At 42.6% G+C, this 72089-nt stretch overlaps 1 protein-coding gene across 1 annotated transcript; it reads right to left on the bottom strand.

Annotated features, from left to right (window-relative positions):
- Nucleotides 1-37472: 37472 nt before the first annotated feature.
- On the bottom strand, nucleotides 37473-40088 carry LOC148032710 (transcription termination factor MTERF8, chloroplastic-like). Its single transcript, XM_087683350.1, has one exon. It carries the CDS (start codon nucleotides 39886-39888, stop codon nucleotides 38284-38286), a length of 1605 nt encoding a protein of 534 aa, XP_087539476.1. The 5' UTR covers nucleotides 39889-40088; the 3' UTR covers nucleotides 37473-38283.
- Nucleotides 40089-72089: the final 32001 nt, after the last annotated feature.

The following is a 72089-nucleotide window of genomic DNA, read 5'->3' as shown; positions in this document are numbered from 1 at the left end:
GCGGTGTTTTGGTAAGAGGAGCAGTGTTGCTTTCATTTTCTATTTTGGGAGCAGATCTCTACAGGTAGCACAGCCGGAAATTGCAAGAGTGCATTGTCTTAGGTTGAGATGCCCTTTGCGGTGAAGCAAGAGGGCAATATATGCTACGAGAGTTGGCTTTAGCCCTCGGCAACCCTGTTTTTTTTATTTGAGGTCATTTCGGGGCTTGTTTTGGAGGCGGAAGTTTTCTGCACGACTCAAGAAAAGACCCAGTTTTATGCTGTGCGACCACTGTTCTATAGGTCGGTGAAAAGTTACTGTAGAAATTGCATCGTATGCCTGTGTGCAGAGACATTGGAAGTTACAGAATCATCTTTGTTGCCTGTTGATGCAAGATCGTCACTAGGAAGTGACTGTGTGGTCAAATAACACTTTCGTCAATTTTGCAGATTTGCCCTTGTGAGGCTGAAGCTGTGTTTTTTGCAGTGTTCTGTAATGGCGTCTGATTCTCTCTCACAGATTGTCACTGAAAAGCTTGACAAGAACAACTTCCAAGCATGGAAGTTTAGAATGATGAATTTCCTTATGGGAAAAGGATATTGGGAATTTGTTGCAGGAAATGAAGAAGAACCAGTTCTTCCTGATGTTCCCAATCAACAGCAAATGCAGGCATTTAAAGCATGGCATGAGAGAGCCAGGAAAGTTATGTACTGGCTATCTATCAGTATTTCAGACTCTATGATTGTGCATATTCAGGATGCTAGTACGCCAAAGGAGGCATGGGATACTTTGTCAAAAATGTATAGCACAAATACGCAAGCCAGGAAAATGCACCTCAAGCAAGAGTTGCATAATGTGCAAAGAGAAAATATGAGCATCAATGACTACCACATGAAGGTGAAGAAGATTGCAGATGCACTTGCTTCCATTGGGTCGCCAGTGGAAGATGATGATTTAGTTTCTGTGACCTTGAATGGTCTAGGAAAGGATTATGCACAGTTTCGAACATCCATTTCCGTCCGTGAAAGATTTCCTGATTTTGAGGAGTTGATTGCTCTTCTAATTTCTGAGGAGCAGAGAAATGGTGGTGCATCTTCTTCAGGAGGAACTTCAAAAGAAATTATCTTCTACTCAAATGCTGGAAGAGGTAGAGGCAGAGGTAGAGGAGGCCGATTTGGAGGCCGTGGTAGAAATCAGAATATGTAGCCAACTCAAGAAAACCAGTCCTATGGAGGAGGATGTGGTAACTCTAGAGGCAGGGGGAGCCAAAGAGGTCGTGGTGGATGGCAAAGAGGCCAAAATGCAAACAGCAATGTTAAATGCTACTACTGTGGTAAAATGGGTCATATGGCTAAAGACTGCTATAAAAAGTAGAATGACATCATGAATGGGAAATTGCGACAAGGGAATTATGCATCTTCTAGTAGACAGGGTGATGACATAAATGAGCATTTGTTTATGGTGCAGCACATGAACAATTCTGTGACAAGTGTAGAAGAAAGCAACGATGTGTGGTATGTTGACTCAGGTGCATCAAACCACATGATAGGTCATGCAGAATGGATGGAGGATGGAAGGAAAATGGAAAAACCAGGATTTGTGGAGACTGGTGATGATACTGCACATCCTATTGTGCAGATTGAAAAATTTCCTTTGTCTATGCAGGATGGGAAAAAGAAATACCTGTCCGATGTATTTCATGTCCCGAATATCACCAAGAATCTGGTTTCTGTTGGTCAAATGGTTGAGCAGGGCTTGCAGGTCAGATTTAATCCTCATGGATGCTTTGTTGAGGATATGAAAAATAAAGGTCGCTTGATAGCAAAAGGAAAGAAGAAGGGCAGAATGTTTACGTTGGATGCAGACATGTCTGAATTGAGTGCAGCAATGTTTGCACATGGGACCGGTGTAGTTGCAAATATTGATATCTGGCATAAACGCATTGGTCATGTTAATGTACAATGACTTAAATCAATGCACGCCCAAAATATTGTTGCAAGATTGCCTAAATTCAAGGTTGCAGAAATGCATAAGGTATGTGAAGCCTGCCAATTTGGAAAACAAGCAAGGAAACCATTTCCTAGACATGTTCAAGAGAGTGAGAAGCCATTGGAATTAATCCACTCTGATGTGTGGACTACTAAAGCTGCATCTCTTGGAGGGTGTCATTATTTTGTCACTTTTATTGATGACTATACCAGAAAAGTTTGGGTGTATTTTATGAAAAAGAAAATTGAAGTTTTTGGGCATTTCAAAACTCTTAAAGCTATGGTTGAAAAAGAAACAGGCCTGCAAATAAAATGCCTAAGGTCAGATGGAGGGGGAGAGTACCTCTCAAATGAGTTTGCAAGGTTCCTGCAGGAGCATGGCATAAAGCAGCAATATTCATGCAATCATACCCCACAACAAAATGGAATTGCAGAAAGGAAAAACACGCATATTGGAGAGGTATCTCGTCCCATGCTCAACGAAAAAGGCTTGCCAGATTTTTACTGGGCTGAAACAGTTGCTACAGCAGTCTATATAATGAACAGGACTCCCACTACAGTAATACATGGGATGACTCCAGAGGAGAGGTATACTGGTAGGAAACCAGATATTTCTCATTTGAAAATTTTTGGTTGCATGGCCTATATACATGTGCCAGATGAGTTGAGATCCAAGTTGGATCCAAAAGCTAAGAAGTGCATCTTTATTGGTTACTCTATGCAGCAAAAAGGGTATAGATGCTATAACCCTTCTACTCATAAGTTTACAGTGAGCAGAGATGTTGTTTTTGATGAGATGAGTAGCTGGTAGATGCACAAAATGGTAATGCTACACAGAATTCGCAGCAGCAGTCACAAAATATTAGTGGACCTGGAGCGTCCTCTAGCAGTGGTTCACATTCTTCGCCATGGACAAGCAGATTGAGATCAGGAGGATCTTCTCAAAGTAATGCAGATAGTGGTATGTAGGTATCATGAAAAGGAAAAGAGAAGGTTGATCAGCCCATTTTTGATGTGAATGCAGGTCACTCTTATGTGGATGGTGAATCCAATGGCTCAAAACAGAGCATTGATGATGAGTTGGGTATTCCTTCTATTGTTACACCTGGAGTAAGGAAGACCAGGGATGTTTTGAGAGCACCTGGGAGTGAACCTACTTTGCACAGGTCTACGAGAGCTAGGTATCCTGTGGATAGGCTGAAATATGATGGATTTACAGCCATTCACTATGCATATATGGTCAAAGTGATACAGGAACCAGAACCCACTTCTTTTGAGCAAGCCATGGGAAAAGAAAAATGGGAGAAAGCCATGGATGAAGAAATGGATGCCTTGGAAGCAAATGCTACATGGGAATTGGTACCTTTGCCTAAAGGTAAGAATGCAATTGGCTGTAAGTGGGTTTATAAGGTGAAGCACAATGCAGATGGTTCTGTGAACAGATACAAGGCAAGATTAGTAGTCAAGGGGTATGCACAAACATATGGCATTGACTATGAAGAAACATTCAGTCCGATTACAAGGATGGCAACCGTAAGAGTAATCATTGCTATGGTTGCATCAAAGGGTTGGTCTTTACATTAGATGGATGTAAAGAATGCCTTCTTGCATGGTGATTTGCAAGAAGAGGTCTATATGGAGCAGCCACCAGGTTATGTGCATGTTGTTCATCCTGAGTTTGTTTGCAGGTTTAAGAAAGCTTTGTATGGCTTGAAGCAAGCACCTAGAGCATGGTCTGACAAGATAGGACAGTATCTTGTCACTATTGGCTTTCAGATTTTCAAGGCAGATTTCTCACTTTATGTGAGAAAAACAGAGAAAGGTATTATGCTACTTGTCATTTATGTTGATGATTTGATTATAACAGGTGACAGTGATGAAGATATCCTTCATGTGAAAATGCTATTGAAGCAGAAGTTTGAGATGAAGGATTTGGGAGAGCTGCGTTATTTCTTAGGCATTGAGGTGATTAGATCACCAAGTGGGATACAGCTCTTGCAGAGGCAGTATGGATTGGACATGTTGTCCAAATATGGGATGACAGGCTGTAAGCCTATTTCAGTTCCTTTGGAGTAGAATGTGAAGCTGAGCGCGCGCAGATGCAGGTGAGCTTCTAGAAGACCCTACTATGTACAGACGCATAGTAGGAAGCTTGATTTATATGACTATTACCAGGCCAGATTTGAGCTATGCTGTTGGATTGGTAAGTCAGTTTATGCAGGCTCCAAGGAAACCGCATTTGGATGCGGCTAGACGCATACTCAGGTATGTGAAGTCCACATTGCAGTATGGACTATTTTATGAGATTGGGGTTCAGATACAGTTGCATGGATACACTGATGCTGATTGGGCTGGTAGCATTTCTGATAGACGATCTGCCATTGGATATGTGTTCTCTTTTGGGAGTGCTGCAGTCACTTGGAGCAGCAAGAAACAGCCTACAGTTGCCTTGTCCAGCACAGAGACTGAGTACAGGGGTGCAGCAATGGCTGCATGTGGGGTAGCTTGGTTGCATAAGCTACTTTATTATATGCATCAGCCTATAGATGGGCCAGTTGTCATTTATTGTGACAACATGAGTAGTATACACTTGGCAAATAACCCAGTCTATCATGCTAGAACAAAGCACATTGAGGTGCATTATCACTATGTGCGGGAGAGGGTTTTACTAGGTCTTATTGATCTAGTTTATGTCAGCACAGAGGATCAGGTAGCTGACATATTTACGAAGGCATTGGACACAGAGAAGCTGCGCAAGTTCAAAGACCTATTTGGTGTGCAGGAATTGGAATTGAGCTCTAGGGGGAGTGTTGAGATATCGAGCTCCACTCGTGATATGCCAGGGTGACCGTTGTGCATTTATGTCACCGACTTATCAGTTGTGTAGATGCAGTTGGTACACCGCCCATGAATAATAGCTACATGATAGCTATCCTTATCTACTCTAGTTCGTGGCTCAGTTAGTATGCCACCTTAGTTAGTTGAGTTTGGTTTGAAACCCATATATAGGGTTCTTCTATTTCCTTGTACTAGACTTCTTTTTGGCTTACACAACTAAGAAGAGGAAAATTGTTTTCAGCCTCCACCCTTGTGTGTATTCCCCCATTGTGCAAGCAAGAAAGCTACAAGTGAGACTCCTTCCTTCTCTCCCACAATCTTGACATCTTCAAGCTGCTCTTTAGGGAATGCGCCCATGTCTGCCATAGGACATAGACATGTGCAAACACTTTGAGCTTAGCATCCAACTCAGTTAAGCATTCTGCGACACTTCTATGTTCAATGAGGGCTTGCTCGGTTGCTATCTCATTTCAAGGTTCTAGGAGTTTGCCTAGGCTTTTGGCATAGCTGGGGGCTCAGGCCTAGATGAGCAAGATTGGTCAATGCTAGGATTACTTATGCTCTTGGGGTTTCCATGTTTCTCCTGAGGCTTTGTTATTGCGTCATGGTTTTCCTTGGATGTGACTGGTATAAATTTGTCACCCTATTGTGACAGCATTGTATCCACTCTTGATTGGTCAATGCGAGTTTTGTTGTCGGTGGATTGAGTGTTGCAAGCAACCATTGATGGTAATGTCTACTTTTATTTTTCAGAGCACACGGATGTGTCTGAGGTTTCAATGCTATTAGGAGAGACATCAATGGGTTCATTGGTGGATGGACTCGATGCTTTATTCCTCAGCTCTCCAGGGCTCTTGGTCTCAATGTTCTTGGGGTCCACAACCACCTGTAACTGCTATTGTTTTTGTTGTTTTCTCCTCTTTTTCTTGGTTAGTGAAGGCGCATAACTTAATGACTCAGGACCCTGAACTAGGTCAGTCGTTGATGTGCTTGGTTGGGCCTCAGCTTTCCCCTTCTCTGGTGTGTCCTCATGGGACGTAGCTGCACCCTGTTGGACAACCTTGCTAGGTTGATTGGTTAGATGTGCCATCTCCTTGGCCACATCTTTGAGAGGTTTCTCCTCAAGCCTAGGCTTTAGGTGCTTTGGAAGTGCTGGAGTTGTCAAGGATGCTGGTTGCGATACCTCCCCCCAGGTAAACTGCTAAGGACACATTCCGCAAGGGCCACTATCATGGCCAAGGGTTGTGACTATTGTGATTCCTGATTGGAAGTGGTAGCGGCTAGTCCAGTGGGTTGGCTAATCTTGGTGGATTGAGATGTCAAGCCCCTAGGGAGATCGGAAGTGGTCGTGTCTTTTGTTGCCCTTTGAGCATTTACCTGTGTAGATCAAGCATGAGTCAATCTAGTCACATTAGGTTGCACGGGCATATCCTTGGGCTGAGAGCTACGGATGGTGTCATGTCTCACCTCTTGGACATTTGGAAGCTTAGATGGAGATAGAGATTGGGATTGAGCAGCCGCCCTTGACGAATGCTGTTGTGCTTCTTGTGTCCGTTTGGGAAAAGAGGGTGTAGGAGATCTAGGACTCTTAGGTGGACTTGGCACTGGCTGAACGATTTGCTCGTGGCTATTAGATGATTTTACTATTTGGTTTGTTGAGCATTTAACCTTGCCATGAGCAATGTTGTGCCTATGATGCATGTTATCCTCTTGGGGAATCAAAGGCTCCTTGGACACTAGTGGCTTTTGCGTATCCTCAATGATTACATCTGATATCTACTTGTCAAGCATGCTAAGCTGAGGATCTACCCTCCGATTAGTCCCATTTGGTTTCTTGATTTCAACCGTGAGGGGCTTGATCACTCCAATGTTTTTGACTTGAGACTTGGTTTTTTCGTTTAGATCTCCCCCTACGCTTCTTTGCTCTTGATACGATCTGGCCTTCAATCGATAGAGGAGGTTTAGCAAGGGGTTTTGGCACCCAAATCCATCGATTACCTGTGTAATATCCTTGGGCACGTAGCAATGCTTTGGATATCCATCGCGGCATTGTACTGACCCTCCATTGATGCCTTCGTCTATAAGGCTTAGGCTTCTTTTGGGGTCTTCTACGATATTTGTAAGTCCAAAGCGGTTGTCCTTGGCATTGTCTCTTGGCCCTCTTGTTTCAGGCATGGTCTCACTCACTGGTTCTTATTGTCCAACCTGTACTTGTATTAACTCTTCCAACAAGTCCTTGCTCTCGTTAGTAGGCTTGACTGTTATGTCAACACCTTCCTTGCCTTTCCCTCCAGGTTCGATGAGGTCACCCTTGCTAAAGGTTGTTACTATCCTCACTCCCAGTAGTGTCAGGTGTATCCTTTGTGCTACATAGTTGGCCTCACACTTGGTCGCTCTTTTGAAGGATCTTCTTAGGAGGGTTTCCTTCCCACAATTAGAGCTATTTGGAGGAACATGAAATAGGATAGGCAAGCTTTTAGTTTCAAATGTTGCAAGGATTTTGCACTTCCCTATGAGTGCTTGTGGGTGTCCCCCATAAGGGCTAAGAGTTACATTAATCGGTGTGAGCTCTGGTTGGCCTAGTAGGGTCCATGCTTCATAGGTCAAGATATTAAAATGTGATCCTTCATCAATCAAAGCATCGATAGTGTGCTCTCTTTTCACAGTGAGTTTGACCCTAAGATAAGCAGGCAACACCATGTCTTCATCTTCCGAGTCTTAGCTTATAAATTTAACCCTTCTAACAAATGCCCTTGAGTCCCCAACTGCACGACCAGATGTGGATTCTCCATTGATGTCTTGCATCGCCTGTGCAGTGCTATTCAAGATGCATCTATCGTTAGGACTGTCATATCTAGTCATCCTCACTATTATAGCTTGATGTTGTTGCTTTCTGCTTTGACCAATGCAACACGTACGTGTTTTTGTAGTGTGGACTTTTTTCCCTAGTTGGCTAGATTGGCATATTGAGGTTCTAGGGTCTCTGTTTATCTCTATCCGGGTATGGGCTTTTGGTTGCTCTTTTGCAAGTGAGAATCCATGCTCGTGCAGAGCCATTACTACGCTAGGGTCTAATTTGGAGGACCTGTCACGGTGCGTGTTTTCTCTCCAACCTACTTGGGGGAGGTGCGAATGAGGCAAAGCCCCCTCTGCAGGGGTCGAGGGGAGGGGGGTGGGGAGGGTGGGGTAGCAGTCCTCCCCAGCCCACAAGGCCATTACGGTAAACACCATGCTCAATTTGGAGGACCGTTTATAGCCAAATTTTAAACTACTTGCTCTAAGTTTTAGCCTAGTGATCGATCTATGCTATGGTTTTGGCTCTATATGGTCTCTCGGTCAGTTTCAGGGTCTACACGTTAAAATTTGAAAAAATCCACATTCGGCCCAACAGGTCTAAATTCCAGGGCCCGAATGCCCGATTTGGCCCGTTCGAGGGCCAAGTAGAAAGGGCCGAATGTAACTGGTCCAAATGTCAAATTCGGCCAGTCCGAGTCTGTTTGTCCAAGGGCTGAGTGAGCGGGCCGAGGGTCGAATCAGGTGGGCCAAGTCAAGTGGGCCGAGGGCTGAGTGGTGAATTTGGTCGGGCCGAATGTCAACTTGTCCGAGTGGGGTTAGGCCGAGTCAGGTGGGCAGAGTCAAGTGGTCCAAGTGGTAGTGGGCAGAGGGCCGATTCTGGGACTCGGCCCTTCGTCGTCACTCGGACGGGTCGAACGTGATGCGATTTTTGCTATCGCAACGATAAATCACTCGAATCACACGATTCAGGTCATGGCCTATCATACACATCTCTAGATCAAAGCTATGGATGGAGGGGAAGAGTTGTATATACCTGGAATAGCCAATAAACTCCAAAATGCAAATCGGCAACCGAATCAAACACCTCATGCCCTATTATGACAGCAGAAACCCTATTGCTTGTTTTTCTTCTTTTTTTTGTTTTTTTTTCTACTGTAATGCACCCAAATCACAAAGCAAATAACTACACTACTCCAACGTGCTTTTCCAAATCCAAAAAACCAAAAATCTACTTGCTAAGGAGATCGAATACCTCTTCAAACTCCCTCTCTTCCTACCTATCTACCTCAAGCACCTGTTTGGGAAAAACCCTTACGTTGATGCTCGATTCAAAGCGTGCAAGCGCTCAAGGCTTGAATCTATTTGTCCCAGCAACAGAATCAAAATGTGGGAGCTTTCGCTTAACTGCCAAGACCCACGGACCACTTATTGTTTCAAGCATTCCAAGCCGAGCACTAATGGCTACCTCTCAGATAGCCAACACGCCATCCATATCTACGGGTATAGTGAGCTTACCTCCATGCCAATCGAGTTACCTTTTCCCCTGCGCACTCCGGTAGCTCTACAATCCAAGTGCAAGCTTCAAGCAAGCTCCATCCTTAAGCTCCATGCTCCAAGTTCCATAGTCGCGAGCAAGACAAGAGAAGAGAAGAGAAGAAGAAGAAGAGAGGAGAAGATGGAGAGCTTCTCCTCCTCGGTCCCTCACCCTCACTCTCTCACACTCTCACACTCCCTCTCTCAAGCACAAGCTCAAGCAAGAAAGAACAAGAAGATGAAGAAGAAGAAGTGGAAGAAGAGAGCCACTTTTGGCCACACACAAGAATGAGCTTCTTATTCACTTTTCAATTTTATATACAAAACCCTAAACCCCTTTTGGGCGGTCATCCCCTTATCCCCTTTTTTACATGGCCGGTGGCGTAGGCCCTTTTTCCCATTGTCCTTCTATCTTCCTAGCTTCCATTCCACCACCCATCTACTTTTACAAATTGCACGGGTGAGAGCCTGACACTCCTTAAATTAAATCATAATGCGCTTACACTCTTTTACAAAAGCATTGACTTGCGCTTTTTCTTGTGTGTCTTTTTCCCTTATTTAGGACTTTTCTGCGCTTCTTGTGTTTCTAGATTTTTCTTGGTGTGCCTTCGTCTTCCGTTTCACTTTGCCTTGGCCTTTGTCTTCTACTTTAGCTTTTCCATATTTTCCACCTTGTTCGTCTGACGGTTAACATCTACCAAGCATGAAGTCTTTTCTTTTAGTAAAGCTAGGTGGAAAAGCACTAATGGCAAACCATGGCTTATGACAGGAGCTGAAGATATCAGAGCAAGACTGAGCCCATCACCTACCTTTCATGGAAGAAGAAAGAGCAAAGTACGGCCTACCCCTTAAAAATCGGACGTACAACCAACTCAGGTTTAGGAGCATCCACAACATCGAAGGGATGGTGATCGAAAAAAAAGATATCACGAGGGTTGTGGATCAGTGCAACCTCACCACGTATATTGAAAAGTTCGAACAAGGACCACACTAGGTGTGTGGAATTCCTGTGGACGTATGGCCCTGGTAAGGAGAGTGGGACAGTGTCCTTGGCAAGCAGGGACGGAACCAAGCAGGTGCAGGTCCCACTCAACAAGACCTTCTTGGTGGAAAAGGCACTGGGATTGGAACAAACCAAAGGTGGAGAAAAGGCACAAAAGAGACATATATGCTATACTAGGGATGAAGAAGGAAAGCGTCCTAACAAACGATGGCATAAGTATCTAGGACATTCCCAATGCGGGAATCAGATTGCAAGCAAAGGTGATCCACACCCTTTTCTCCATCCTAAGGTACAATTTTCTCATTCATAGGATCAGCGTGTCCGTGCTAGAGAGCATGGTATCTCATCCATTGCATGAAGTGGATTATAAAACAGCTATGTTAGGAAAACCATAGACCAATAAACCAAGACACTCGACCTTGGAAGTAATCTGGTGGGTGGAGAATCCCCAGCATCAAAGGGAACTGACATGAAGAACCCCTCAACCAAGGCTGCATTCATAGGGTATGGAGGAGTCTTGACTACCCTTATCTGAGAGGCTATAAAAGAGGCACGACGAAGAAGAGGGATCAAATGAAATGCCCGAGAAGTCACGTCCTCATCACAACAAAGAACCATCAAGTGAGAGGATGATTAGTGAAGAAGAGGGAGAGCAAGAAGCTCAATCCAGCAAACGGAAGGCAAAGACACCTAAAAAGAAGGCAACGAAGAAGAAGTAGAAGGAAGAGAGGAAGAAAAAAGAGGGAACGGACCTACTTAAAACCAAGGCTGAGTCAAAAAGAGCTACAAAACAAGAAGAGGAGTTGAGAAGGAAAGAAGAGGAGTACCTGGCACAAGCTATGTACATGTCCATCGAACAGCAGTTCAGGCAGGAGGAACTAGAAGCAATGACCCCACCTAGGCAGGACAAGCCGGGAACCAATGCCCAAGTGGCAGAAGACTTACCTCCACCTGTCCCTGAAAGAAAGGGCAAAGTTGCACTCTACCCGACCCCGCCTACCCTCTTTCCCACTACCCCAATCATCACAGCAATGCCAAGCACCCTAGCCACAGTGGACGCCAATAACCTCATGGGATGGTTGCAGTTCTTAGTCAATAAGGCACGTACCCCAATGCCAACCCTCCAATGCAGGAAACCCAACTATAGGAGTGAAAAGATTGGCTGCTTTTGCAGATGTCGAATATCAACAAGGAGCCAAGCAACCAAAGGTAGATGCTATCACCACGGAGCCATAGGGCTGCAGACTAGGACGAGCATGTCAAGTAGCTCTACGCTCAGTTGGAAAGGGAAAAGGAGGAGAAGAGAGTAGCAGTGGCGACGCTAGTAAAAATGGAAAGGGAAATGGCAAATGCCTCCCCGCTAGAAAAGGCCCGCCAAGTGGCCTTATAACACAAAGAAATCCATGCACTGAAAGTAAAGCTAAGGGCTATTAACCCCAACACGAAGCAAGCAAAAAGAAGTGGAAAAGATGCAGGGCAAAGGCGGAAAAAGGTAGCCCGACTGAAGAAAGAAAAGGAGAAAAGGCTAAAAGCGCAAGGGCAACCTTAAAAGTCCAAGGCAAAGGCAAAAGGGGAAAGGCACGTTTTAAAATAAAAAGGCACACCCTGAAATCTTGTAAAAGAGCGCCGGGCTCTCACCTGTGCAATTTGTAAATGTAGACGGGTGGTGGAAAGGAAGCTAGGAAGATAGAAGGACAATGGGAAAAAGGGCCTAGGCTATGGCCGGCCATGTAAAAAGGGGAAAAAGGGGATGACCGCCCAAAAGGGATTTAGGGTTTTGTATATAAAGTTGAAAAGTGAATGAGAAGCTCATTCTTGTGTGTGGCCAAAAGTGGCTCTCCTCTTCTTCTTCTTCTTCTTGTTCTTGCTTGCTTGAGCTTGTGCTTGAGAGAGAGTGTGAGTGTGAGGGAGTGAGTGTGTGAGGGTGAGGGACCGAGGAGGAGAAGCTCTCCATCTTCTCCTCTCTTCTTCTCTTCTCTTCTCTTCTCTTGTCTTACTCGCGGCAATGGAGCTTGGAGCATGGAGCTTGAGGATGGAGCTTGCTTGAAGCTTGCACTTGGATCATGGAGCTACCAGAGTGCGCAGGAGAGGAGGGTACTCGAACGGCATCAAGGTAAGCTCACTACACCCGTAGATATGGATGGCGCATCGGCTATGTGAGAGGTAGCCATTAGTGCTCGGCTTGGAACACTTGAAACAATAAGCAGTCCGTGGGTCTTGGCGGTTGAGTGAAAGCTCCCACATTTTGGTTCCGTTGCCAGGACCAACAGATTCAAGCCTTGAGCACTTACGCGCTTCGAATCGAGCATTGGAATAGGGTTTTCCCCGAACCAGTGCTTGAGGTAGATAGGTAGGAAGCGAGGGGATTGAAGAGGGTATTCGATCTCCTTGGCAAGTAGGTGTTTTGCTTTCTTGAGATTTATGTTATGAGATGGAGTAGTGTAGGTATTTACTTTGTGTTTTGGATGCATTTAGGATAGGAAAAAACAAAGAAAAAGAAACAAACAGTAGGGTTCTCTGTTGCTGTATAACATGCTAAAACAGGGAAATAGGGGCACAGATCCTTGGAATGCCATTCGATTCGAGCACCACAATGGTTCCAAGCATGTCTGGCATTCCCTTGTAGTGTCTCGCACCTATCTGGAAGGCGCTGGACGATTCGGTGTAGTAGACGTCAGTCTAGAGGCATCGCGTGCAACTCGCGAGCCGTCGGCTGCGTAGTCAAACCAGGCCGTCCGAGTCCCAAAATCGGACCACCAAGAATCGGACCAGTCCTAGAATCGGACCGTCTGAATACTAGAGTCGGACCAGCCTTGTCCGATTCCCAAAATCGGACCAACCCGATCGGACGTGCCACGTGGCACTCGGACCACTCGGACCAACCCGTCTGATTTTGAGAATCGGACGCGCGGACCAACCTGTCAGACTCGAACTCTTGGACACTCGGACCACCTAGAATCGGAACAATCCAGAATCGGACCAGTCAGAATTGAACCAGGCCGTCCGAGTCCCAGAATCGGACCACCCTGTCCGATCCGATTCCCAGAATCGGACCACTTTTTGATCCAACCCCCAAAATCGGACGTGATCAAAATCGGACCACTGGGCCGATCAGACCAACCCCAAATCGGACGTCCGATTCTGATAATCGGACTCCTGAAAATTGGACATCTGAGAATCGGACAAAAAAGTGTCAAAATCGGACAGGTATCTAGAACACAAATTTTGACACATCTAAACCCCGAGATTGACCCCAAAGGCTACCTAGAGCTAAAGGCACATGATAGATCCATCATTAGGCTAAAATTTAGAGCACGTAGTTCAAAATTTGGCTATAAACGGTCCTCCAAATTGCATATGGCGTCTACCGTAACGGCCCTGCGGGCCGGGGGGGACTACCCCCCCGGACCCAGGCAGAGGGGGCTCTGCCCCCTCCGCACCTCCCCCAAGTAGGTTGGAGGGAAAACGCGCGCCATGACAGGTCTTCCAAGTTGGACCCTAGTGAGGTAATGGCTCTACACGAGCATAGATTCTCACTTGCAAAAGAGTAGCCAAAAGCCCATACCTGAATAGAGACAAACCGAGACCCTAGAACCTCAATGGGCCAATCTAGCCAACATCAAGGGCAAAAAGGCCACACCACAAGAACACAAAGACATTGTGTTCATACCATGTCTAGTCAGAGCAAAATGCAACTTCAACAAGCTACAAATGCAAAGATGACTAGGCATGACACTCTTGACGAGAGATGTACCTTGAATAGCACTGCACTGACGATCCAAGACAGCAGTGGAGAATCCACATCTAGTCGTGCAGTCGAGAACTCAAGAGCATCTGTCAGAAGGCTTAAATTTACAAGCCAAGACTCGGAATATGAAGACATAGTACCACCTGCTTATCTTAGGGTCAAACTCACTGCGAAAAGAGAGCATACTATCGATGCTCTGATTGATGAAGGAGCAGATTTCAATATCTTGACCTATGAATCATGGACCCTATTGGGCCAACCGGAGCTCACACCGACTAGTGCAACTCTTAGCCCTTATGGGGGACACCCACAAGCACTCATGGGGAAGTGCAAAATCCTGGCAACAATTGAAACCGAAAGCTTGCCTATCCTATTTCATGTTCCTCCAAATAGTGCTAGTGGGAAAGAAACCCTCCTAGGTAGACCCTTCAAAAGGGTGACCAAGTGTGAGGCTGACTATGTAGCACAGAGGATACACCTGACACTACCGGGTGTGAGGATAGCCACAACCTTTAGCCAAGGTGACCTCATCAAACCTCAAGGGAAAGGCAAGGAAGGTGCTGATGTAATAGTCAAGCCTACTAATGAGAGCAAGGACTTGTTGGAGAAACTGATACAAGCACAAGTCGAACAACGAGAGCCAGTGAGTGAGGCCATGCCTGAACCAAGAAGGTCAAGAGACAATGCCAAGGACAGGCTCTGGACTTACAAATATCGTAGAAGACCCCAAACGAAGCCCAAGCCTTATAGACGGAGGCGTCGATGGAGAGCCAGCACAACACCGCGATGGATATCCAAGGCGTTGCTTCGTGCTCAAGGGTATTATGCAGGTAATCATTGGATTTGGGTACCTAAACTCCCTGCTAAGCCACCTCTATCCGAAGCCCAACTTATGTCCAAAGCAAAGAGGCGTAGGAGATCTAAACGAAAAACCAAATCCCAAGTCAAAAACAGTGGAGTGACCGAGCCCCTCATGGTCGAAATCAAGAAACCCAACGGGACCAATCGGAGGGTAGATCCTCAGCCTAGTGTGCTTGACAAGCAGACATCAGATGTAATTGTTGAGGATATGCAAAAGCCACTAGTGCCCAAGGAGCCTTTGATTCCCCAAGAGGATAGCAAGCATCATAGGCACAACATTGCTCATGGCAAGGTTAAATGCTCAACAAAGCAAATAGCAAAATCATCGAACAGCCATGAGCAAATCTCCCATCCAGAGTCAAAACCACTTAGGAGTCCCAAGTCTCCTACATGCTCTTCCCCTAAGCGGACACGTGAGGCACAACACTCGTCAAGTGAGGCTACTCAATCCCAATCTGTACCTGCATCAAAGATTCCAAATGCCCAAGAGGCAAGACACGACACCACCCTTAGTTCTCAATCTAAGGATGGGCCTGTGCAATCCACCGTGGCTAGGTCAAAGGATACTCGATCTATGCAAGTGAATGCTCTGAGGGCAACAAAAGGCACGATCACTTCTGATCTGCCTAAGGACTTGACACCGCAGTCCACCAAGGGTAGACAGTCCACTAAACTAGCTGCTATGACTTCCAATCAGGGATCACAGCAGTCACAACCCTTAGCCGTGACAATGCCCCTTGTGGAACAAGTCCTTAGTAGTTTACATGTGGAGGAGGTGTCACAACCAACTTCATTGACAACTCCAGCACTTCCAAAGTGCCTAGAGCCGAGGCTGGAGAAGTTATACACAAGAGAGTTGGCTGAAGAGCTAGACTCTCCGAAAAGGGAGGCAGTTGTACCCTCACAACCGGGCAAGGCTATTCAGCAAACCACAGCTATGCCCCATAAGGACACACTAGAGAAGGGAAATGCTGAGGCCCGACCAAGCACATCAACAGTCGATATAGCCCAGGGTCCTGAGTTTTTGAAAGAGGCACCTTCATTGACCAAGAAAAAGAAGAGAAAGCAGAGAAAATAGCAACAGATGCAGGTGGCTGTGGACCCAAAGAACATTGAGACGAAGTTCACTAGAGAGCTAATGAATAAAGCATCGAGTCCATCCACCAATGAACCCACTGATGCCTCTCCTAATAGCGGTGAAACCCCAGACACATTCGTGTGTTCTGAGAAACCAAAGCAACCGTTGCCATCAACAGTTGCTTGCAATACTCTATCCACTGACAATAGAACTCACATTGATCAATCAAGAGTGGATACAACGCTGTCACAACAGGGTGACAAATCTATACCAGTCACATCCGAGAAGAACCATGAAGAAATAACATCAAAACCTCAGGAGAAACATGAGAACCCCAAGAGCATAAGAAAACCTAGCGTGGACCAATCTTGCTCATCTAGGCATGAGCCCCCAGCCATGCTAAAGCCTAAGGAAACTCTTAGAACTTTGCATGAGATAGCAACCGAGCAAGACCTCGTTGAACATAGAAGTGTCGCAGAATGCTTAACTGAGTTGGAAGCTAAGCTCAAAGTGGTCGCACGTATCTACGTCCTTGCGGACATGGGCACCATCCCCAAGGAGCAGCTTGGAGATTACTTGACCTTTTCTCTATCATGGGAAGAACAAGAACATATTAACAGACACTACGACAGGCTCCTGCATGAACATATGCGACTCATCCCTGACGAGGAGGCTGACAAACTGCGCCTAACGGTCACATTTAATGAAGTGCTCTACCAACCGAATCTCGTAGACATAGAGCTACTAAAGCGACTGTCAACAGGCCAGAGTCAATTTGAGTAGCGTTGGTGCGAAAGCCACGTTGTAATGGCCGAACTAGGGGCTCAGATCATGATAGTCTCTGAGGAGCGATTGGCCAAATGGCGATCCCAAAGGGACCCAACCCATGTGGCACCAACTTCCCTTCGAGTACTCACTGACATTTGGGATGCGGACTTGGCTGGGACTAGGCTACAGGGCCCTTTGATTGATAAGGTTCTCACTGAGGAGGAGTTACATATTGCCAGTAGACTCGGTCAAGGTTCCATTCTACTCGACGTGGCAAAATATCTATCAGTATTAAGTCAACTGCAACGAATACTAGATGCATGTGCCGCGCTCCGGTACAACCCCGAGTTCTACACTTGGTTCTTATCCTCGTGAAGTGATGTGGATTCATAAATATGTATATAAATAAACACTGATTCTTGTGTCACCTTGTATAAACAATATTCACACACACAAGCAATGATAGTCAAGCGCAGGGAGAAGAGTCAGGTTGGACAGGCTAAGCTCCTCAGGTCCTTCTCTCATCACATATTTAAAAGCTGTGTGACTAGCCCCACCTCCAGGTGAGAGCATGCAACCCACATTGCCGCCATAGGAAGCCTTGACCAACAACTCTGATGGTGTAGGCAAGGTGTAGTCCTTTCCAATACACTCTTGCTTCCCTGTTTGGTCTATTCTGTCGAGGATGTGCCCTATCCCACTCCACGACAACCAGTCCATGCGACTTAGCATAAACTAATATCCGCTAATGACTGGAGGCCATGCGAACATCAGCATGGGGGCCATTCCTCTACAACAAACACCGCATGCCTCACCCCTCCCCTTCTTGTCACATGCGCTTCATAAACCACACTAAAATCCCTTCCATGCAAACAGTTGTACCCTGTATCAAGGTTCAACCCTTGAAGTGTGTCTTGCAGGTTTCCTTTTGCGGTGGAACGCATGGAGGATCATGGAGATCTAGCATGCAAAGACGCTCTGCGCACAAGGAGGGAGCATGTGGCACGCGCCCCCCCACAGGAGCGCTATGTGCCCACCATCAAGAGGTATGCCAAGAAGCGAGGCCCTAAGTGACATTGCCCAGGGCGAAGGCCGAAGAATCCTCGAGTCAAGAAAGTCGAGACTCGAAACGCGCAACAGGTCGCAGCACTAGTGGTACGCACTCCCAGCTCCCGCTCGGGCCCTAAATGCTCAAAGGCAGAAAGGGCAGCTCGGGAAAGAGAAGAATTTAATGAATTATTTAAAGATATTCTAGAGACGGTAGCGGGCCGGGATTACACCATTCATGTCCCGGCCGACATGTTCCCTGCTCATCCTCACGGGAGTCCCACACCAGCAGAGCCCAATCACCCGGCCATCCAGACTCGCCCCGCCTCGTACAAATCGAGTAGTCCATAATGCATAAGGGGCTTATCAAAGGATAACTGTCCATGACTTTTTGTTTTTAAATGGTTAAGTGTTCCCGACTTATTAAGTGTTGACATGTTCCTGACTTGTATGAACTTATCATATCTGCGTTTAATATATGCTACGCCTTTAGCAAAAGAAAAAGCTAATCAAGCGCAGGTGATAAATGTCTAGTCAACACCATAGAATTCAAATAAGTGATGTCTCCTTGCATTGCACTGGTTTATTATACTTGTGGCATACACAATGCATATGCTCTCATGAAGCGACAAGTGGATGCAGGATAATACAGGTCCTTGTGCGAAAATGTTCAATGCCCAATCACCGCAACACCCACAACCCCACAATGAGCCGCGGCAAAGCCACGCTGCCGAAAGCACCCTTGCCAATCGCCCACATTGCATGGCCCACAAAACATTCATGGGCCACGCCCCTTTTCTGGGTCAGGCTCTATAGTTGGCTCATGGCAGTCATTACCGCAATTGTATCAACATCGCATGTGCCGCAAGGAGGGTTGCAATATCTCAAGTGTATCTCTCCCTTTCGCCAACAACTGCTTCTCTAACAGCGAGGCTAGGGCACCATCATCATTGTACTATTCATTTTCTGAGCCTTTGAAGCTTGACATTTTCCAAGCCATTGAAAGGCTGATAGCCTCAACATATTGTAATGGTTGTACTCAGGCAAAAAAAAAAAAGGAAGAAGAAAATAAAAGAAAAGAAAGAAAAGAAAAGAAAAGAAAAAAAAAGAAAAGAAAAGAAAAAGAAGTGAATTGAAAAATAAGAAGCACCCACGATCACATCACAGCACCTAGGGGTCCTCAAATTAGGTACGTCTGGTGACCTTGGTCGACCGACTTCATCCCTAGTCCCCTAGCCCCTTACAATCACCCACACTTGTTCAGGGCACATCAAGGGAAGGACATACCTGAGGAGCTTGTCTCGCCTAGGGTTAGACCTGTCACCCTGACCCACTTGCACAATTTTCTTTTGCACTCTGCCTTAGTACCATTGCAATCAGTGGTGATAAGCACCGCACGATTGGCCATGAAAAGTACACTATACTCATCAAGCAAGTCCAATAGTTTCCAGCTACTGAAAGTGCGGTGTCCTTGTATTCCATTATGCTACATTGTGCAGTCACAATGCAAAGGATGTCTCATATGCCTTCACGCGTACTCCTTCTCCACATGGACAACTTTGCTTCATCCACGAATTGTTATGAGAAACTAGCCCGCGGTCTTCTAACTATGTAATATCTAAGTATGCACGAGCACTCACATAATATTTGCACCGAAGTATATCCACAGTTTGGGTCCTCAAGTGCAGGACAATACTCTAAGCTTGCTTAGCGTTGACCTGTCTCCCAAACTAATCAAAATATGTCTTGTGCACGATGAGAAGCCTAGCACTACCCCTTAAGGAGAGATCACAGGTGAGGTTTTCTAATTATAGGTATAAGGTGATGTTTGCTCTTCATCAACACTCAACTTTGATACTTGTCCCTTACCATCCAACAAGCCCGCAAGGAATCGTCATGTGCAAAATCCCCAACAAACCAACACTCGTGCTTGCCAGCAATGCAATCCCCAACACAACATAGCCCTACCACCAACTCCAACAACCTTCCACCTGCCACCTTGGCCACCAATAGGCCCCCAGGACCTTCTACCACACCACCACCGACACTCCTCCACGGAAACCACAGGCGTCCTTATCACCCACGTCTTCGGTGCATGCTACAGCCTGCTACCTACGACGGTGAGTGCCATGGGACTGGCACTCGTCTAGGAGGGGGGTAATGTTAACCCCAACACAAAGAAAGCAAAAAGAAGTGGAAAAGACGCAGGGCAAAGGCGGAAAAAGGTAGCCCGACTGAAGAAAGAAAAGGAGAAAAGGCCAAAAGCGCAAGGGCAACCTTAAAAGTCCAAGGCAAAGGCAAAAGGGAAAAGACGCATTTTAAAATAAAAAGGCGCACCCTGAAATCTTGTAAAAGAGCGTCGGGCTCTCACCCGTGAAATTTGTAAATGTAGACGGGCGGTGGAAAGGAAGCTAGGAAGATAGAAGGACAATGGGAAAAAGGGCCTAGGCTATGGCCGGCCATGTAAAAAGGGGAAAAAGGGGATGACCGCCCAAAAGGGATTTAGGGTTTTGTATATAAAGTTGAAAAGTGAATGAGAAGCTCATTCTTGTATGTGGCCAAAAGTGGCTCTCCTCTTCTTCTTCTTCTTCTTCTTCTTGCTTGCTTGAGCTTGTGCTTGAGAGAGGGAGTGTGAGAGTGTGAGGGAGTGAGTGTGTGAGGGTGAGGGACCGAGGAGGAGAAGCTCTCCATCTTCTCCTCTCTTCTTCTCTTCTCTTCTCTTCTCTTCTCTTCTCTTCTCTTCTCTTCTCTTGCTCGCGGCAATGGAGCTTGGAGCGTGGAGCTTGAGGATGGAGCTTGCTTGAAGCTTGCACTTGGATCATGGAGCTACCGGAGTGCGCGGGAGAGGAGGGTACTCGAACGGCATCAAGGTAAGCTCACTACACCCGTAGATATGGATAGCGTGTCAGCTATGTGAGAGGTAGCCATTAGTGCTCGGCTTGGAACGCTTGAAACAATAAGCGGTCCGTGGGTCTTGGCGGTTGAGTGAAAGCTCCCACAAGGGCCAAGGAAGACGACGAAGAACAATGGCAAAAAAGACTAGAGGAAGAGAACTAGAAGCTAGTCGCAATGCAAAGGGAATTCAAGCTCATAGTTCTACAGTAGGTAGAGCTCGAAGCACATGTGAGAAAACTTCAAGGGGGCATGGAAGAGCTTGCCATGCTAGAAGCAGAGAGAGCACAAGAGCAAGAAGAATGGAAAAAAGAGAGAGAAGAAGTAGAACGTGGAATGCAATGACAAAGGGAAGAACAAGCAATACTAGAGGAGAAGATCGGGCTAACAGAAGAAAAAGAGGATCTTGTACAAAAATGGAAAAGGTAGGAGCCGATGATAGTGGCGTTGTCACAAAGGCAAAGCGAGGGCCTGGAAGAAATGAAAAAGAAGGCAAGGGAATGGGAAACCAAGAGCAAGAAGCAAGTGAAGGATCTAGCGAGCCACTTGGCCCTTGTAGAGGAAGGCCAAATATTAGCAGAAGGCAGGGTAGGTGCTGCTCAAGCTAGCCTCAAAATCCAACAACGTGCCTTCCTCAGCACAATCTTAGACGTCACACTCTCTGAGGAGGAGGAGGCAGTTGATGTGCTTAAAAGGAAACTAGAAATAGCCTGGAAGGCGATCAAAGAAGGGTTGTGCTCCCATGTCCAAGATTCAAGCCTCGACCCAATCAATCAAGATCAGCAAGAGAAATAGCTAGGAGCAAGCTTGGCACCAGAGGAGATTGATGCCCTAGAACTTCAAGAACGACAACCCCAAGAGGCAGGGGTAGGGTCAAGCCGTGAAGGACAGCAACAAGATGAGGAGTGGATCCCACTACCCCCCTCACCACAACTAGAGCCCCCTCAAGAACAAGATGTCACAGCGGAAAGGATGGCAGAAGCAAAAAAGAAGAGAGTCAGAATGTTAGATCAAGCACGCAAAAGAGCTCAAGTACAACCACTTGCAGTTCCACAGCCGCCTCCACCGAAGCAGTAATAGAGGTAATCACCATGGGAAAAAGGCTTGGTGAAAGATGGTTCACTAAAAGAGAGAAAAATCCAAAAGCTTCGGGGACAGAGTCCCTAGATTACTGGGAAAACAAGGTTGAGGAGGTACCCCACATGGTGAAAGGCTACGAATCCCCACCTAAGTGGAGGAGAAGAGTCTAGAATGGCAACGTGGACGCGTGGATGTCATTTTGTGGCTCCCTCCCCTTCGAACGGAATGACCCAACCTATCTACCATATAAAAGGGTGGGAGTAGATTTTAACCCGGACATCCATGGCCGATACGACTTGCCGAGGATCTACAATGTCAACGCCACAAAACCAGAAGAGACACTCACCTTCTTAGAACAATATCTATGGGACTCCATGGCCCATTTCCTAATGGAATTCTCCTCTTGCCCAGACCCCGCCTTTGTAACAACATGTAACTATATTAGATTACTTAGGACACTCCTCAAGCAACCCCCCGCACGGCAGGGTACCATCTTCCGCTGCTCTTTTTTGGCATTAATGCGGGAATAGATGGGTGCGCCATGACTTGGCTAATGTTGTGCGTTGCTTTACTCCCATCCTTTTGCATGGCCCTTCTTGAGGACATGAATGATAGCCAATTTACCAAATGTAGCCATCCATTCTTATCCACCATGCCTCTCCATGTTAGAATAGTCCAAAAAGGTATATGCTTAGCAAGCACTTCCTTAACAAATCATTAAAGTCCCCAACTTCCCCATCCCATGCCCACAAACCCAGAAAATGAATCTGTCATCTTGTACTACTTCTCCAAATTCAAGAAAATTTTTTATTTTAAAAAAAGCCAAACAAATACAAAAAAACGCAAGCTGCACATTGATCACCATCACTGCACCTAGGAATTCTCAAGTTAGGTGTGCCCGATGGCCCCCGTCGGCCGGCTCCGCTCATAAACACCTAGCCTCATTTTGATCCCCCACTTCATGCCTAGGGCACATTAAGGACAAGACACACCTAAGGACACAACACTCGCCTATGGTTAGACCTGTCACCCTAAGCTACACGCACCGCATCTCCCGTATGTACGAACTGGGTCCTCAAGTGTGGGACACACCGAGGGCCCAAGGTTGACTCATCTCCTAGTCCCACAAGCACCAGCAGCACACACGTCATGGTAAGGCAGACACATCCCTAGGTAGTGCACCTTCTTTTCTTTCCAGGTACAAGCGAAAGCCCCACCACCAGCTTCAAAGACCCCATCATCCATGCAATGCACTCTCCATCCTACGCCCTATGCCGTCGGACAAAGCACAAACAACCAAGGGGCGAATGCAACAGCCACAATCAGAAAGTGAATGAAGAAGCTCATTGGGAATAGTGCAGGCAAACTCAGCCATGGAGAGTTAAATGACGGATCCGTCTAACACCAACTTAAATTTCAAAGAAGGATATGTCTACATGCCATCTTCCAAGCATGGATCCATCTAACATCATGTTGAATTTCAAAGATGGACCTGCCCCTCAACATCCCTCCAACACCAGGGATCATACCTAATGCCAGGGCCTTTCAGTCCCATAAATCCTGCAAATGGGTCCATAAATCCCTCTAACACCAAGGGATCATCTCCAACTCAAGGGCCTTCAAGTTCCATAAATCTCTCCACCCAACTCACCTCCCAAGATGGCTTGTACACAAACTCAAAAAGCCACTTGGCTACTCCAGAGTCCAACTCACCACCCAATAAGTGCCATGGGATTGGCGCTCAACTAGGAGTGGGGTAATGTTAACCCTCAAACGAATAAGGTGGAAAATCTAGAAAATCTAAAGCAAAAGACAAAGCCAAGGCAAAAGTGGAATGGAGAACGAAGGTACGCCAAGAAAAATATGGAAACACAAGAAGTACAGAAAAATCCTAAATCATGGAGAAAGGCGCACAAGAAAATGGGCAAGTCAATAGTACTTTTGTAAAAGAGCTCAAGGCACACCGTGATTTATTTTAAGAGCGTCGGGCTCTCACCCATGCAAATTGTAAAGGTAGATGGGTGGTAGGAAGGAAGTTAAGAAGATAGGAGGACAATGGGAAAAAGGGCTGGCCATGTAAAAAAGGGGATAAGGGGATGACCACCCAAAAGGGATTTAGGGCTTTGTATATAAAGTTCAAAAAGTGAATGAGAGCTCATTCTTTGGTGTGTGGCAAAGTGGACTCTTCTTCTTCTCTCCTTCTCTTCTCTTGTGCTTGCTTGTGAGTGCTTGAGGGAGGGAGTGTGAGGGAGTGAGGGAGTGAGCTTGTAAGAGCGAGGGATCTTGGAGGTAAAGCTCTCCACCTTGTCCTCTCTTCTTCTTCTCTTGTCTCGCGCGCGTGGCTATGGAGGATGGAGCTTGGAGGAAGAGGCTTGAGGATGCTTGAGCTTGCATCACAAATCATGGAGCTATCGGAGTACTTGAGAGAGGAAGAAACTCAATCAGGCATCAAGGTGAGCTCACTACACTCGTAGAGAGAGATAGCGTGTCGACTATGTGAGAGGTAGCCATTAGTGCTCGCTTGAAACGCTTGAACAATAAGTGATCCGTGGGTCTTGGCAGTTGAGCTTGTGCACGCTTCTACACCACAATTAGCACTATTTGGAGGAACATGGAATAGGATAGGCAAGCTTTCCATTTCAATAGTTATAAGGATCCTGCACTTCCCTATAAGTGCTTGTGGGTGTCCCCCGTAAGGATTAAGAGTTTCATTAGTCGGTGTGAGCTCTAGTTGGCCTAGTAGGGTCCATGCTTCATAGGTCAAGATATTAAAATCAGCTCCTTCATCGATGAGAGCATCGACACTATGTTCTCTTTTTGCGGTGAGTTTAACCCTAAGATAAGCAGGCAGTACTATGTCTTCATCTTCCGGGACTTGGCTTATAAATTTAAGCCTTCTGATACATGTCTTTGAGTCCTCAACTGCACAACTAGATGTGGTTTCTCTATTGATGTCTTGGGTCATCTATGCAGTGCCATTCAAGGTGCATCTATCGTTGGGATTGTCATTTCTAGTCATCCTCCCAGTTGTAGCTTGACATTGTTCCGTTTCGCTTTGACTAGATGCAGTCTGAATGCAACATATACATGCTTTTGTGGTGTGGCCTTTTTGCCCTTGTTGGCTAGATTCGCCCATTCAGATTCTAGGGTCTCTCTTTGTCTTTGTTCGGATATGGGCTTTTGGTTGTTGTTTTGTCAATGAGAATCTGTACTTGTGTAGAGCCATCGCTACACTAGAATCTAATTTGGAGGGCCTTTCACGGCACGTGTTTTCTCTCTAGTCTACTTGGGGGAGGTGCGAAGGGGGAAAGCCCCCGACCCGCAAGGCCGTTACGCTAAATGCCATACACGATTTGAAGGACCCATCCATAGCCAAGTTTTGGACTACTTACTCTAGATTTCAATGTAGTGATAGATCTATGATGTTCTTTTGGCTCTGTATGGTCTCTAGAGTCAGTTTCAGGGTCTACAAGTTAAAATTTGGAAAAAAAAATCCAAACTCAGCCTAGTAGGTCCAAATTGCAGGGGCTGAATGTCTGATTCGGTCCGTCTGAATGGCCGAGGGCCAAATACAACTTGTCTGAATGTGGTTGTCCAGGGACCCGAATGGCCGAACAGTAGTGGGCCAAATCGACCGGGCCAAGAGCCGAGTGGTTCGTCGAAACGGGTTCAGGCCGAACAGCCAAGGACCAAGTCAGGTGGGTCTAGTGCAAAGTTTGTCCGAATGGTGAATTCGGTTGGGCCGAATGTCAACTTGTCCGAGTGGGGTTGGGCCGAGTCGTCAGGGCCAAGGGCCTATTCTAGGACTCAGCCCAGAATCGCCATCACTCAGATGAGCTGAATGCGACGCGTTTTTTGCTGAAACTTGCACAAAATTAGTCGCATTGTGCAATCAAGGCCTTCCCACTGGTCGAGCATCTCCAGATCTTAGCTACACATGCAAGAGAAGGTGTGGGAGTACCTATAGTGGGCAACAAACTCCTTAGTGATGAGATTGAAGCAGGTCCATGCAATGAAGCTCTCCCTCTCTCTCCCTAGTTCTCCCTAATCCCTAAAATGCAAAATGAAGTCTCCCTTGCCAATCCTGGCCTCTTATTACCCTGCCCAGGTCTGCATTCACCTTAGTCTTGCTCCCCTTACTAGCATGTAATCCAAATTTTCATTTTTTGCCCTTCTTTTCCCTGTTTCAGCCTATTATACAGTAGCAAAAACCCTACTGTGTGCTCAACTATTTTGCTCCTATCCTACCTAAATGTAAACAAAAATCCTAAAGAAAGCACCTACACTACTCCACCCTACCTTTCCAAATCCAAAAAACCAAAAACTTACTTACTAAGAAGATTGAATACCTCTTCAAACTCCCTCGCCTCCTACCTATCTACCTCAAGCATCGGTTAGGGAAAAACCCTACTTTGATGCTCGATTCGAAGGACGCAAGCACTCAAGGCTTGAATCCGTTGGTCTCGGCAACGGAACCAAAATGTAGAGGCGATCAACCACCAAGACCCATGGACCGCTTATTGTTTCAAGCATTCCAAGTCAAGCACTATTGGCTACCTCTCACATAGCCGACGTGTTATCCATCTCTAGGAGTGTAGTGAGCTTACCTCAATGCCCGATTAAGTTGCCTCCTCTCCCGAGCACTCCGGTAGCTCCACGATCCAAGTGCAAGCTTCAAGCGAGCTCCATCTTCAAGCTTCATGCTCCAAGCTCCATTGCCGCAAGCAAGACGAGAGAAGAGGAGAGAAGAGAAGAAGAGAGGAGAAGATGGGGAGCTTCTCCACCAGAGTCCCTCACCCTCACACACTCACTCCCTCACACTCTCACACTCCCTCTCTTAAGCACAAGCTCATGCAAGCAAGAAGAAGAAGAAGAAGAAGAAGAACAGAGCTACTTTTGGCCACACACAAGAATGAGCTTCTCATTCACTTTTCAACTTTACATACAAAACCCTAAATCCCTTTTGGGTGATCATCCCCTTATCCCCTTTTTTACATGGCCGACCGTGGCCTAGGCCCTTTTTTCCATTGTCCTCCTATATTCCTAGCTTCCTTTCCACCACCCATCTACCTTTACAATTTGCACAGACACTCTTAAAATAAATCCTGGTGTACCTTGCGCTCTTTTACAAAAGTATTGACTTGTGCTTTTTATTGTGTCTTTCTCCTTGATTTGGGACTATGTTGCACTTTTTGTGTTTCTGAATTCTTCTTTGGTGTACCTTCGTCTTCCATTTCACTTTTGCCTTAGCCTTGTCTTCTGCTTTAGATTTTTCGGATTTTTCACCTTGTTCATTTGAGGGTTAACATCCTATGTGCCAATGACTCCTCTTATCCTATTAAAGGAGTTAGAAAATTGTATTGATTATTACTATGGTAATACTTTCACACTTACAGATGCTTTGTATATACCAAATATCAACAAGAATATTCTATTAATTTTAGCACTTGCCAAGATTTACTTGATTGTGAAGTTATTAATGAGAGATATATAGTTCATGATGTCTCATGTGGTGATATAATTATTACATTTGGTTCACTATTTCATGGGCTATATAAGCTCAATAATTATGATAAATGTGAGGAATACATGGTTTGTTTAGTTTGTGGATTCACAAGCTAGACGAAGAACTTTGGCATGTGCATTTTGGTCATTTGAATTTTGCTAGTTTGTTGCATCTATAAAAAATTGATATGGTTGGTTCATTGCCTACTCTTGAGAAACCTATAAAATACATTTGTGAGGGTTGCATATTGGGTAAAATACAGGGTGCTTTGTTTCCAAAATATGGTTTAATGAGAGCTATTCACAAACTATAGCTTGTACATATGGATGTTTGTGGTCCAAAACACTATCTTTTGGCAAGTACCTATACTTTGTTGTCTTTTTGTTGTATAATAATTACTCCAATCATGCATAAGTATATGGTTTAAAAGTTAAGTTTGAAGTATTATTTATTTCAAGAAGTTTGTAAGAAGGGTGAAAATCTTTAAGGATGTAAAGTGGGTACTCTCTATTCTAATCAAGGGTTTTGATCAAGAGAGAGAGTATGTCTAATGAATTTAATGCATATCTGGTTGAACATGGAATAAAAAACCAATCTATCGTGTTGTTTACACCACAACAAAATGTTGCAACTAAGAGAAAGAATAGATATATCATGGAGATGGCACGATACATGATTAAATGTTAAGCTTTGCCACATAGTTTTTGGCTTAAGGTTTTGTGCACAAACTTTGGCTAATGTGCTTAATAGGTGTCCCACTAAGGCTTTGTAATCTACCACTTCATATGAGGCTTGCTATGGCAAAAACTCATTTTTTACTTGCACATTTTTGGTTGCTTGGCTTATACTTTATACCAATGCAACAATGCAAAAAGTTGAATGACAAGGCAGTAAAATGCACTTTGTTGGTTACAAGACTAAAAGTTCAAAGGGGGAAGGGGAAAGGGAGATAAATTCCAATCAATCTAGATATAAATCATTGAATTCTAAGCATCGTGCACTTAATTCCAAGTACTGACTCTAGACTATTAATTAGGACCAAGTACTAACTCTAGACTCTCAATTAGCACCAATTACAACTTAAACACTATGGGCTAATTTGTGTATTTTAGAAAAAATAAGAAAAGAAGAAAATTTTGCAAGTTTTGCCTTTGTCATTTTTAATTATTTTTGAATTATCTCTCTCTATGCTAATGTGGAATTTCTTACAAGGCACAAACTTGAGTCCAATCTCCCTTAATGGAAAATGTTTCAAGAAAAACCAAATGCGAATAACCAAGAAACTTTGGAGTTTGAAGAATACAAGATAAAGTAGAAGCACTAAATCAATCATAACATTTTTTTTAAACAAATGTGGATTACAAATGAGCTCTCACCAGCACCACTAATTGAGATCGCCAAGATGAAAGCAACTAGAAAAGAGGACAAATGAGCATTCTATCAAAGTAGCAAAGCCATCATATCTCTCTCTCTCTCTCTCTCTCTCTCTCTCTCTCTCTCTCTCTCTCTCTCTCTCTCTCTCTCTCTCTCTCTCTCTCTCTCTCTCTCTCTCTCTCTCTCTCTCTCTCTCTCTCTCTCTCTCTCTCTCTCTCTCTCTCTCTCTCTCTCTCTCTCTCTCTCTCTCTCTCTCTCTCTCTCTCTCTCTCTCTCTCTCTCTCTCTCTCTCTCTCTCTCTCTCTCTCTCTCTCTCCCCTTTTGGGCCTAAAAAGGTCATTAGCATAACTTTCTTTCTTCTCTCTCACTCTGATTAACTTTCTTTTCTTCATTTTCTCTCTCACTCTAATTTCCAATAGCATACCACTGGATGCAATTTCAAAACTTGATCATACTACAAAATAATGTTTTTACATTACATAGTTTTTCCTAAAATTTATTGAGAACTAGTTGGTGGAGACAAAAGTAACACATGTTTTATAATCCATGCAAAATATAAAATGTGTGAGCTTTGATTATTTGATATTACACACAACACATGTCCCTCCCTTATTGGCACAACCTAGATGGGGACCTAGACTAGTGGGGGCCAAGGGCATCCTTTGTGGTTGCACATATTGGAATAAGACTAGAGGACATTAGAGTAAGGGTGACAAAGGATACCGATGATGATTTGGCCTTGGAGGGTTGCCCAAGCACATGATCTCTATTGGTCAATGAACCTAATGAAGAAGGTTAGATGGCTTGGGTGTGGAAATGGTAAAGCAAATAGTGATCATACTATGCATGACATTGAATTTGTGCCATTAGGGAAGTGCATGTTGGATAAATGTCAAGACATTCAATTTGTAATGAAACTTATGCAATAGGTGAGATAATATCTGGTCCACCTTATCACCTGACTTGACTTGCCATCATTGGGGGTTTAGGTTTGAATGTCAACATACCCATCAGAGATGCATGGGCTCCCATGCTAAAACATGGTGTAAGGTTACTTATACCTATTTATGCTATACACATGCCTATTCCTACTCCAAATTGTCTATATGGACACCATGAGAAACTCCGCCTTGGTACAACTATTGGCATGCATGCGAGCATGAGATGAACCCACCATGGGTGGCCCAAGTATATATTATATCTAAAGCCATATCAATCTTCCTCACTATTGTAGGCAAATGAACACTCGTTGACTCATGGTAATGGAAATATCTACACAAGAGAACACAACTTAGTCTCATACCATGCATGATCATTCTTATTGTAATGTATTGTCATCCAAATTCCATGTAGACAATTAGTAGATCTAGGATAGTATCCTTTAACTAGTTGCACTTGTGAGCCGCCTTAATCTAAGGTTGACGGGAACATTAGGAGCTCTAACACATTTAGTCTATCATGTGTCTTGAGGGAGTAGGTAGCTCTTTCTAATACATTTTTTTTCAATCCGATTTAGGAGTGTTCACACTAGTTGGTTATTTTTCAACTCATTATACATTTTCAATGGGATTGGACTATGTTTACAATCACTAGGATGGGGCAACCAACATTTATGGTGGTTTTCTAGTCTACTAGTGAAAATCAACCATGTGTAGAGATTGATTAGTCCTCTTTGTATCCAACACTCTTTTGGAGTTCTCTACAAATTTTTTTCTTCCATTCTCTTCTTTCATTGCAATCTCTCTCTTCCATTCTCTTCTTTCATTGCAATCTCTCTCTTCCCTTCTCTCTCCATGTTCATGTTTCTTCTTCCATTGTGCAGTCTCACATGCTATCATCACCAAAGTGAGGAGTCAAAAGTTTTACAAGGAGAAGACCACACTTAAGTTGCTATTTGGAGTATATTTATCATGAAGAACGTAGATTTTTTACCATATTTGGGATGTACACAAAGTATGTGAGGCAATTACAATTTCCTTTTGCAAGGTGTAGTTGCTTTATCCTCCATTCAGGCATCCCAACACTAAAACACTAATTTCCTAATGTGCTTTTTTTGCAGGTCCTTTTGAAGAGTTAGAGTATTAATTTGATAGTTTTGATGACTCAAATGAGGAGAACATTCAATCTTTCTTCAATACAAGCAATCCCATTAGTTAGACCTTCGTGAAGAGCAATGCAAAGATTGACATTTAAAGCCTCATTCTTACTCTGGTAGATTGAGAAAATTGGAGCCCCTTGCTTCTCTATATGTTTTTCATAGGGCTTGTACTATAAGCCCTTGCATAGCCTTCTATTCAAGTGCCAATGCTTTCTTTACTTCCCAAAGAAGTCCCCAAAGAAGATCACCTTGGGTGCAAACTACTCCCTTTGGTCCTACAAAGTGGAGTGCATGCTTGATGCCTTCGGCTTGTGGGATTTTGTTACTCCCAAAATCCCCCATCCAATGGAGGATACTCTCATTGGTTCCATGATCGTTCAAGGGATCATCTCAATTCTAGAGCACAATATTTTCTCTATACAAGTCTACAGGATTTTGTCCTTGTGCTTGTGCATAGACTTCGGATGGCACTAAATATGTGGACAAAGCTCTTTTCTCTCTATCATTAGAAGGCGTCTGCCCATTGTATCACCATAGAGAAGAAAGTCTAAATGCTTTCTATTGTTTGATGATTCCCCTTCTATGCAGGATCACATCAATAAGATGGAGGACATGCAAGATGAGCTTGGATCCTTCACAAGACGATATCATAGGATATGGTAATGGTTGTTCTTACTCAATTGCCATATCCCAAGTATTATAATAAACCTTAGAAAAGAAAATAAATCTCAAAGTCAACTTCCCATCATCATTAGTGCCATCATCACCACCATTTATCTCATTAATGTCATCCCCATCACCATCATCAAAGATATTATCTAAATCTTACACCTTTTGCTTACAATCGTCCTCACAGAAAAGAAGGAAACTGAGATTGTGATCAATCAAACTAGTAGACCACAACAATCTTAAAGTACAATGGTAGGAGGGAGAAAGCAATGTTGCTTAAGGCTACATAAAGCCTTAGACACTAAGGCTTGGGATGACTGATTATTTTGGAATAAACTATGCCATAGAGAGAAAGAGAGAGACTAACAACAAGACAAAATAAATAAATAAATAAATAAATATTAACGTCCACAAAACACCAATGTGACCTATACCAAAGTACATATCTGTCCAATGTCATCTCATCACGAAAATGAAAGAAAAATGCATCCTAGTATAAGGCTAACATCTAAAGATCTCTATGTCTAAAAAGTGGAATTCTATAGTGTCTAGCTATAGTAGCTCCTCTCTACATGCCACACACAAAGAGAGAGAGAGAGAGAGAGAGAGAGAGAGAGAGAGAGAGAGAGAGAGAGAGAGAGAGAGAGAGAGAGAGAGAGAGAGAGAGAGAGAGAGAGTGTGTGTGTGTGTGTGTGTGTGTGTGTGTGTGTGTAGAGGAAGAGAGAGTAGAAAGAGAGGGAGAGTGAGAGAGAGAGAGAGAGAGAAAAAGAAGATAGAGAAAGAGAGAGAGAGAGAGAGAGAGAGAGAGAGAGAGAGAGGAGAGAAAAATAGAGGAACAAAGAGGGGAGAGAGAGAGAGAGAGAGAGAGAGAGAAGAGAGAAATAGAATTGGAGAGTAAGAGAGAAAGAGAGAGAGAGAGAGAGAGAGAGAGAGAGAGAGAGAGAGAGAGAGAGAGAGAGAAGAAAGATAGAGAGAGAGAGAGAGAGAGAGAGAGATTAAAGGAGAAGAGGATCATGTCCATAACTTGGAAAATCAAGCCACTTCATCTCATCCTCCTCCTTGCAAATCATCTTTCCCCTACAAATCACTCTCCTCATTTGCATATTCTCGAATCAGTCCTAGTAATTTCCCAACTTTCTATATGAATCCCTTCTCCATTTCTTATCACTATTCTATCTATTACAACCTTCATCCCTTGTCATATCTCCTACTCCCCATCCTAAATTCACCCAAGAACACATTAAAAATCTCCAATCCAACATCTAGAAGTATTATATCTCCTCCTTTTTCTCACTACCGAGTTCACTCCTTTGAGACTTTCTTTTTACTTAACTAAACTCTATACTTCCTTTCAGCTTATCCTTCTGCCTTAACAAGCCTTAACTTGAGGACACACAATGTGAACAATGCAGATCTAGAGCATGGTAGGAGTTATGGAGGATGAAAGATGAAGGCTAGATTCATATTGACATAAACAATGTAGAGCAAATGTTACACAAGTGAATTAGGTTCGAAGATAGATTAGCTTGGACTCATACACACAATCTTGTGTAGGACACTGACAATGACAAAGATACTAAGTGAAAGTACCAAGCATCATGATATTGTATTCATCATTTTGAAAGTGATAGTCAAGTACAATGCTTTATAGAAGTTGGGTTGTTCCACTCTCCTCATTGTGCATATGGGATTCACGACATCTCTTCGTGGAGCATACATCATTTGTCTATTTCTCAACACTCTTTTTCAAATGATGAGTTCCTACATTTGCTGGCTTTTGCCCCCCTTCATGATGACATGGCCTGGGAGACTCGCTCATAGGCAGCCTAGTCAAGTTAAAGCTTGAAACTTTACATCTTTGGCAGGAGTTTTTACAAAGAAAATCCATTAAGGGAAAAACATACGAAAGATAAAAATTCTTTTTAGAATAATCTGTCAGAGTTGTTGATGGTAGTGAAAGCATCTTCTTCTTCCTCTTCATTCATGAATTGGTTCTAGTGGTGATCATTGTGCATTTGTTGTGCTCTTTCCTTATGGAAGCACACTGGCTATATGGCCAATCTTACCACAATAATGACATTTCATCCTATTTTTGTTGTCGGTGTTGAATCCTTGACCTCTTCCTTTGGGTCCAACAGTTGCATTGGTGTATATGGCCAATCTTACCACAATAATGACATTTCATCCTATTTTTGTTGTCGGTGTTGAATCCTTGACCTCTTCCTTTGGGTCCAACAGTTGCATTGGTGTATAAGAGATTGTCCCTAGATGATGGAATACCATCTTTTGCATTCTTGTTCTTTTGTTTATTCTCTTCATCAAGAAGAGAGTGCTCAATATCTTTAAGTGAGAGATTGGAAACATTACTTAGTGTTGAAACAAGGTTCTCATATGGTTCATGATTAACACTTGCAAGTAGCACTGCTATTGCCTCATCCTCATCAATGTTCTTTTTAAGAGTTGCTAGCTAAGTTTTAAGGCTCTTGAACTTATTGATGTGTACAGTCATAGACAAACTGTCTGTTACATCCAACTTATAAAACTGCATAAGTAATTTTACCTTTGAGTTCTTTGCTTGTGTACCAAAGATCTTGTCAAGTTCTTCCCATGCCTTCTTTGCATCCCTGATGCCAGAGATGTGGTGTAATACATCATCTGATAGACCCCAGGTAATAATACCTAGAGCTTTGTTGTTCATCTTCTTCCATACCTTTGTTTTAGACTGGTCTTCTCCAGCATCTTCCTCTTTAGCATCTTCTTTCTTGTCATCTATATCATCTTCTTCAAAGAAATTCTAGAGATCTTTCCTCATGAGATGGTACATGGTTTTCTCCTTCCAGGCGTGAAAACCTTCACCATTAAACTTTGCTATCTGCTCCAGTTCAGTCATCATAGGAGGAGGTCTTACCATGAGAATTCTCGGGCAGTGTCTATCCTTTTACAAGAAGATTGAGATTTACAAGAGATTTGATCAATTAGGATAGTACAATAAGCAGCTGAGATGGGATCAACAAATGAGTTGTTCTTGAGTGAGCTTATGATCCAAGTGCTAAGAAGCACTAATGGAGTATCAAGAGATACTATGCCTTGACTATGCCTTGAAGACTCGATGTTAAGCTTGATAGTTTATGCTTTGATGTTCCAAATCTTCTTCTTGATAATTTCTCTTGTTGGAAATTGATCAGACCTAGGTGCTTGAGGCTTCAGTGTGTTGGAATGACGTGGAAACTAAAGTGTTTATGACCTTGAAGGTCAATGGCTATGGCTTCTTCTTTTAGGGTTTTGATTGGCAACTGTTCTTTCAAATCGTGCAACTCAAGGAGTTGACTATTGCAAAAGGTATTGCATGGGGAGTAGGCTTGCATAGTGAGCTTCCAAAGCCCTATACTCACACGGTAGATCACATAGCGCAGGAGACGAATCTGTGTATAGACTCGAATCGGCGCAGTTCTGAGCAACGACATGGGAAATGCAAAATGCCAAGCAGGGAGTATGCCAATGTCATGATTCAATGTGCTGGCCTGAAGCACCTTGAGTAGGAGAAGATTTTCTTAGTTCAAGCCATGAGCTATCTCCTCTTCTTTGGTTAGATCCAAGGCCTCCAAATAGGCAGGGTGCTTTGGCTATGGCTGCCACAAACTATCAAGTGAAGATAGAGATGAAAAAAGATGTCATTAGCTAGCATTGAGTTGGACTGAAGTTGAGAAGGCTTGAGAGAGCAGAGAGGAGAGATAGATTGAGCTAGGCCATGCTCAACTGAGCTCTGATAACATGTGAACAATGTGGATCTAGAGCATGGCAGGAGTTATGGAGGATGAAAGATGAAGGCTAGATTCATGTTGATATAAACAATGTAGAGCAACTTTTACACAAGTGAATTAGATCCCAAGATAGATTAGCTTGGACTCATAAACACAATCTTGTGTAGAACACTAGCAATGACAAAGATACTAAGTGAAAGTACTAAGCATCATGATATTGTATTCATCATTTTGAAAGTGATAGTCAAGTACAATGCTTTATAGAAGTTGGGTTGTTCCACTCTCCTCACTGTGCATATGGGATTCATGACATCTCTTCCTAGAGCATACATCATTTGTCTATTTCTCAACACACAAGCCTTAGAAGGACCAACAAAGGCCCAAAGGAGAATGCTAGGAGAATTGATGTGCACAAGATGGCCTCAAAACAAAGGAACATCAGAGCTAGAAATAACACATACAAACACTATTCATGTCACACCAACTCAAGTCCATGTATCCTTATAATTTGAAAAGTTATCTTGATATAATAATAATAGAAAAATAACTTGATTAATGTTAACAACATAGATCACAACTACTCAAGTCTTAGGATCCTTGTGGACACTCTAAGAATCAAGAAGATGGAAAAACAAAGCGATCACATCAAGCTAATGCTAGAGAATGTTGATTGTACCAGAGTTCTCTTCACCAAGCAAGCCGTCTTTGTTAAGGATTCTTCTTCAAGAGTCATTCTACCAACAAGTTAACAAGAGATAGATTTATAGGTTCCATTCCCTAAGAAAGCCTTCTTTGTTAAGGATTCTTTTTCAGGAATCATTCTAGCAACAAGTTGACAAGAGAGATAGATTTAGAAGTTTCATTCCCCTTTCCTCACACAAGGTTCTCCAAGGTAGTCTTCCATAACCGCACCCATTCTTAATTGTTCACTATGTATCCCACAAGTTCCATCCCATTCCCCACTATGTTCTCTAATGGTTCCCTTGTATCTCTCATCCCTTTCAGAGGGGGATGATATAGGTGACGCAAATGTTGATTCTCTCACCCCTTGTGCTTCATATGAGGATTCCTAGGATTCTTAGAAGCTTTTTCACTGATGAGCTTCATCGATAAACTTCTTCAGGTTTGGCACTTCTGCCACCCTTGGATTCATTCAATATTCTTTGGCCATTCACCACATCTAAGATTTAAGAAGGGATGTTAGCAATCATGCATGTCTAGCACAATCATCTCCTACTTGCTAGCCTCAATCTAAGTCAAACAAGAACATTAGAAGCTTTGGCATTCAATTTGTTATGTGTTTAACAAAGAAGACAACTCTTTTTAGAGCATGCATTTTTTTCAATCAATTTTAGGAGAGTTCACATTGGTTGTTTATTTTCTAGCTCAACACATTTCTCGTTCAATGGGACTGGACTACGTTTACGCTAGCCAAGATGAGGCCACTAGCATCATGATGATCTAATTTCTTGATAATTTATTCATGAGTTCACACTGGGTGGTTATGTTCCAACTCGATACATTTCTTTTCTAGTGAGACTAGACTACGAGGGTAACTAGCATTTATGATGGTGATTTGCATTTTCTTTATTGTTGACCAACATATTTTTGGCCTAACAAAGTAGATTGACCAAATTTGGTTGATTATGGCTATTTATAACTATCCTCCACACTTGGTTGATCATTCACAAATTGAAGATTCATTCTTGTAAGCTTCAACATACTCCAATATACATGGACTTTCCATCATCAACCTAATCCAATGCCCTCACTGATGCCTTGAGCTACATGCAAGGATTAACCAATCCTCCTTGTATTCAACATTCTTTTGGAGTTCAAAGCAAATTTTCTTATTCCATTCCCTTGTTTCATTGCATTCTTTCTTTCCCTATGTTCATGTTTCCTCTTTCATTGCATATACACACAGCAATATCCGCTAACACTAGCAATACATAATACTTCAAGTATTATATTTACAAAAATTAAACATTAGAACATACGAATTTCCAACCTACTATGCAAAACAAGTTAAATCTTGGGATTACTTAATGCAAGCACTAATGAAGAGTGCTTATATTGAGGTGCAAGACAACTTCCTGCCACCCACCCTTCTCTAATGAATACTCGTATCATTAAATGTGTTCCTTGTAAATGATGCAACAAATTATGGCAATTCCTACTAATGCAATCTTTGACGGGTGTTGTTTAGGAAGAATAACTTAAAACCCCAAATATCCATACCTCTGTTGAATGGGATGATATTTTATGTCAGTGTCACAACAAAGTCCCTTACAATAACTAACTCATGATTTTTACATTAGTGGCAATATCTAGTAGGTGACGAAGAAATTGTGAAGACAAAAGCTTCTTTGAATAAATAAACCAATCATCAACATGTACTATCACATCTAGAAGTCCTAACTACACTCGTTCCACTAATGCAGCATGATATTCTCTCAACTAGCAAATGTGCTGGTAGGCATATCTACCCACATCCATATACACTTCTAGTTCTAGTATGACTAGAACACCAATCCACATCATCTACTACAAGTCTTTACTTCTCTATGACACATGAAAAGTGGGTTTTTTGATGGTATTTCTTGTCAAATAATGGTTTTGACAAGTTGAAAGCTTACATGTATTATACAATCTTCCAAATGATGAGTTTATCTTGTGATAACTATAACAGTTCATGCATTTTGTATTTGCCAAGAGCATTAGCCACATATCAATCTATTCCATAACTCTGTGTGTGTGTGTGTGTGTGTGTGTGTGTGCACACGCACGTGCAAACCACTAACACCACCTTCAGCCTCACCGCCCTGCTGCCTCCTGTCAGATCACACTTGCATTGTTATTCCACTATGTAGCAAGCAAAAAATGCCACAGGTGCCTGACACTGCTTGTTATTGTTGCAAGTTTGTTTCTATCCAAAATAAAGGACTAAACATCAACTTTTCCATTTTAACCCTATTTTCTCAGCCTTTCCTGTTATCAAACCAGATAAAAGTAGTTTTATGAACAACTGCTGAAACTCAAAATTTCAGATGAAGTTTGGAGACTGCTTGAGCAAGAAATTCCAGCCTCATCATCACAATTGGAAATACCAACATTGATGGTCTTTGAATTTAACCAAAAACATCCATTGCCTTCACTGGGAGTGCATGAACTACAACCCAACCTTCAGTGTGCATTTCAGAGCAACACTACAAGGTCAGAAAGGTTGACTTTTGTCTCTGAAGAAGGAAGTTGATGAAACAGCTATCTTTGTGAGCTTTCTGATTCTGTTTTTGCACAAACAAGAGCATACCTTCTTTCAAATTCCGAGGTCCTGCATCGTAGAACAGTAGAGAGTGCAGGTTGTTCCTTTAATAAGCCTCTCTTTGACAGCTCATCTATGCGCTTGAATCTAGGTATTATTCTGTTCTCCAAGCTCAAACAAAGAAAATCAGGATACGTGATCAGTTCTCGCACATCCCGATTCAAGACTTTGGTCAGATATTCAATCTTTTGCTCCATAGAGCCCTCCTTTAGTAAAATAAACCGGGGGTTAGCCTTACACATCCTGTAGAGGTCTTCTTTAGACAAGCCTAGACTTAGGAGGAAAGCATACCTAGACTCATAAATGGAAAGCATGGTCTCTTTTTCGAGGGCCTTTGAACACTCTGAAATTCGAGACATTTCAAGCAATAGCCTCTGTCTGGAATAAACAAACACAACAGGCTGAGAGGAAGCCATGCTACAAAAGGCCTCCATGCTCAACCCAGCCTCTATGTACACTGACAAAGTACGATACAATGTCTGTTTTATATTGAGAAATACAAATCTTGGCTCCCGTATGAAGACCCACTTGATCTCATCATCGTGCACACCAATATCCTTAAGAAATTGGACATGATTTTGCAAGTTCACCAAAGATAGCCCAACCACTGTTCTGTCTGCTTTCCGCGCCAAAACACTTGACATTTGCTTTGGATCCATACCAAGGCCTTCCAAAAACCTCAGTTTTTTCTCTAGTGTCTTGAATGTGTAATTCAGGAGTATAGGGCACCGTTTCACAATTGTGTACCCAGCCAAGCCTCTTGCATTAAGGAAAGAGATCAGACAAGATACTTGCTCTTGTGAATAGCTTCTGATCTTAGGGTCTGTGAGCAAAGATTCAAGCTGTGACTCGGGAGAAACTTCTTCTTGGAAAAGTTCCAAAACAGGTTCATCCTCAACTTGCACAGAGGAAGAGGAATATGATGAGCTTCTCCGCGGCAAACCACTTGGCACGGTGGCATTACAGGCATTACCACAAGAAAGTATCCGCCGACAGACTGCCAACCGACCAATCCCTACATGTGTGTTCCTGTAGTAATAACTGCGCCTCATGATGCTGTTAGCCAGGGTCCGGTAAGATGATTCGCGACCTTCACAATCAAGTCTGACTGATCGAGAGCTGTGCCTCATGATGCTGTTAGTCAGGGTCTGGTGACATGATCCATGGCCTGCATCGTGTCCTTGACTATGAAATCCAGCTAGTTGATGCCTGAGATCAACACGCTTTGTGCTGGTCTGGTGCATAGAATGAATAGGGTTTTTCCCTTCATAACGACTCTCTCCGTCATGATGACGATGAAGATGCTGTCTACCCCCACTGTGTTTGGGGTTGTTGGAAGGCGTGTGCCAACTTTCTTGTTGATGCGACGGAGAAGCCTCACCATGGTACAGATTGCTGCTGTTTGTTTTTCGACTGAGAGCATGAAAGGGAGAGGAACATGACCTGCTGTGTGGAGAAGACCGCAGCAGCTCCCGACGTACGCAACGAGGGCCCCTTAAGAAGCGATGGAGCAGATGCGAGCTCATCCTGCTTTCGAGCACCATGGCTTCAGATGCTTCTGTTGAACCCCCTTCGCCTTCTACATGACTCCGAGCAGTGCTCGAAAAACACCCAGCTTTCCTGTAACGCCCCCCTTTAAATTTTGAAGTGTGCCCCTTAAGTTCGTGAGGTAAACCTTAAAAACCCTTTGGTGATCCGGCAGTGTGAGAATAATCACATCAAATTGCCACTCAAATTGTGTGAATGTAGGCTGAGAACATGAGCATGTCAACAACAAAAGAGGACAACAGATAGGCGAAACAAAGATAGTTACAGACCTTCACAAAGGCCATCATTAAACAATGAGAAGGATGATCCATCTCATACCGTGAATAGATTTGAGTATAGTACTTGTCGATATGAGGGTAGTTATGAAAGAATGATTATAGAATTAAACAAGGCATTAGAAAGTAAGCAAGAAGTAGCAATGACTATTATGAATGAAGTGATGAGGAAATTTGTCGAGCTTCAAAAGGAGATGTAAGAACTGTGAAAAAAAAGAGAAATTCAGAAAGGCAAAATGCAGTGTATACATGAGGCCGTGTTGCCTCATGCAAAGGAAATAGTAATGGATTTTCCTATCTATGGAGATGGAAGTGAACCACAACTTAGATCGTATGAACAATGGTACCTCAATATTTTATATAGCATAAATGGGTTATACACTATCTTGGCTATTGGACCCAAGGTGAGAAAAATGAGGATTTGCACTCATTAATCCTCAAGCTTAAAGCAAACTATGGTCCTAGGGTTCAAATGATCAAGAATGCATGGAAAAGCATGACAAGATCTTATGTTGTTATCATCAAAGTTTACATGCACAATCTCCATGCAATCAAGACCAAATTTTAGGTGCAACACATGGTTTTATGAGAGTCTGCTTCAAGCTAAATTCCCATAAGGACTCAAAAAATACTATGGTCTATTCGAGTATGTGTATAAAATAGAAGTTACTTACAATTTTGAGGACAACCTAGCTATTGTATCCTATAAGGTTCTACCTTTGGTAAATTTAAGGCAAGAAGCACAATAATCTAGTGCTATGCATGGTTTTCTAGAAAATGTTTCAATGGGGATATCTGAAGAAGTGCCAATGATTATAATCGGGTCCAAGTTTCAAATGTGGTTGCTAGGTATAAACTAGTTACACCAGCTCTATGGAACAACAAATCTTTATCATACCCAAACGCAACACATGGGTATGCTAGTATTGCAAGCTTAACAATAGAGCATGCCTATAGAATTAGCTACCATTTTATACTATTGAGTCAAATAACTAATCAATAAAAGAGAATGCTCATATATTCCATCAACTGTGTATAGGGTCTGATAACAAACACCGGAACACAGAGTGCATCTCAAAAGGTAACTACTCAAAAGAATATATGACAATGGACTACACTGACTCAACTGCCCTTGCAGCATTACATTGTATTGAAGGATTATATGGTGATCATCAAGGTTCAAGAAAGTTCATGACCCCAACAGTGGGTCAAAGGAGGAAGTAAAGAGGAAGAAGGATGGGTGCAAAGTCAATAGGAGAGGGACAATCAAGTGGTAACCAAGGAAGAGTCTAGTAGAGGCAACTAGAGGAGGAGAAGACCACAACACTTTTTCCCTAATCCTTTTATAGCTTCCATTGCCTATGTTGTCATGAAGTCCTTATGTCATAATCCATGGCTAATCTGTCACCTTGTATTACTGTATCGCTACCGTTAGAATTGATGATTTCTTTTAGCTACCTTCCTATGAATGATATGTCAAGTCACCAATCAGGCCATCTGCCACCTGACACATGGCACACATGGAGAACTCAAACCCACATGAGTCACTCTTCAATGGCACCTTCATCTTCCAAACCAAGCGCATCTTGTGCAAGGTCTAGTAGTGCAGACCGAAGCTAGTGGCAAACCAAGTGAAATGGGTAGATTCAGATGGGGATTGGGTAATTTTGGATAGGGCATGGGCGAGAGGAGCCCAAGGTAAGGCCAAGAGTGAGCAATAATAGAGGCTATTATGCTGAAGCCATAGGTCCATGTAGGCCCAGTGTGGAGGCTATAAAATGTGGTGAGCATAGAGCTCGACCACCACGATTTCCAAGTAGTAGGCACCAAGCCACATAGCTTGCTGGAGCCGATTGTGCTCCACCCTCACAACATTGTGAGCTATTGTGTTAATAGCTCAATCCGTTCATCTTGTCAACTAGCAATATCTTGGAGAGAGTAGATGCGCATCATGTGCTTAGACACCAGGGCCTCTAATTACATCAATCTTCCTTTCAATTGCTCCATTTTGGCATGTAGCCCAATGTTGGGCTCCACCTCTTTTGTCTCTCTGCATCGAGCCTTGGTCTTCTTTGCCTCTATGTGCCAGCCGTTGCCTACCACCTAGGACTTCTTCACCATTAAGATGTGCTTCTTCTAGACCGTGCCAAATTCAGTGGATGTTCGAGCTTGGGTGTAGGTTGCTATTGGGGCTATGGCTATGACTGTGGCCAAATGAGAAGATATGACAATCCATTGCATCATCCAATCCAAGGTTTTTGGGATGGCTAGTGAAATATACTTATACAAGTACATGACATTCTTGTGTCTGCATCAGTCCCCCAGCAATTGGTGATAATCATTCTGGAGCTCTTACACTCGCTCTAGAGCCTTGTCAAGCTATTGCTCAAGGACCTTGTAGTGCTCCATGAGCATGAGCCAATTGGGATCCTAAGAGCATGTGCCGATGGAAAAGTTGAAGAAGTCCTAAGTGGGGCTTCCTTAGGGATCTTCATCATCACTAAGGGGAATGGGTTCCTCTTTGATGATAGCCCTCCCTTTACTAGCCATTCCAAGCTGTGCAAATGGTGTTTGCAAGGCATGCTCCCTCTCTCCTTATAGCTGCTCTTCGGCAATGAGAATGGGCTTGAGCCCTTCGGGGATGAAAAGGGTTTTGAGACCTCCTCTACCTCAAGCGGCAACATCGCTGGCTACCAAAGAGGCAAAAGGGGCTGCTGGTGTCTTGCCAAGCTATGTAGGCACACCTTGGGGAATATAGGTTGAGGTGGAGGGTACATCATGCTACTGAAGTGTCACTGGTGAGCCACTGGCAGAGAGAGAGGCTACAGGGTTGAAAGAAGAGGGTGCATTAGTGTTGAGGTGAGTACTCGTTGGGGTAGAAGGCGTTAAGGTGAACTAGGCTAGAGGGTGGGACTAGGCATCAGTGTTTGGATCATCTTCTAGATGTAGTATAGGCAACAGCCAATAGCACAAATATGAGAGGGAAAGTTGGAATTTTTAGATTGTGTCTTCCCAAGCATTCCATAGTTTTGCCTTAAAGCTAGTCTACAAGCCTTGTAGGGTATCTAGATTGAGGAGTATTGTATTGCCACAAATCCACTAGGGATTAGTCAATCAAGACAAGAGGAATACGACCAAAATTATGCCAATAATATTTTTAATATTATGAGTTAGCCTTTACAATGTCAACGAATCCTTGGATTTAAAAAGAAGAACAAAATACCTAGCAAATACACTTGATTGCAAAGAAAACCTGAAGTAGAATACCTTGTGAATTCAAAAACTCAAGATATCCTCCCTAGGCAATAGACACCTCAAATCCTTCTTCAAGCCTTACACACTCATTGACTCATGATGATAGCTTCTATTTTCACTGGCTTCTCTCTTCTCTTTCATTCATGATTCTATTTATATAACTCTATCCCTTGTTTACAAACACAAAATTTTGATTTCTAAACACAAAAGCATGCATTTCAATTCCTTCCCTTTGCTTGTTATTTTCCCTATTTTCGTTTTTAGCAGGCCCGAAACTACAACTTATTTCAACCATAACTTTGTCACATGAACTCCAAATATAGGTACTCAAGATGATTAGAACGAGATGTTGAGAGTATAGGCATATGAACTCTCCTTATACAGGAGTGGATAAGGGCAAGCAGGTGTGAATGGTCATGAGGGGAAAGGTAAACCCTAACCCTAGCTAGTTGGGGCTATATAAATAGCCTAGGGGTCTACATCAACTGGTGAGTGAGAGTGATCCAAGTTGTACTTTCATGAGCAACTGAATAAGCAAGACTTGTTCTTGTACTTGTGAGCTCTTCTCTTCCTCTTGTGCACACCTTAATCTTTGCTTCCACTCTGATTTTCCACATGATATCAGAGCCATCTCTGATCCTTCAGCTTCCCTCAACCTCTTTACACACCTAAGTGCATAAGAAGAACTTTTGCCCTATTATTTACCTTCTTTTCCACCATAGCCAACTTGACCCACCTCTATTGGAGGACCTGGGAGAGCATTTCAACTCATGATTTCTTCTGGAGATCTTCTCCCCAGCTCAAGACGCTTCAGCATTAAACGCTTGGATTAGGCGATGTGGAGGGTAGCATTGCTTAGTTCCCAAAAATCGGTGCAATTTTGGCAGTGTGAAGTTCCAGAGCATGGCATGACCTATAGGTAATCTTCCTGACTATCATAGGGCTATTGTAGCCCCTATAGTGGACCATCTTCACCTAAGAGGGTTTGTCCTAATTCCTCTCCTACAGTTTGTTGTGATCAAAACCCTAGCCGTGGGTCTCCTGACAGCCATAGCCAGAAAGCTTCAAGCTTTCCTATTCTCACTTTTTTCAATCTGGGCATTATCAATAGTGATTCTAATCACTAAAAACCCTTGTCAAGATTTGTTATTGCCCTGTGGAGCTTAAGTGCAGAGTTTCTTCTCATTCCATGGGCACTACTAAGCTCGTAAAGATCGACCTTCATTATGAGTAGAAGAACGGAAGTTGGTACAAGTGCTTCTTAGCACTACTAATGCATTCAGCTGATGTTTCCTACTATTTGCTGCTGGTAAATCAGAGAAATGAGTATTATTGTACTCTCCTCTGATTCATCCCATAGCATAGAGTTGATTGATAAGCCGTGTTCCACCAAAAACTCCTCTAATAGGCTACATTATCAGGAGGAGCCAGAAGTACATTCTAAGCTTACTTCACTAAAGCCAAGGAAAACTGTCAAGCACAAAAAAAGGGTTGGTCAAAGGCAAGGACCACCTAAGTCCTATTTTGAAATACTCCATATGTATGATTTTCAACCATTCTCAACCTTGAAGTTTTAATTGTAAAATCTACATTATTGTCATCCTTGCACTAGTGGCCCTTGTAAAGGATTAGACACTGCTACTTGCACTAAGCAAGTAGTAAGACCTTTCTATGGCCTCAGCCTATGCCAACCTTCATCCTCAGATTCGTAAATTTGATGGCAGAGACTTTCACCCTTGGCAAGTACTCATTAAGTACAAAATGATGGAGAGAGGTTATTGGCCTCTCATTCAAGGGACTAGAGTTGTTGATCCTACAAATCTTTCTGATGTAGAGGATGATCAACGTGCTCAAGCAATAATCATGTTACACTTAGATGAATCCTTGATTCATCATGTTGATCAACTCTCCACTGCCAAGGAAAAATGGGATGAGCTTGAAAAGCTCTATGGTGCTACAGGTAAAAACACTAAGATTTTCCTAAAGATTGAATTCTTCAACTTGGAATATAGAGAAGGAGAAGACTTGGGAAAATTTACTTCTCATATGAAAAGTCTCATGACATAGCTTTCTTCAGTGCAAGCACCAATCCATGATGAGGATGCCATTGCCATTCTTTTAAAAGCAGTCAAAAAGGTATTTCCCAAACTTGTAACAACCCTTACTAATATTCCCAATCCTACCTTGGCAAGTACCATCCAATCCTATTTGGATGAAGAAAAAAGGAATCACAAAGAAGGACGCACCAGTCAGACATCTACTCCAACATCTCCTGACCAAGCCTTGGTGCATACTGTTGCCAATAAGTGTACTTTTTGTAAAAAGAAAGGGCATATTGCAAACAATTGTTGGAAAAAATACCCAGAAAAGATGAAATGTATTAAATGCAAGAAGACATGACATATTACAAGTAAATTTCCTAACCATCCTAAAGTACCTAATGAATTGGAGGCCAACTTTTCTTTCCAATCCATAGATGATCGACTCTTCTGAGTCATGTATCCCTTCTACCTATAACCATCCTTGTAAGCCTATTCTATAAATGCATCTTAATTTGGGTTAAGGGGGGGCATTCTCTTATGCTTTGTATTCCAATGCCACCTGGCATTGAGGGGGGGGTGTTGAGAGTATAGGCATATGAACTCTCCTTATACAGGAGTGGATAAGACCAGGCAGGTGTGAATGGTCCTCAAGACAAAGCGATGCCTCCATCACATTCCTCAAATTGAATGCCCAAATAGTAATACAATAGGCCCAAATCTAGCATGTCAAAAGTTGAATGCAATGTAGTCCTAAAATTCACAATCTATATCTCATTAGGCCTAATGAGTAGCATACCATCACCATAAATCACAATGTTTAGAGGCACATCACTCTCATGTCTAAGATATAAGATGCTCTCAATTGGACTATTTATGAAAACTATGTACAATCAAGTATCTTCTCATGCCAAGCCTAAGGTGCTTGTTTCAAACCATACAATGGCTTTTACAATCTGCACACTTTATTTTCTTTCCCCTTCTACACAAAACCATGAGGTCGAAAAACATACACTTCATGTAAACCACCATTATGGAAATAACCAATACATAAGATGCATAAGTTGTACTACGAGAACCTAAATGCATATGACTAAAGAAATGTGTATCCAATGTGTTGTCATGCAATGCTTGCAATAGCCATTTTCACATAGCCCCCAGACTACACAATCTCCAACCTCTCATCCAAAAATGCATCATTCACATGTGCATCAGAAATAGGTTGATTCTTGGATTCATTTTAGAAACTTTGAAAGACTGAAAAACCACCTCATTTGGTGCTATATCACTAGACACCATCTAAAAGAGGTGATAAAGTATCATAGATATCCTATGAGTGTATGCCCATATCTTTAGTACATGAAAGTAAAGGCTAAGCAACATCTTCCATAAACACAACCTCACCACGAACCAATATGCACTTAGTTAGAAGATGATATAGCTTGTAGCCTTTGCTTTTAGCCTCAAGGGGTTCACTATATGTAAACCCTTGCTATCATTGCATTCAAGGCCTCATTATTTGTAAATTTATCATGAACAAAAAAAACTATTTTTCTATTCAACCTATGAGTATCCCCCTTAAATGATACCCTTCTTATATGTTTCAAAAATTCTAAAAATGATTTTTTATAATCCATCCTATTGAACCCACATGATAAACTTATATATTTAAGAGGGACGCTCCCCTCCCCCCATGTCATAACTTCATAAACAACACAAATAGGGATGGTTGGGCTCGAATCAACATCACAAATAGAGATGGCTAGGGACAATCAATAAGGGTAGCTTGGGGCTGAATCAATGTCACAAATGGAGATGAATGGGGTGGAATCAACAATACAAATGGAGATCCTGGTGCCTAAGAGGCATATCACTTCCATATTGAGCTTAAGTATAGTATGAGCCATTATGTAAGGAAAACAAACCTTATCTCATATCTTCTACATCCAAAGAACTATGTAGGTCACAAGGAAAGAGGAATATAGATCTATAGAATGATGGAAAACGATATCCAAAGATCCTTTGCATAACTCCATGCCTCTATTTAGGAATATTATATTCTCAGTAAGATTGTTGGCAATAGCTATAATGGCCTCTTAGGATACACACAACATTTGGATGCCATTAGTAATGTACATAAGTTAGAGATTTTTTAGAGAAGAAGAATGCTTCTTTGAGGCTAATGTTAGAGCAATGTAAACACAAGCTACTGTAGAGTGAGTGTTGTAGCCACCCATGTATTAGTTGCACTAACAATACTACCTGCATACTCACACACTTATACACTACAAGTGGCGGGTGTCCATCACTATCACATCATTCTTTATTCTTTTAGTGACATTTGAATAAAGGGAAGGCTGGTCATACATTGTCATTGTTGGAGCTCCACATCTTGTGTTTCTCTCTCTCTCTTGCTCTTGCTCCTTCCACCATCGCTCTTGCTTCCGCTTTGTGCTTCCACTTTAGGTCTCACCTCCATTAAGCGTCAATTATCCACCCCGTACACCCCATCCCAAAATGGTATAGCTGAGCGCATGAATAGGATAATTCAGGAGCGAGTTCTTAGCGAAGCACGCTTACCACAATATTTTTGGGCTGAGGCAATTGTTACTGTCGTACAGTTGATAAATCGATCCCCATGTATTGCTCTTGACTATCAAGTTACAAAGGAGGTATGGTCTAGAAAACCTCCTTCATATGCTCATTTGCATGTCTTTGGTTGTGAGGCTTTTGCCATGTACCCAAGGACAAGTGCAATAAGTTGGATCCTAAGTCTAGGAAATGCATATTTCTTGGTTATGGAGATGTAGGTGAGATGGGCTATCACTTATGGGATCTGCAAGCTCGGAAGGTTATCCACAATCATGATATTTTCCACAAGGAGAAAACATATAAGCATCCTGAGCATGCCATTGAGGTATGCAGGGTGATCTTTCAAGAGAAACCTCCTGAGATTGTACAACTAGCTAGATAGCCTACACTAACACCTGCAGAGCCGATGCCCTAGTAGTGGCCCAGGTCATTGATGCTCCACAAGATGTATAGGCCCCACATCTAACTTTGAGGTGGTCCCATGCTTTGCAAGTCATTAGGTGACGCAAAGTATTTTGTTACTTTCATTGATCACTATATGCATAAGATCTAGGCATTTTCCATAAAGCAGAAATTGGATGTTTTGGCTACATTTTAGCGTTGGCTTGCTTTGGTTGAGAACTAGTTTGGTTATAGGCTGAAATGCCTAAGGTCAGATAATGGGGGTGAGTATGTCTTTAAAGCCTTTGAGAAGTTTTGTGATGAGAGGGGTAGTGTTAGTTGACCACCTTGTACACCCACCCCAGAATGGTATGGCTGAGCACATGAATATGACAATTCATGAGTGAGTTTGCAATATGATTAGCCAAGTAAGATTACTGCATTATTTTTGGGATGAGGCCATTACTACTGCCATACACTTGATAAAATGGTCCATGTGTATTGTTATTGACTATCAAGTTGCTGAGGAGGTATGGTTTGGAAAACCTCACTCATATGCTCTTTTACATGTCTTTGGTTATGAGACTTTCTACCATGTGCCTAAGAAAAAGTGCAATAAGCTAGATCCTAAGTCTAAGAAATGCATCTTTCTTGGTTATGGAGATGAAGGTGAGATGGGCTATCACCTATGGGATCTACAAGCTCAGAAGGTTATTCGCAGCCATGATGTTATTTTCCATGAGGAGAAAATACATGAGCAGCATGAGCATGTTGTTGATGTACACAAGGTGATCTTTCAAGAGGAACCTCCTGCTACTATACAGCCAACTAGACAGCATGTAGTAGCAATAGTTGATGCCCTAGTGGCCCACGTCCTTAATGCTCCATAGGATGTACAGGCCCCACAACCAACTTTGAGGTGGTCTACTAGAGATAGACGATAGCCTACGTGATTTGATCCCTCTATGGATAATGCTATAGCGACAAATGCTAGTGAGCCTCTTACTTATGATGAGGCCATGTATAGAGGTGATACTCACTCTTGGGAGAGAGGGCCATGTAGTCAGAGTATAACTCACTGCAGAAAAATCATACATTGGATTTGGTTCCTTTACTTAGTGGCAAGCGTTCTTTGCCATGCAAGTGGGTGTACAAGTTGAAAAGTACCCTTGGATGTCCCAAGTCAGGATACAATGTCATATCGGTTGCTAAGGGCTTCAAGCAAGAACATGGTGTGGACTTTGATGAAGTCTTTTTTCTTGTTGTGAAGATGACTATCCTACGCTTGGTACTGGCTTTGGTTGCTCAACTTGACTTGGATCTTTATCAGATGGATATCAAGATGGCTTGTCTTTATGGGGACTTGCATGATGAGATTTACATGGAGCAGTCTACAGGCTTTGCAGAACATGGCAAAGAACACCTAGTGTGCAGATTGAGGAACCTTTATGGCCTTAAGCAAGAACCTAGGAAATGGTATCACAAGTTTGAAGCCTTTATTGCATTCATAGGGATATTATTTTGATTTTTGGGAGTGCTCATGGTGAGTTGGATGCCTTGAAAGGTCATCTTAAGAAGAGCTTTGAAGTGAAGGACATGGGATAAGCCTCACATATTCTTGGGATGATCATTATGCATGATCACTCTAAGGGGCTCCTCCACTTGTCATAGAAGGAGTGCATCCAGAAGGTTCTTGAGTGGTTTCATTTGTATGATGTTGAGCCTATTGGTTGTCTTTTACCTTCTCATGTGAAGGTTAGTCAGATTGATTCTCCATAGTCTAATGAGGCAAAGGTCAAGATGGCCAAGATCCCTTATGTATTTGCAATGGGCAGTTTGATATATGCCATGATAGCCACTTGTCCTAACATTGCACTTGCAATGGGAGTTATGGCATGCTATATGGCTATACTTGGTCGATGGCATTGGGATGTCGTCAAGGGTATCATGAGGTACCTGAAGGGCAGATAAACTATGTGCATCTATTATAGTAGCATGGATACAGAAGTTGTGGGAAACACTAACTTTGATTTTGCAAAACATGCATATGGTAGGAAGTTCACCTCTGGTTAGGTCTTCACCTTTGCTGGAGGTGTTATTTCTTGGATGTCCAGGGTGCATAAATGCATGACCCTATCTACTACAAAGACAAAGTATATTGCAGGGCCACTGAGGCTTGCAAGGAGGCTCTCTAGTTAGGCCATCTAGTGGTAGACCTTGGCAATACTGATGTGGTCCCTACATTGCATTCGGATTCTATGAGTGCTATTTAGTTGGCCAAGAATCTGGTCTTCCATGTCAAGACAAAGCACATTGAGATGCATTACCACTTTATTTGAAAGGTCGTTGAGAAAAAGTCCGTTGAGCTTGTTTAGATCTCAACTGACCAAAATCTCGTAGATTTTCTCACTAAAAGTCTCTCAGTGCAACATTTTGCCTTCCTTAAGAAGTTGATGGGTGTTGGATGAGATGATGTCTTTCCTTATCCTGTTGTACTTATGTACCTTTGTACTTTGTCACTTTTTTCTTGTTATCTCCTCACTAGGGACACATTCACCTTTAAGTGGAAGGTTGTTGGTGGTAAAGGCACCTATGCCTAGCCACCCATATATTAGTTGCATTGATAGTACCTGCACACCTATACACTGCAGGTAGCGGGCGCCCATCAATGTCACTTCATTCTTTATTTTTTCAGTGACATTTGAATAAAGGAAAGGCCAGTCACATATTGTGACTGTTGGAGTTTCCACGTCTTGTGTCTCTCTCTCTCTTGCTCTTGCTCCTTCCACCATAGCTCTTGATTTTGCTTTGTGCTTCCACTTCAAGGCTCATCTCCCTTCAACAAGTAGACTATTTTAGAGTTGCAGAAATAAAGAAATCAATCAAGGCTTAAAGAAACAGTATTGGGGGTTTACAAATGGTGTAAGAGACTTTGCAATATTTAAGGAATGAAGTTATGAAGCATCATTATTAAGAAAAGAATACATGTAGTGAAGTAAGCAAGCAATTTGTTACTCCTTTATCCATCTCATAAATTATTTGTAAATTATTTTATAATAATTGAAAAGGGGAGCAACTTAACTTAAGCGATATGTTGGCCTTGTTGGATGAGGTAAGTATATCCATTAGGGGATACCTAGCTACTTACAAATCTCTTCAATTAAAGATGAAGGAATTTAAGCTACATGGATCAATATTGCCAAACCCAACATCACTCAAAAGAATGCAAAAACAAGTGAATGATCAAGTTCTATAGTCCTAGGAGCTTCATTTCATATCGAACATATGTACTATGGAGCAACAGAGGAGGCGATGGTTTATAAAAAATACAACAATATATTTTACAACTTGGAGACCTTACAATTGTACTCTATTTAATTATTTGAGGTAACTTTAGATGAATGTGATGGTGTCCTAAAATTCATACTCAAGCTTGATGAGTGCTAGATTTTCAAGGATACAAAGCTAGAATGGGTCACCATCGTCTTGATGAATAGGACACTCAATCCAACAATTTCAAATAAAAAAGCCGAAATAGTTTAGTATTCAATTTGAGAACAACAAACTCTCACTAAAGTAATCTGAAGTGAGCAATATATTTGTATTGAAATTATACTTATGCTAATATTGTGTTGTATTACATGCTTATAATATGTGTGTATTATATGTTATATCTAAGAACTTTGAAACCTTGCATTGGATTTTCATAAGACAAGTAACCCCAAATCATTAGTAAGCAAAGAAGTGGGAAAATCTTGGACATAGAAGGGTTTGGAAGGATGAGAAAAGCTCAAATAATGGTTGAGACATGTCAAATAGACTTTTCGTTGGAGGTGTGAGAGCACGAATATTTTTATCTATACCACCCTCAGATAATCCTTGTCAAGTAATAGAGTTCACTTAGAGAATTCAACTCAATAGGGAAGTGCATCCATAATATGGTTGTTGACAATGCTAATAATGGTGGAGCACGATTATGCAAGGTGAATGTTTGGAAGTCTTTAGGTATAACCTTTAAGTTTTGTAACATGCGAATACTGAACTTACATGACTATTAGGCCTTTGTAACAACATTGGATATGTTTAAGAAGTCAATGGTTAGTGCATAGATAACAAATCAACACATTACCTACTATATGGTACGTTGTCTTCATAATGTTTGATAAAGTATAAATGCTTAATTGAAAGTGCAATACTAATCTCGTATAATTTCTTATGCTTTGATAATGTATTATATATAATCACACCTCCTAGTTTGCTAAGAAATATGGTAGTTTATCAGTGTGGTCAACTCAAGTTACAAAGAAAACCTATTATCAAGCTCATATCGGCCATACAAGACATGGTGTAGGAGTAGAGAAAGCTAATATTTTAGAAGAAAATTGACCTATACTTTCCTCACAAAGATCCCACAACTATCCTCGACATCCCTTGTCTTTGGTGCAAGTTGAAGCATGCTACCTCTAATAAAGAGTTACATGGAATTGGCACTCAGCTAGGAGGGGAGTAGTGTTGACCATAAAATGGAAAGGTAGCAGAATGGCATAGTAAATTGACAAAGGTGGAAAAAGGAGGTAAAAGTAAAGAGAAGTGTAAATCAAGAAAAAGTTGCAAACACAATAATTTTCCATCAATATCCACAGTCATGAAATTTTTTGTAATATTATATTGAGAGACAAGCATCGCACTCATATAAGATGTAATATTTTCTATTGAAAAGACTCGTAGCTCAATAAGGATGTAGGCACTAGCTTTTTGTGGGAGATCTCACTCAACTGCCAAGACCCACGGACCGCTTATTGTTTCAAGCATTTCAAGCCAAGTGCAATGGCTGCCTCTCACATAGCCATGCACACTCTTACACCTATGAGTGTAGTGAGCTTACCTTCATGCCCGATTGAGTCACCTCCTCCCAAGAGCTCTCCAGTAGCTTTGTGATCCAAGGTGGAAGCTCAAGCGAGCTCAATCCTCAACCTCCAAGCTCCAAGCACCATTACCGCGCACGAGACAAGGTCTCTGAATTTTCTAGCTGTCTTTTCCTCCCAAGCCCTAGCCTTTTCCTCCATCCTTTCTACGACCTAATTCTAGCATTGAGACAACATCATTACCATCTGCTCCTGCTCCTTCTAGATCCTGAGCATCTCCTCTTTTCGTTGTTTGAAGCAGTTTAGTTGCTCTACAAGTCATTCTTGCTCAAGGAGGGCCACATGGAGTTGGTTTTCCCCCTCTGTCATCCTTTTGGCCAACACCTCGTCTTTGTGTACCTTGGCCATGTGTAGTTCTTTAAGCAGTTGTTCCTTTTGTTGTTTCTCCTTACGAAACTCTGTGTAGGCATGGGTCCTTACTCTTTCTAGCTCCTCAACAAGCTCCTCTTTGATTTTCTTCAGCTATTTGAGGTATTCTTGCATCTCCTTGTTCTATTGAGAGGACTAAAAAGTCCTCCTCCAACATCATTTGTTCTTCTCTTTCCTTACCTTGGGGCTCTTTTACATCTTTCTCCTCCTTCGTCCCTTCTAGTCCCTTTTTGGCTTCCAACTCCTTTCTCAGATTACTGATCAGCCTCTATTGGGTAGCTATTTGTCGTATCTCTTTGACTTGGTAACCCGATAATGCTTCTTTTTTTGTTTTCAACTCTGCCACTACTACCTTCCTCTCTTCTTTCACTCTTTCTAGTTGGCCCAATAGCTCTTGGACCTATTTATCATACTGTGTCCGACTGGTTGAGGGTATGGACATAGTTGAGGCTTCTACGTTGGCATTCTTCAAGTCTTTTCTGGATTTTGTGTCCACATCGGTAGGCCTCTTTGTCCCTGGCACCGAGGCTCCTCCACTGTGTACTGGACCGAGCTGCTGCATTATGTTGACTAGGTACTATACCCAAGCCATCACATTACTTTGGTTCACTGTTGTGTTTATGGTTTCTTATGTGGTGGTAGTGGTGGCAACCATGACGGGTAGGTGCGTGTCCAATGGGGCCTTCCCTTTGCCTTCTACTATAGGTCTTGGATCCACTTGTGCCCTTGCGGAGTTGGTACCAATTGCATCTTCTAAGCTCCTCCTAGCCAACTCTTCTATTCGGGAGGGTTGCTCGACTGGCAGCCTAATGGTGAGAGCCATCTGCTCATCCTTTTCTCTCTTTAGTCGTTCCTCCTCCTCTTGTTGCTTCTTCCTTTGTTCTTCCTCCGATCTTTTAAACTCTTCTTCTACCTTTTGCAGGCATTCATCCTCTTCTTCCTGCCTCTTCTTTTGTTCCTCCTCTAGCTTTCTTGATTTCTTCTGCGTGGCTCGTAAGGATTTGTCCTCTTTTGTTGTAGTTCCCACTTATGATGCTTGCTTCATGGGCTAGTCACAGTGGGGTATCTATCAGCATGGGGGATTCACTAGTAGTAATAAGAAGATGTCACCTTCTAGGCAACTGCGATTGTCATTTGGGTGCCCAATCTAAGCTGGTGCTCAATGGCTTTGGGTGTGTTTGCTAGGGGTTGCAACCGATTTGTTGTGGTGGGTTGGGATAAATGAAAACCCCTCTCCTTAGGCTTGGCACTAAGTTGCTCTATTGGTGGCACTACGGTCTTGGACAGAGCCGCACTTCCCTTGCTAAAATCTATCACTATCTGAACATTGCCAATGATAAGGTGAATATGCTATGAGTCGTAATTGACATTGCAGTGTGCTTGTTTCTTGAATGCACATCCTAATAGTGATTCCTTACTAGCTACCTTGGTGTTAGGCAACACATAGAAGATCATTGGTAGGCTTTTAGTCTCGATAGAGATCGCTACCTTGCACTTTCCTAGTAGTGAATAAGACTGCCCCCCAAACGGGTTGAGTTTAATGTTAGTAGGTTGCAACTAGGGCTGACAATGAGGGTCCAAAGATTGTGTATAAGGATATTACAGTCAGCTCCCTCATCAATGAGCTCATCAAAGGCATGTGTCCTATGGTCAGTGTATGATCGATATGCGCAAGTATGAAAATGCCATTGCTTCCTCATCCTCGTCCTCTATCTCTCAGTGATGGTGGCTACTCTTACTTCACAGGCGGGTCCAACACTAGAGGCTTGTACAGTGGTGTGTTGGAGGGTAGTACTTCTTGAGGTGACTACCATTAAAGAAGCCTATGCTCTCTTCCTCTAGATTCTTGAGCTCTACATTGTTGGTTTGACTAATGTTGCAGACCTTGAAAGATCCCAATCCCCTAAACTTCATCTTTTGCTTATGGCCCTTCACTCACATAGTACAGGAGCACTAGGTCGCTCTACTTGAAGTTGCATTGTTTGACATCTTTGTCAAACCAACTCTTACATCTCGCCTTTTCACAGATTAGTGCATGGGTTGCCAAGAGTCAGGTTTCAGAGAGACATTTTCTAATTCCACCAAGTGTTCCATCCAAGCTTCCTTTCCATCCCATCTCTCTTGTATTGCAACTTTCAAGCTTGGAACAAAGAACTCCACTGCAGGATTACTTCGGTCCCATAGGTTAGCTTGAATGATATCTGCCTTATGTCCATCTTATAAGCTGTCATATAGGCCCATAGCAGTGCCATGAGCTTTTTTCCCCAATCAGTGCATGAGGCAGAGACTACCTTAGTCAAGATATTCACTAGGATATTATTCGTAGATTCCACATGACCGTTAGCTTGAGGGTAATATGGTGAGGATTTCTTATGGATGATCAAGAAGGTGGATAGCAAATGGGAAATCATTCATTAATAAAGTGTGTGCCCTAATCACTAACTAGTTCAATGTGGGGTCGTCAAATCGCGAGATCACCTTCTCCCAAAAAGGAACATAGATGTGGTCCTAGTGCCATTCTTCTTCATGGAGAGCTTCAGCTCATTTTGTGAGATAATCCATCACCACAATTATATACTTCACTTGTGAGTACTATGCTATGGGACTGATCAGCCAATGAAGTCGATTTTTCACTTTTCAAAGGAGTGTCGTGCGATTACTGGGGTCAAATCCATCTTGTCCTTATGAATGGGGACTTTGGTTCTCTAGCACTCGTCGCAATGCTTCATGAACTTAGTTGCATCACGTAATAGGGTGGGCCACCACAATTGAGATTACATCACCTTGCATGCTGTAATGTCTCTACTAAGGTGTCCTTCAGCAATTCCACCATGTGCTTTAGCAAGTACATCATGCATCTCGTGCTCACACTTTCATCTTCGTAATAACCAGTCCAACCATCCTAGTCTATAGAGTTGGCCGATAGGGCTAAACCTTGAGGATAAGGCACTTTATCTTAGCCTTCTCTATAGGTCTCTCCAGCAATCCATGCTCTAGGATTTGGACTATGTCATCTAGCCATAGATCGGCCTTGAACAGGTCTCTCCCACTGGACATGCTAAAAAAATGTGCATCTGGTAGGTCATCTACGATGCCCTGGTCAACAACTTCTCTTGTGGGTATATAAGACACATGGTCTACCATGTAGTGCTACTTACCCTTGTGTACAACCATGGAGAAGTCAAACTCTAGAAGATGAAGTAACCATCTAGCTATGCATCCTGTAGCACAATGTTTGTTTACTAAATAAAGCAAAGCTTGATGGTTAATGAAGAAGGTGAAGGGATAATGATGGAACTTCCTCACAAGGAACACCATAGCTAAGCCTTCCCTCTCCATCATAGAGAATTCATCTTCATATCTGTGAGTTGTTTGCTAGCAAAGCTCACAAGATAATCAAGATTATGTTCACTAAGTTGGTACAAAACAACTCTCATGACGTGGACTTTGATGTATCAATGTGTATGCGGAAGGTGTACGCGGAAGGTTATGTTCCAATCTGGGGATCGTAAAATTAGTGCGATTGCAAGAGCCTTCTTTAGTTCCTCATAAGTGTATTGGCATTCCTCGATCCTCTCAAATACAATCAGCAATTTGTGAAGGGGTCTAGCAATCAATGTGTAGTTTAGAACGAATAACTGATAGTACCCTATGTGCCCTAGGAAGCATTAAACTCCCTTATAGGTGGTAAATAGACAATGACTTTGACTTTGGAGAAGTCGGTGGCAATGCCATTCTTAGACACCACATGCTCTAGGAATACATCCATGTTTTACCCAAAACTGGCACTTCAGGGGGTTCAAGGAGAGATTATACAACCTACACCACCCAAAGACTATGCAAAGTTTATCTAAGTGTTCCCTCCAACTGGAGTGGACATATAGATCATCAAAACGAATACCTCCAATTCTTGCCTAAGCACGTCTTTGAAGATAGCACACATGAGGCATTGAAAGGTAACTAGTGTGTTTGTCAACCCAAATGGCATGACTATGTAGGCAAATATGACCCATTCATTTGCAAATGCTATCTTATGTCTATCATTAGTGTGCACCTACACCTAGTTGTAGCCTGAGAAGCATCTAAGAAACTATAGGCTTCCTTTATTGCTATTCTTTCGAGCATGTGCTCCGTGTAGGGTAGCATATAATTGTCCTTCTTAGTCATAGCACATTGACCTTTTTAAAATTCACACACACTTGAATCTTCTCATTCTTCTTTAGGACAATCACTATAGGGACATCCAGTCCATGTGCTCAATTTTGTAGATGAACTTGGCCTTCACTAGCTTATTTATCTCCTCCTTAACGGTGTGTGCATGCTTCGGATTCATCAGGTATGGTCGGTGCTTAATTGACATTGCTTCAAGAGTCATAGGGATGTTATGAGTCACAACCCATGGATCTTCTCCTTTTAGTCAAGCAAACACATCTATGTACTCTCGCAAGAGAGTGATGAGATTAGCCTTCTCTTTTTTAGTTAGGTCCTTGGCTATGAATACAGGTCACGGCTTTTCACCTTTCCTATGCTAAGTTGGCCTCTTAGACCTTAGCGAGCCCTTCTATTGGTTTGCTTGCCCATCCTTGCCTCTTAGCTTCCAACAATATCACTATCATGTCACCCTTTTTGAAATTTGTGAAGCGCTTTGGTAGATCATGGGGATTTCCTTGATCTTCACCCCTTTGACTACCACCTCTTTTCCTCCTTCAACTACATATGCCTTAGGTGGAACGATAGGCCCTCTTTAGTGCACTTGGTCTTAGGTGGTTGGGGCATCTCTAGATTGCTCTCGAAGCTCACTTTTGATTTAGAGTTAAACTCATAACCCTCACTAGAAGAAGGAATTTCCTTGGTGGTCACATAGTTCTGAGGTCGATTTAATTCTAAAGAGTGGTGTAGTACTTGGTTGAACTAATCCAGCTTGCTCATAGTCCATTACACCTAGATGTTCTAGGTCACATTTTGTCCTAACGACTCCTCTTTCAATCCTAAAGATGTTGATTTTATGTGGCTTGGAGTCTACTCATATCTGTTTGATCACTCGACTATCCGTATAATACTCTATTGTATCAGCCTCTTTCTCACTTTCCTCATTCGTAGAGCAGCAATCTTTGTACTCATCATTCGAATCATCATATTCTGACTGCTCATCATCTCCTAGCTTTTTGCTCTTAGCCTTCTTTTCATCTATGATGATTAGTGCCCAATTGTACGATAGGTTCAAGTCATGCACTTTGGTCCATTACCACTTCTGTGCCTCCATGAGGCCCTTGAGAGGTTTGAAATTGGCAACAACTGGGTTACTAGAGAGCTCTCTCATCAAGTATTTAGTTAGTCTTGGCTTTGGTTGCTCAGCTTGACTTTGATTTATACCAGATGGATGACAAGGCGGCTTTCTTACATGGGGACTTGCATGATGAGATTTATAGGGATCAACCTAAGGGCTTTTCACATAGGGAGTGGTATCATAAGTTTGATGCCTTTATGTAGTCACAGGGCTACAGCAGGAGTGCTATGGATCCATGTTTTTACATGAAGAAAGCCCGTGATGGTTCTTTATTGATTTTGGTACTCTATGTGGATGATATGCTGATAGCAGGCCAATAGTAATGATTGAAAGTGTTAGTGATTCCAACATAACACATGGCTTGAAATCACATCCAACTTGAGTCACATTGAATCTTAATTGGGCCCATAGTATCACATAATATGTTTGGTCTTTTTTGTGTGGATATTAGGCGATTTAGCATTGGTATGGAGCACATAAGAAAGAGAGAACATATGGTTGTGGGGACAAGTTATTAGGTGATGATATCTTATTGTAGCCTCTTTGTCTCGTTTACTAGACAAGTTTCTAGGTTTCCTATGATGATCAATGAGATCTATCACATGACATGCATGATATATTAGCATGTGATTTTAAATTAGTTCATTGCACCTTTATAAGGTAAGTAGCAATGCCATGCTATAGTAGCCATGTCTAATGGTGGTCAAATAATATAGGTGTGGCTCTCTCTCTCTCTCTCTCTCTCTCTCTCTCTCTCTCTCTCTCTCTCTCTCTCTCTCTCTCTCTCTCTCAAGATTGTGTCTTAACAAATGTATCCAACACAAATTGTGACCATGAATGCAATTAGATATATTAAGAGCTTCATGGATACAATTATTATCTCTAATAAGGGTAATTCTGATGATTGTTTATAAATGATTCTACAAAAAAACATAGAACAAAAATGTTAGGTTAAACTCACAGGGGTAAATTTATTATTTTTGAAAATATCCCAATTCCTATAAAGAGTATTTCTTATTATAATAAAAGGTCATAAAGAAGATATTGAGAAATGACACCTAACTTTCTTATCCTATGGTGCTTTGATGGGTTTTGCTCTAATTTTTAGTCTGCTAAAAAAACTCTTGCTCAATGTTTGGTAGGACCCTACAATTAGATATATGTGAAGATAATGAAGAATAAGGGTAGAATGAAGTACCAACTAAAACTTCTTATGCGCTCTCTCTCTCTCTCTCTCTCTCTCTCTCTCTCTCTCTCTCTCTCTCTCTCTCTCTCTCTCTCTCTCTCTCTCTCTCTCTCTCTCTCTCTCTCTCAATCCATTACGTCAACATCCCATCATTATTTCCTCTCAACTTGTATCAAAGTGTGATTCATAGGAGCTTATGGTTGAAGTGAGAAGCACAAAAAGTTAAGCTTCATGATATCATACAAGAGAGCATATAAATGAATCAAGAGTCTCACTATCTCAAAGAACCAAGCTTTGCCAAGTATATACAAGCGTCTTCCACTGGAAGTGAATCTAGAATGGAAAGTGAGCAAGCAAAGCTCAAGATATATACATCAAAGCATCTTAGAAGCCCAAGCGCATCACAAATACAATCGAGATCATAAGTATCCAATGAAGCTTCAATGTGCATGAGTAAGTAAGCATAGAAGCTCAAAGAAATTGACCAAAGTCTAAACACATCAAATGTGACTCAATTTCAAATGCCAAGGCACGTCATAATCATATATGGGTTCATACATCAATGCTAGACATCAACGTAGGCATGTAGTATACCCAAAATACCATGTAAGAACAATAGGCATAAACCCTTCTTAGTAAAAGCTTGCTATCCAAATAGTCTATAGTGGTAAAACCTTGCAAACACTAAACTATTTGAGCTCAAATGAAGCCAATAAACACCTCAATGCATCCTCATGACATCCACCAATGATCCAGGTTCCAAGTAGACATCAATAGAAGCATGCATGAGTTCTAAACTCTGAAGAGACCATTATTCCAAACATAAAATAGTAGGTTTGCTCTAAATAATAGAAAGTAATAGATATGGGGGAGCTCCTATGATCCCCAAGAGGAAGCCTCCAATGCCAAGAAGGAAGCCAAACTATTTGTCAAGTGATGGGGAGGAGTAGGAGTGATTGATGTGTGTTGTAGATAAGGGAGTCATGAGTAAAAATCAAGTGTAATTCACGTTGCATGTGCTAAGGTGTTTGCTACTCTACTAATTGCTATTGAGTCTCAAGCAAGGCTCAATGAAGCTTATGGAACCCCAAGAGCAAGCCTTGACTGTTGGGAACAATCTAGAGAAGGAAAATGATCAATACATACCTTGGGATGAAGAAGCAATGGCTGGCATGAAACCTTGAGCTAAAGCTTTGAATTCGAGCTAAAGCAAAGAAATATGAAGCTCCTCCAATACCCACTTTGATACTAGTTGAAAGTTGAGTGGAAGGTGGAAGCACAAGTAGGCAAGAAGAGAGCAAGAGCTATGGAGGTTCAAGCAAGAAGCAAAAGCGACACCGGTGTATGGGAACTCCAATAGTGACAATGTGTGACCTGACTTTCCTTATTCTATTTGTCACTAAAAGAATAACAAATAAAGTAATAGTGATGGACACTTGCCACTTGTAGTGTACAAGTGTGCAGGCATGTATACAATAAATATAAGCGGCTAGGCACGGGTGGCCTTTAGCCCCCAACAACATATCCATCGCAAAAGGGCTACATTAGAGAGGGAAAAGACCACTAGCATTCCATTGGCTCCATATTTGAAACTCAACAAAGAGAACAACCTTAAGTTAGATGAGTAGAAGGCCGAAACGACAAAGATATATCATGCATCTATAGTAGTTAGTAGCCTAATGTATCCTATGGTAGCTGCATGACTAGGCATTTCAATATGGAGAGAGAGTAGACTATTAGTGTTCTATTACTTCCATATTTGGAACTATCATTTAGTCCAAATATGTTATCTCCACTAAGGAATGGAAGAAAGCTATATAGCTTGTCTAATGGAAGATTTGGGCATAGCAAGATAGGTGCTCTTTTTAGTTAGAGTGCTATCCAATGAACACGGAATCCTATCTTTCACGTAAAGATAAAGAATATTGAGGTGAACTATCATTTCATCAAGGAAGTGCTTGAGGACAAGTGGATTGAGCTTGTTAAGATTCATAAGGATGACAACCCTACATATATTCTCACAAAGAATTTACCTTCCAAGCACTTCACACACCATAGAGTTCTAATGGGAATTGGATAGTACCTTCATAGGTTATTCTCCCTCAAAGGTACATTGGTCATCAAGTGAGAGAGGTTGTTGGGGTAAAAGCCAAGTAGGTACTACTTACAGATACAGAAATATTTGCATGGTTGAATCTGAAAGACTTCCCACAAGCTAGTTGATGCCAACCCCTACACTAGCTTCCATTGGTCAAAAAATAAAAAAAGGTCCACCCATGAAAAGCTAGGCTAGATAGATTCTATATCCCAACTAGTCTACTAACGTCCTCTAGGGACTGCCAAATGGTATTCAAGACTGCTACTATATTTTCCTATGAATCCATTATGGTTATGCCATCCCAAACTCACTCTCTTATCTAAGTAGGGTGACTTCATGCTAACCCTATATTATTTTAGTTAAAAACATACAAAGATCAAGAAAATATGGAAAACCACTCCTTGATGCAATAAAGTATGATCAAGGCCTAGGTAGTAGCCATTAAGGAATCCCAACCATTTCTTTGAGAAGCCCAACAAACAATATCTAGAGTAAGGAGAGAACAAAGAATGCACCCTTACCAAGCGATCTAAATTTTGGAGGAAAAAATTGTGAGCTTAACTTCCAAGAGAAAGCCCTCATGAGACAACAACTAATCATTGTAGAATCATTCAAATATACTTTAGGGAATGGTGGAATGACAAGACTAATAGACCATTTAAGGAGGGTTTCCAATCATTGAAACAAGAAAAGCAAAGATACAATTACTATGCTCTTGGAAAGATAGTACATGACTACTTCTCAACTAGTTTAATAGCCCTAACAATGATGGTAAATGACTCTTGCAAAGATATGATTCCTATGCTCTTAGGATAATACTACTTCTCAGTTATGTTTAATAACCTTATCACAACTTTAGAAACTCTAGCAGTACAAGATCATTTCACCTACTTGCCAGATCTAGATGGAAGCACACATATCAATAGTGCACTCTCCTAAGTCAAGTTGCCTTGCAACCTCTCACACTACAGGATCTCCTACCATGGTTTCCACTCCCTGTGAATCGCACGGGCTATGACGTACGATCTCCAAGGAGTGTAGAAGAGATTTCAAACAATAAATGGGATTTGAGAAAACTCACTAGTTTATTGTAGTCTAGGATTATCGATGGGTTTTTCACATCCTATTGATTACACATGCTTGCTATTGTTGTGCTTTGTTGATCTCCAATCCAAGAGCTCCATACTAGAGGAAGTCACTATAATGTGTGATTCACCAATCTGTGCACCAACACACACACACACACACACACACACACACACACACTCTGTGTGTGTGTGTGTGTGTGTGTGTGTGTTCCTCTTGTTGGGGGTAAAGGTGCCTCCACCTAGCCACTCGTGTATTACTACACTGACAGTCACTACCACTGCACACTGCAGGTGGTGAGCACCCATCATCGTCACTTTATTCTTTATTCTTTTAGTGACAGTTTGAATAAAGGAAGGCCTGGTCACACATTGTGACTGTTGGAGTTCCCATTTCTTGTCTCTCTCTTCCTTGCTCTTGCTCTCCCACCATAGCTCTCAGTGCAAGCTTCGATCCTTCTCTCCTTTCAATTGGTATCAGAGCTCGGCTTCCCGACTCTTGAGCTTGGTTCGTGGCATTCTCAGCTTCCCATCGACTCCCCACTCGCATTGGGCAGCCATAGCTCATTCTCTTGAGCTCTTGTCACTCCCCGACTTCCCAAGCTTCTTCCCGGCCTATTGAGGCACCATCAGAGCATTGACATTGAGGTATTATTTCATTATTTCAGATATTTATTTCAGTTCACAAGTCTAGGAAAACAGGGTAGCCACCATTGAAGCTTCCAACATTCATATCTCTTTGCCACCACTGGTTGTGGGCTGCTAGAGGCTTGTTCCCAGGCCCCTTTGGCTCATGTTTGAGCCCTCCAACCTCTCCAAACCTACCATGTGGACTAGCAGGAGTAGCAGCAATAACATGCAAATCTACGCCTATTTTTTGGACAGCCACACACTTAGCCACTTCAGCTCCAGCTCCAGCTTGGCATTAAGCACTTGTTCGGGCTCCATTTCAGGCTTCTTGCACATGTTTTGATACTTGGGATTGATCCTTTGGGATTAGGCATTGGTTAGTGGCTGAAAATAGTGTTTCAAGACTATTATAAATAGTCCACAAACATTTGGTGCTAGTGCTACATTCATAGTTTATGCCTATGCTTGTTTGGGCATGACTATATAACCGGTTTGATGCATATTGCATCCCTATTGACGGGGATTGAGGCTACATGTAATGCTATGATTTTGGCCTAATTGTAGGGTTGGAAATACTTAGTTTATAACAGTAAATGCATGCTGAATACTCTTGAATTGAAGCTATCTCTCATGCTTTGACATATGCCTATTGGTTCCGGGCGTATATCTTGGGTTATGCTATGATGTATTGATCATCGAGGGGACGACTTCGAGCTTGTCATTAGATCTAGATGATTTTGGAAGCTTGAGCTTAGTTTAGCCCGAACTTATTGACATCAGTCTATGCTTAACAGTGGTCAGTGCTTTGACAGTTATATGCTCTTTGGATACATGCTTACCCGACGCCTACGGCTTGATGCATTTGTCTTGGCATAGTGTACCATGTACTTACTGAGCTTTAGTGCTCTTTGAGGACTTGGCTTGGATTCTCATTTGCTATTCCAGAATTTTGTATTGGATGTCACTTTGGTTGTCAGAGATCTTTATTGGGATGTATGTCTTGCTCATGGATGCTACCTACAGTTGCCTTGTAGCCGTCATGCTCTTAGGATGCTATTGAGGCATTGTCTTGGTGACTTGTCTTTAGTACTTTGACTTGGTTTGATTGAGCTGTTAAGCTCATTTATCCACCTTTTGTGCCAGTGGGAGCATCTTGTATGCTTGACCGACATTGAGCAGGAGGTTTATGCTATTTGAGCATTTTGCATATACTTGAGACTTTGGGATCTCTTACACTTAAATGTTGCATGGTTCATGCACTGATATCTTGGAGTTGCTTTTGGCCTGAGCTTGGGCTTTGCACTCTTGTGAGCATACACCTACTGGTGTCAGGTCTTGCCAATGTTATGTATACTTTGCCCTACTGTCCAGGGGGTATGCCTACTCTCACTGACAGATGCTTTGGTGACATGTTTGGGTGTTTTCTTAGGGTCTTGATGACTGTTTGGTGCTGATTTATACCTGTTTATGGCTGGTCATATCTTGGCTGTCATTTATTGAATTGGTGCAGTGATTTGGTCAGCAATTGACTCTCAGAGTACCTTGCTGTCATTTATTATAGCAAGTATATAACTTCGAACTGACATGGATTTTTCATGCTAAAATATTATGAAATGATGTACTTTCACTAGTACTTGGTGGGCAGTAGCTTTGGTTACACTTTTCTCGCCATTTTCTCTCGCTTTTGGTGATTTTTTGGTCATTTTTTGTAGTAAACAGCAAGCAGTTTTGAACTGTCTATAGTCTTCCAGCCTACATTATGGCGAGTTCGTCCTTTGATCATGCTATTTTCAACATTATTAAGCTTGATGGTACGAATTACTCTGTTTGGAAGAGCCAGATTTGGCAGGTGTTGGTGTAGAAATTGCAAATCAAACCCTTGAGGTTGAGCAGGTATCCACCTGCAACTATGCCAGATGAGGAATGGCTTGAGCTTGATGAGTTATGCAAGTCCACTATTGTATTATCTCTCACAGAATAGGTTCATTACAATGTATTTGAGGAAGAACAAAGTGTGTGGGATAAAATCAAGAATCTCTATGATAAGAAAAGTCCAGTGAGTCAGATGTATTGGCTGAAGCAGCTTATGGATCTGCGCATGAAGGAGAATGTGACTATGTTTGCTCACTTGAGCCAGTTCCATGCTATACTCAAGAACTTGACTTCGCAGGACATCACTTTTGCAGAGGATGTCACTCATCTTTTCTTGCTTGGTACTCTTAATGAGTCATGGGATGTATTCCGTACTGCATTATGTGCCTCTACTGCTACCTTGAAATTATCTGATATTGAAAGTGCTCTTCTGTAGGAAGAGGTTAACCATAAGAATTTGGATGCCTCTTGTGTGTCGCATGCTATGACAGTTAAAGGCAAGAATGATGGATATGGCAAGCATTTCAGTGGCAGTGGCTGTGGACGGGATTCTCAAAAATCTTGGTCCAAGTCTTGTGGGAAGTCACGTAGCAAATCCCGTGGCAAGAATGCAGATGTTACTTGTCACCATTGTGGGAAAAAGGGCCATATTAGGCCACAATGCCATGAACTGCGCAATGAAAGGCACATAGATAAGGGAAAAGACAAAGTGTAAGATAAGTCTTCTGATCGCAGCATAGTGCCTGCAAAGTCCAGTGTTAAAATTGAAGAGATTAATGTTATGCAGCCTAAGGATATTGATGATGATTATATCCTTGCAGCTTCTTCTAGTGCCTCCAGATGACAGAGATATACTCTATGTATGCACAGGGTTGGCTCTTGGACTCAGGTCCGTCCTTCCATGTGACACCTTGCCGAGAGTGGTTTCATTCATACTGTACTATTTCAGGTTCTGTGTGCTTGGGTGATGACAACTCTCTTGATATTGTGGGTATTGGTGATATTAGGTTGTAGTTTCCTTCTGACAGTAGTTTTGTTATGCAAGATGTATGTCATGTACCTGCTTTGACACGCAGTCTCATGTCAACTGGACAGCTTGATGACACAGGTTATCACGTATCTTTTGGAGACTCTGCATGGAAGATCAATCATGGCAGACTTGTGATTGCAGGAGGTGCCAAGGCTGGCAGCCTCTATCCCTTAATTGTATCCGCTTCTTTCCTTGATCATGTTTTGTCTGTGGGTTCCATCCCACATGTATCTCTTTGGCATGCCCGTTTGGGCCATATGTCGGGAATGAAAATGCTTTCTGGTTTGCAATACTTACTGCCCCTTGATTATGCATGTTTTGATTCATGTGAGCATTGTCTTTATGGCTGGCAGACTAGGTCTATGCATAAGAAGTATGGTAGGCCATGCATGAGTGAGCCCTTGGCATTGGTACATTCGGATGTCTGTGGGCCCATGCCTTCTCAGTCTATGGGTGGTGCAAAGTATTTTGTTACTTTCATAGATGATTTTTCATAGAAAGTTTGGGCTTATCCCATTAAGCTGAAATCCGATGTCTTGGTTGTGTTTCAGAGATGGCTTGCATTGGTTGAGAACCAATCTGGGTATAGACTAAAATGCCTAAGGACAGATAATGGAGATGAGTATGTCTCTCGTGCTTTTGAGCAGTTATGTGATGAGCGAGGTATTAAGCGACAGTTGATCGCCCCTACACCCCCCTAGAATGGTTTGGCTGAGTAGATGAATAAAACCATCCATGAGCGTGTACGTAGTATGCTTAGCCATGCAGGCCTACCACTGAGCTTTTGGACTGAGGCAATTAGTACAGCTGTGCATATCATAAATAGATCAACTTTTAGTGGTTTGGATTTCCAAGTTGCAGAGGAGGTATGGACTGGAAAACCTCCCTCTTATGCGCATATTTGTGTCTTTGGATGTGAGGCATTTTTCCATGTGCCCAGGGACAAGAGAAGTAGGATGGATCCTAAGAGTGTCAAATGCATTTTCCTTGGTTATGGGGATGTAGGCGAGATGGGTTACTGTCTCTGGGATCCGTAGGCGCGAAAAGTCATCCACAGTCATGATGTAGTCTTCCATGAAGACATAGGCAGCCTAAGAGAGTTGTTGAGATCTGCAGGGTCATATTTCAGGAGGAGCCAAGAGCTCCTACACAGCCAGTTGAACAACCTACAGCTGCAGCAGATGCTCTTGGTCAAGGTGTTGGATAGGCAGTTGGGCAAGCAATAGAGCCTGCCGTGAGATGGTCTGTTAGAGACAGATGTCCACCTGATAGATTTCAGCCCTCGATGCATTATGTCTTGGTTACAGATGCAGGAGAGCCTTTCACTTATGATGAGGCGATGCGCAAGGGTGATAGTCACTCCTGGGAGAGGGCTATGCAGTCTAAGATAGACTCCTTGCATAAGAATGAAACTTGGGATTTGGTTTCCTTGCCTATGGGCAAGAAGTATTTGCCATGCAAGTGGGTGTACAAGCTAAAAAGTACCCTTGGACACCCCAAGTCGGCATACAAGGCTAGATTGGTAGCAAAGGGTTTAAGTAGGAGCATGGTGTGGACTTTGATGAGGTCTTTTCTCTTGTGGTTAAGATGACTGAGCTAGATGCTCTTAAGGCTCAGATCAAGAAGAGCTTTGAGATGAAAGATCTGGGACAGGCTGCTCACATACTTGGTATGTGCATTAGATGCGATAGGCATCAGGGACTCCTCTACTTGTCATAGAGGGAGTACATTCATAAAATCCTTGAGTGCTTCCGCACGTAGGACGTAAAGCCTATTGGTTGTCCATTGCCTTCTTATATGAAGGTATCACAGGCCGATTGTCTAGAGACAGATGAGCAGATGGCCGAGATGGCCAAGATTCCCTATGCATCCGCAGTGGGCAGTTTTATATATGCCATGATAGCCACTCGTCCAGATATTGCCTTTGTAGTTGGTGTTGTGGCATGCTATATGGCTACACTTGGCAAGAAGCATTGGGATGCCGTGAAGGGTATCATGAGGTACCTGAAGGGCATTGCATATATGTGCAAATGCTATGGTAGCCAAGATACAAGAGTCGTGGGGTACATTAACTCTGATTATGCAGGACATGCAGATAGTAGGAAGTCCACTTCTGGCTATGTATTCACCTATGTTGGAGGTGTTGTTTCTTGGATGTCTAGGGTGCAGAAATGCATGACCCTTTCTACTACAGAGGCCGAGTATGTTGCAGCCCCCCACTGAGGCTTGCAAGGAGGCCATTTGGTTGGGTCGTTTGGTTGCTGACCTTGGTATTGATGCTATCCCTACATTGCATTCGGATTCTATGAGTGCTATTAAGTTAGCCAAGAATCCGATCTTCCATGCGAAGACGAAACACATTGAGGTGAGGTATCACTTCATACGTTGGGTCATTGAGGACAAGTTTGTTGACCTTGTCAAGATCTCAACTGACCAGAATCCTGTCGATCTGCTCATGAAAAGCCTCTCTATAGAGCGCTTTGCCTTTCTCAAGAGGTTGATGGGCGTGGGATGAGATGACGTCTTTCCTTATCCTATTGTACATGTGTACATGTTGTACTATCTTTTTTCTTTTTTCTTTTTACTCCTCACTAGGGCATATTTGCCTTTAAGTGGGAGGTTGTTGGGGGTAAAGGCGCCTCCACCTAGCCGCCCGTGTATTACTACACTAACAATCACCGCCACTGCACACTGCAAGTGGTGGGCGGGCGCCCATCACCATCACTTTATTCTTTATTCTTTTAGTGACAGTTTGAATAAAGGAAGGCTGGGTCACACATTGTGACTGTTGGAGTTCCCATTTCTTGTCTCTCTCTTCCTTGCTCTTGCTCTTCCGCCATATCTCTCGGTACAAGCTTCAATCCTTCTCTCCTTTCACCTCTCCCTCTTGCCCAACCTCTTAGGACTTTCCATGGTACAATAGTCTCTACCTCTCTATCCCATGAATGTGAGCAGAGCTCAATAAAGAAAGAACTGGGTGCAAGGTGTCTTGGATCCTAGGAGAGAATTGCCGAGAAGAGACCAAGTTATGTCTCTCACTCTCAAGCTTCTTTCAAAGCATGCACGGAGCAACATAGAGCAAGTGTGTCATAAAAGGGTGGGCATTTCACATAGAGCAGGCATTCCATAGGAGAAAGAGCAACAAAGAAGGTAATGATAACCAAGAAAAAAGATAAGCCTTTTGATTTTGAATACTTTGGAATGCATTACACTAAGGTTTCTCACTTTATATATACTCATCTCTTTTTACAAATGGGCACAACCTTTTTTGGGTGCTTGCCTCCTGTGATTCTACTTATGCCTATCCTTGGAGTTCCTAGTGGCCTCTTAGACTATCTTATTTAAAAATTCTTGACTCATTCCACTCATGCACTTTTACATGTGCATTAATTTTGAATTACAATTTCATGGGAGTGAGCCTGGTTCTAAAAAATAATAAAGATATTTATCATTAGTGATGACCACTTGACTTTACAATTTTTGTGCATTTTTAATATTTTGGTCTTCTTAGGCCCTTTTTGTTAGCTTATGTACCTTGTGCACTTCAATTTATGAATTTTATCAATTTTCTTGGCCTCCTTACTCCGGTTCTTTGCTCTTTGACCCATTTAGGGTTAACATTACCCCCTCACTATTGTAACACTAGTCCCATGGAACTTGGAAGGGTGAGTAAGAAGTCATGCGATGATGAAAGATAAGGTGATGGTTCTTCTTGGCTCTTCAGGATACGTGCAAGGGAAAATTTTGCGCAATGTGTGAAGGTAAGTGGATGAAAGGTGAGAATAGGACATGGGTTTGCACTAGGGAAGTTGAGGCTTCTTAGGACTATCTCACACTTGCAGACCCAATCAATGAGGGGTTATTGTGCCATGATGTAACATTTAGAGGGACAAGTTTTCTAATTGGGATGTCCTACTATTGAGGGAAATGGAAAAAGGACCTTGGGGTTAATGGAAAAGGACCTTGCCACAATGGCCAGTCATGTAAAAAAGGGAATGGTGCCCATGGGATTTTAGGGTATGTATATATAAAGTTCAAAAAGTGAATAAGAGCTCATTCTTTTGGTGTGTGGCAACAAGAGTCTTCTTCTTCTTCTCTCCTTCTCATCTTCTTCTTGCTTGCATGTGCTCTTGAGAGAGGGAGTGTGAGAGTCTGAGGGAGTGAGTGTGTGAGAGTGAGGGATCAAGAGGGTGAAGCTCTTCACCATCTCCTCTTCTCTTCTTCTCTTCTCTTCTCTCTTCTTGCGTGCGCAGCTATGGAGGATGGAGCTTGGAGGTGGAGGAGGCTTGAGGATGCTTGAGCTTGCATCTAGGATTGTGGAGCTATCAGAGTGTGCGAGAGAGGAGGCAACTCATATCGGCATTAAGGTAAGCTCACTACACTCGTAGGATCGACGGCGCATCGACTAGGTGAGAGATAGCCATTAGAGCTCGCTTGGAACACTTGAAACAATAAGCGGTCCGTGGGTCATGGCGGTAGAGTGAAAGCTCCCACATTTTGGTTCCGTTGCCGGGACCAACGGATTCAAGCTTGAGCACTTGCGCACCTCATATCGAGCATCGAAGTAAGGAATTCATCCCCGAAATGGAGCTTGAGATAGGTAGGAAGTTTGGGTGTTTTTTATCTTCAAAACAAGTAAGTTTTTTGGGTTTTTTTTTTTGTTTGATGATTGGGAAACATGGAGAAATCATTTCAGTGTTTTACTTTCGATTCTTGTTGCATTTAGAGTAGGTTAGGATTAGGAAATCGCACTAGAGAAGGGTAGGGTTTAATGTTGCAAAATAGGGCAAAAAATCGTGCAAAAAATGGCGAAAAGCTCGCTTGTGATGCCTAAGATCGGCAAGCGAGTGATTGAGAGCATCAACACCATACCTAGGAAGGGGTATAAGAGCCAAGAGGCCAAGGGAGAGCCCATTTCTGACCATTTTAGTGTGGGAAAGAGAGAGAGAGAGAGAAAGAGAGAGAGAGAGAGAGAGAGAGAGAGAGAGAGAGAGAGAGAGAGAGAGAGAGAGAGAGAGAGCTATTGCTCGATTCGATCCGATCACACCAACGACAAGCCCACCACTCTATCCAGGTATATGAATCCCTTCCCTTACCCCCTTAGGTAGGATCTAGAGGTTTGTGCCTGATATGATTGAGTAAATCACAAGGAACGATCGAAATCAAACTCGCA

The sequence above is a fragment of the Lygodium microphyllum genome, chromosome 8, assembly GCF_053477565.2.
Source record: "Lygodium microphyllum isolate KBCC chromosome 8, Lygodium_microphyllum_v1.1.10, whole genome shotgun sequence".
Taxonomy (NCBI): Eukaryota; Viridiplantae; Streptophyta; class Polypodiopsida; order Schizaeales; family Lygodiaceae; genus Lygodium; species Lygodium microphyllum.
This window is presented reverse-complemented; position numbering and strand designations above follow the sequence as displayed.

Bases quoted from the DNA above. Each gene is read 5' to 3' on its own strand.
- LOC148032710 (XM_087683350.1), bottom strand. From the start codon at position 39,888: ATGGTGCTCGAAAGCAGGATGAGCTCGCATCTGCTCCATCGCTTCTTA.